The sequence below is a fragment of the Panthera tigris genome, chromosome A1, assembly GCF_018350195.1.
Source record: "Panthera tigris isolate Pti1 chromosome A1, P.tigris_Pti1_mat1.1, whole genome shotgun sequence".
In the NCBI taxonomy this organism is placed as follows: domain Eukaryota; kingdom Metazoa; phylum Chordata; class Mammalia; order Carnivora; family Felidae; genus Panthera; species Panthera tigris.
The window spans coordinates 161,944,257-162,014,493 of NC_056660.1; the positions used below are offsets into that span (position 1 = coordinate 161,944,257).

The 70,237-nt window shown below is 35.3% G+C and overlaps 1 protein-coding gene and 2 long non-coding RNA genes across 3 annotated transcripts; 1 reads left to right on the top strand and 2 right to left on the bottom strand.

Annotated features, from left to right (window-relative positions):
• Positions 1–7,097: 7,097 nt before the first annotated feature.
• On the bottom strand, positions 7,098–8,975 carry LOC107179317. The gene is made up of 2 exons (XR_001509916.2): positions 8,729–8,975; positions 7,098–7,185 (listed from the first exon to the last, which is right to left on the bottom strand). It is a non-coding gene; the product is annotated as an uncharacterized LOC107179317 (long non-coding RNA).
• A 12,441-nt stretch (positions 8,976–21,416) lies between these two features.
• Positions 21,417–39,557, bottom strand: LOC107179316. The gene is made up of 3 exons (XR_001509915.1): positions 39,482–39,557; positions 33,178–33,258; positions 21,417–21,442 (listed from the first exon to the last, which is right to left on the bottom strand). It is a non-coding gene; the product is annotated as an uncharacterized LOC107179316 (long non-coding RNA).
• A 25,558-nt stretch (positions 39,558–65,115) lies between these two features.
• Positions 65,116–66,092, top strand: LOC102966725 (centromere protein K-like). The gene is given in 1 exon segment (XM_042959627.1): positions 65,116–66,092. A coding segment is annotated over 1 exon segment (822 nt). The 5' UTR covers positions 65,116–65,238; the 3' UTR covers positions 66,061–66,092.
• Positions 66,093–70,237: the final 4,145 nt, after the last annotated feature.

Consider the following 70,237-nt stretch of genomic DNA (forward strand, 5'->3'; position numbering starts at 1 on the left):
GTACTAGTTAATAGATATTTAAGTGAATTACTGAAGGAGGAAAAATGTACTGCTTGAGATTCTTTCCCTGTCTTTTCACCTCTCCCCTGCTCATGTGCGCACATGCGTACTCGTTCTCCCTCTCTTTCAAAATAAATAAAGAAACTTTAAAACAATGCTAGTTTTTTTTGAAACTTAATGACCTAGAGAAACAAATGAACTATAAGTCCTTTGTTTCATTGTCTCAGTGGATAGTCTTTTCCAGGCTTTCTCTCCTCTTTAGAAAGAGACAGAATATTATTTTCAGACACTCCTCCTGTCCATTGTACATTATTTATTCAAATTATTAATGCCCTTTTGTAGGTAATAGCAGGTGTTCTCAACTCATGTTGCCCCTCAGAATCTTCTAAGGACCTTGTCAAAAACGAGAATTTTCAAAACTCACCAAGAGATTCTAATTTAGTAGGTTTTGAGTATAGCCCAAGAAGATACAGTTTCAATAAACACCACAGGTGATGATGCAGGGTGTCCTCAGAAGCTACATTGATAAAAATGAGTTACACCATTTTTTTGCATGAATATATGCCATTGTTATTCTTTTGTCATTTTACTTTAGCAGACACCATAATTTCAAAGAACTTGGTGGAAAGTCAATCTAAACCTTTATGTGTTTATTTTATTACTTATGGCCATCTATTTCTTCATTGACTCAAGAAATGGAATCGGGGGTTTGTGAAACAAGACAAAGTAACAGAGACACAAGCCCTTTGAAATATTACAAAATACTATGAAATTTCCACTGAAATTTGAGGGACCACTGAGATTAAGATCTTTGTTAAAGATGTAAATGGTGTACAGAACCTGGTTTTTCAGAGCATTAGAAATTCTATATAGCCATCAGGTCATTTTAGAAAGAACTAACCTAGAGAAAACTGGTTCCAGTCAGGGGCTAACTGACGGTTATGTTTATTACAATCTAAACCTTTATGTGTTTAAGGCCATGCTTCCTCTTCAATTACTTGGGAGGGACCATGAATCTCCAAGTGTACACAGTGAATTTCCTATGGAAGCACCTGAAATAAACACATTTCAGGTCTGTACATGTCTGGGTGGTAGTCAATATCAGATTCCTCTCCTAAGTCTCTTCTTCAGACTTTGCCTTTTCAAATATGCATTATGACTTCCTATTCATTTACACAGCTTTTCTGACTACTGTGGCCTAACATAACCTTTCATGCAACCCTAGAATTCTAGAGATGAGAACTATCATATCACCTTGCATGGACTCACAGGGATCACTTAGTTTAACCCAAACATCTGACAAAATTAACACTAGGGAGAAAAAATAAATTGTCCCCTGTAACCCATTTATTAGTGGCCCATCTAGATTATCTTCTAACTCATGATAATGTCCCTTCTTGGTCAAACTGTACTTAACAAAGAATAGCTCATATGTAGTATTAATCAGGATATTTCATGGTTCTGTAATATTTTTTTCCTTTATGATTTGTATCCTGAGTGTGTAAGCTACTTCAGACCATGCATAGAACTTCCATTGTATTACCCTCAAAGTAACTAGCACATACTGGTTACTCCAAAATGGTATTTTTTTTTTCTTTTCCCCATTCCGCCTCCCCGCCTCCCCATAGACGTAATGTAAATTCATGTGCATAAAAAAGGAAAAGCAGTTCTTTGGATAGAAGGGGTAGACGGAAAAAAAAAGGGGGAGCATGAGGAAAAGCAACTAGACCAAGCTACTCAGGTTGCCTTGGTGACACTAGGTTCATGTTCTTTAAGAGAGCCTGACATTTCTCTGTTATTTGTGATACAGAGCACCATCTAGTGGTTTTATTTCAACTTCAAACAGTCCACACTCCTGCTCAATCTCCAATAAAAAAATGAGCTTTTGGTAAGATGCAATATTCGTTATGAAATACATATTTTAGGGTTTCAATAACAGAGTCAGAATCTGTTTTATGTGCATGTACAAAATGCATATTTGAGTGATTTGTGATTAAAATGTGCTTTCTGTAGTTTAAAAATATGATCATCTGTCATAAAGGACTGGACTACAGATGCAATAGTCATCACCTTACCAGCATTTGGGGAACCAAATATGAGGAACAAAATGTTCAGAATGAGACATTTTTAGTAAAGCTTTCTGATAGGAACATGAACATGAAATTCAGCACTGCTTCACTTTACTAAGATGCCTGATCACTTGACATTTGCATAGATATGGCTACGTTATGCTACTTTTGAAACTTAAGGACATCAGACTAACAGTTTTTATATATTCCTAAGTGACAGTTTCCTAAACTATATTAAGCATGTTTTTTTCTTCATAGCATATCTTCTTTACCACAAAGGATATTAGTATTCTGCGGAGATGTTCCTTGATCTCACAGTGTTTACTTCCTTGTGGATATCAGCCTTGTTTAACCCAATTGTTTTCAGCTTCTTAAGAACAAGGACTCAATTTTATATTTATTTGGTAAATTATGACCACACCCACCCACTAACCCCATATCCTTAAAAGTCCTGACATGAGGAACTGTGCTCAGAGCTCAGTAAAAACGATTAGCAGGCATATATTATGGACTGTTCAACAACTATCTCCTGGAGCCATCAACTCAAAATGCAATCAAAAGTAAAGAAATAGTTAGTTCCATTGATCAAGAGTGATGGAATTCAAAGAGCCATGACCTTAAGAAACAGAGTCCTAGAAAACTGATTTTTAAACATTGAGAAGAAAACAGGATGATAAAGCAAATCACTTTAAACTTATGGCCATCTATTTCTTCATTGACTTAAGAAATGGAATTGGGGGTTTGTGAAACAACAAAGTAACAGAAGCACAAGCCCTTTGAAATATTACAAAATACTATGAAATTTCCACTGAAATTTGAGGGACCACTGAGATTAAGATCTTTGTTAAAGATGTAAATGGTGTACAGAACCTGGTTTTTCAGAGCATTAGAAATTCTATATAGCCATCAGGTCATTTTAGAAAGGACTAACCTAGAGAAAACTGGTTCCAGTCAGGGGCTAACTAGGCCTCGCTCTCTTGATCTATTGAATAATGACACAATAACAATGTTAACATTTCCTGAGCTCCTAACACTTGCCAGATTTTGCTAAACTCTATATGGCTATCATATAATACTAATAATATCCCTAAAAGTATGAGTACATTATGATGGCCTTTTATATGTAAGGATTTCTTTCTTTTCATAGTAAATAATAATTGAGAGTCTACTATTTGCTCTTTTTAGAGGACTAGAGATTTTGCAATGATTAAGATTTGTAACTTTCTTGCATGGAGTTTATTTTTTAGTAGGGGAGGACAAACAATATAAATAAGCAAATCTGCAAGCCAAGAAAATGAAATAACAAAAAAGACAAGATGTAGAGTTTAGCTAAACTACTCCATGGTTGTGGGGGGCCGGGCCCTGGTGCCAGGCTGAGACCGGGTCGAGCAACGTTCCCTGTTGACTCAAGCCAACCCGGTGGTTCCCCCTCCCATTCCCCCACTTTCAAGGGCATACGAAAGCCTTGTCAAGGTTGAGAAAGTTAATTCCTGAAGCCTGTGGTCTGCAGGTGTTGGCAGTAATGCTACCTCCCTTTTTCTACCCCGAGTCAGATAGAAACAAACATGGGAATTGTGTTTTGCTAGCAATCTTATCAACAAGGTCTTGTGACCCGTCTAGAAAATGCACAAGAAACACAGAACTAAATGTTTTGGTGGGCAGCGATTATGTGAAACCTGTTTATTCTTAGAATGGCCTGACCCATAAGAGTCTGGATATAAAAGACTGTGTACAGCAACTATAAAGTCATCACTTGGGCCATCAGCCCAGGGGACCCTCCTGTTCCCAAACTTTCTCTTCTCTCTTTTTTCTTGCATTCCCCTACCCTCAGGACACTGACCTTGGTGTTTGTCTCGCCGGTCGCGACACATGGTACTATTATTGCTCAACATCCATTTCTTTTGGCTTGCAGAACCTTTAAACCAACACTAGCCCCCTCATGCAACACTTGTTCTAGATAACAGTGCATAGTCACAAGTAAATGTAAATTTCTAATGTGACTTCCCCAATGGCCCTCATGATAAAAAGTTTCCCCTGCCTCCCAGGGCTTTCCACTTGTGGGCTGCTTAGATAAGACCCCCACAGAGCTTACCAAAACCCTAATGTTTTTGGTTTGAGTTGACCAATCTGGCCTTAGCCCAGGACCCCCAAAACATTGCATCCAGGATGCTAATAAACACATGTGCCCCAGGACCTGCCTCTCTCTGCCTGCACCTTGCCTTGATGTCCCTGCATGGCCCCTTGAGGTAACTTCCTCCAGGACTTGTGAGTCATAAACCTCTCTATCTCAATATCTCTTGTGGTCTTTTGTTGAACTGTGGCCTCCCCCTCTGGCACCCTGGGGCTCTACTTAACAAGGTTAATTGAACAAAGTCATAGTGCAAGTACTATACAAAGAATCAAAATATGCAATTAACCTAATTGACCAAAGAGTTAGATTTCTTTGAGAAAGTGGCCTTTTAAGTGGTATGTGATTGACTAGACAAAGTAAGACCTGCAGAGATGAAGAGAAATTTCACTTTGCAGGGAGAAAAGAGCAAATGAAAAGGTCATGAGGAGGGACTGTGTGGGAAGAAAGGCCAGTTTGGCTTAGAGGAAGAAAGGAATGACAAGAGAACAAAGCAACAGACCAGTCATTGAGGTAAAGGCTCAGATTTCATGTGAATTGTAAAAGTTAAGGGATGCTATAGAGTGCTTGTGACACATGACTTTTAAAAATCACTGCATTATAGTGGCACCTGGGTTAATCAGTTAAGCATCTGACTCTTGATTTCAGCTCAGGTGAAGATCTCACAATTTGTGAGTTTGAGCCCTAGGTCGGGCTCCGTGTGCTTAGGATTCTCTCACTCTCTCTTCCCCTCCCTTGCTCATGCGCAAGCCCTCTCTCTCTCAAATAAATAAATAAATAAATAAATAAATAAATAAAATAATAATTAAAAACCTAAAAAAAAATCGCTGCATTATAAAGAACAGATAGTACAAGAGCAAGGGTGCAAATGCAAAATGGAAAAAGAGATGCAGAGAAATGTGCTCAAGTCTTGGATGACAGTGGCGGAAATGAAGATGGGCAATGAAGGTATGCTTTGGACTCTGTCAGAAGGATGGCACATGGAGGGGGAAGCACAAGGAAGAGTAATTAAGGATGCTACTGGAAACTGAGGCCTGAGCAATGGGTAGTTGGGTATGCCTACTGAGTTGTTAAAACTAGGAAGAGAGTGAACCTAGGGACTTAAAGTACATCTTATAGCTGAGACCTGAACTCTTAATCTTCTAACACCAGAGTTCACACCACTAATTAACAGGCTACTGAAGAGATTGTATTTCCATATGTAGGTAAATTTGGGGAATATTTGCACACATCAGTGTTGTGTAGACCTTTTCTTCTCCTGTCTGCATCCAGTTAATCAATTTATTCAAGGTACACAAAATATTATTGCAATGAATTGAATGTTTGTGTCCTGCCACAATTCATACATTAAAACCCTAATCCCAAAGTGAGAAATAAATGGCATTTATTTGGAGGCAGGACCTTTGAGAGATAATTAGGTCATGAAGATGGAACCTTGGTGAATGGGATCAAGGCTCTCTTAAAGAAGAGGCTAGAGAGCTAGCTAGTTCTCTGTCTACCATCCGAGCACACAGCAATTAAGACAGCCAGCTGTAGACCAGGAAGAGGGCACTCACCAAGAACCCAACTATGCTGGCCCCATCATCTCAAACTTCAAGCTTCCAGAACTGAGAAATAAAAATTTGTTGCTTAAACCACCCAGTGTCTGATAATTTGTTATAGCAGCCTGAGCTAAGACTATTGTCATCTCATTTAGAAGCCAACACAAAAATTACAAGAAAAATAACAGATGAAACAACTAACTGTTCTCAAGGAGTAAACCAAGAAGTGTAATTAAAAGCTTCTATAGCAGGAAAATTCCATAAAATGTAAACTTTTGTAAAAATATGTTAAAACTAAAGGATACTGTTATGCCCACAGCAACATGACTAAAACATAGTAAGTAATCAATAACATCTGTTAAATTTAAACAAAATTGTTACTTGTGTTACAAAGATTGAATCATCATCACCGTCATTGTCAAAACTGGTATTTAATAAAAATTTAACGTTATAAGCCATTGCTTTTTAAATTGTGTAGCAGAGTCCTTGGATACTATAGACATACAAAATAGCCTCATGAGGGAACAAGAGTGTTGGGTGGGCTCCCCCCACATGCCCTGTTGTGTGACACATAGTGAATTTCCACAAGGAATTCACAGCCACAAAGATTTCTGAGTCTGAAAATGAAGGTTTGAAAAATATTTCTTAAGCCTAAACTGAGTTTTCATTTTCTTTAAATATTTATTTCTCCAGGTTTGCTAACCAGATTCACCTTCTATTGTCATAATTTAAGGTGATAAGGAAGCATTTACACTGATACTCAGGAGGCACTATAATTATTTATTGGAATCTACATCTTTTAACATCCTTGCAAATTTCAGTGGCTTTAGCAGTTCACCCTTGAAAATTAACCCAACAGAATAAAAGAAAATGTATATGGATGTATGAGAGGAAGACGAACCAGAAATGGTTTAGGGGTGTGTTTCCTCTCTTCTGGGGCACAGTTAGGGACTGAGTGACCTTCTACCAAGGAAACATACACCACAGGCTGCTGCAGTCACGTCCTCTGTGAACATTTCATCATCTCACAGGCTGAGGCTCATGGTAACTCTGCTCCAGCCAGAAGCCATGTGTGTATTGCCACCTTTTTCATCCCTACTTAGACCAAACGTATTCTTCCTCCCTTGTCAATATTAATGTATCTGCAGTGAACAAACAACATGATAGCATATACAGAGATGTATTTCCCTAAGTCACTGTTTCTTATATCTGTACAAAGTATTTGGGGAAGGAAGATACATGAACACATAAAGTGACACACATGCCTTTAAGAGCAAAACCAACTGTGGGATATCTATTCAGAATTTATTTTCTGGGTGAAATAATATAAATTGTATCTAAAAATAAAAAAAAACCCACCTTTTTGCTATTTCCCAGGTAATCAGGGAATGCTGTCCCAGTTTCTTAAATGATAAGGTCACTGATTTCATGGCTTTCATCACCTATGCTATGGAATGGAAAAATTCCACTTGATAAGATGAGATTCTTACATAGAAACGTAATGGGAAAACTACTACACCAAAAGCCACATTAAAAGTTATGACCCAGTTATATCCAGGTAAATGGTCTTAATATCATATTAAAATTTTATATTCCTTATGCTAAAATTGCTGATTTAGCTTTGAATGTAAATCTTGAAGAATAATATAGAAATAAGTGTAATTAAGAAAAAAAAGAAAGAAAAAGAAAAGAAACTATAGCATTTATTTCCCATAAAAATATCTATCTACTTTCTTCTGGCATTGCATAATGATGTATTTATTCCAAAAAGAAAAAAAATACCCAATAACACAAAAATATACGAATAATTATCATAAAAACATTGTACGTTTTATACGACCACAATGATATATTTATCACTACATTCTCATGGTTCTAAGATTTTCAGGAAGCTTTTGGAACTATCACATTCCTACTCTGTCCACAAAAAAAATCCATGCAATCCAATTAATTTATTGTGTATTTACTGCATGTTGAGGCCAAGAACAAATGGATAATTTTTTAAAGAAGCCTACATAATTAAAGAGCTCATTAATTATACTGCTTTCCCAAGCTTCAATTAACATGTTAATCTAGAAATCACTACCATGTGTTTTGGAAATGCTTGGTATTCAACAACTCTCAGAGGCATGGTTTGCTGAAAATGCCTCTCTAGCAAAGGAAGATTTAGGAATTCTAACTTTGGTATTCTTAGGGAGAATTCTTATTCCTCTGTGGAAAACACAAAGCCTGATCATCTTAATGAAATCCTTATAAATTTGGAAATTTTTATGAAGGCATATTTTTATATATGCTAAATGAAAATTTTGAAAATCCCTCCTGTTCTGTGTTTATGAGGAGAAAATTCAGGGGAGCATGACATCTTTATCCAGAGACTTCATAATCTAAATTTACTCTTCTCAAAATGTTAATATTATATACTAGAGTGGGACAGAACTTAATATCCCTAAGATCGGTGATAGTCTGCTAGACAATGGTGAAGCATATAAGTTGGCTATAAATAAAAGTCACCATCCTCTGTTTCAAATACATTTCAAAGCATGTATTAAAAATTTATAGATGGGGGGAGGAGCCAAGGTAGCAGAACAGCATGGAAGTTGTTTGTGTGTCTCGTGTCCATGAAATACAGCCAGACCAACACTAAACCATCCTGCATACCTAGAGAACTGATGTGAGGATTAACACAACAATCTGCACAACCTGAACCACAGAACTCGGCAGGTACGCAGTGCAGAGAGGTGAACTGGGGGAGCAAGAAGCCGCAGAAGGCAGGGAGCTATTTTTGCTTGCAGAGAGAGGACTGAGATGGGAAGAGAGTACGAGAGAAGCACCCCCCCCCCAAAAAAAAAAGCAGCTGGAGAGAAAATGGAAAAGTGGAAACAGCTGCAGGGACTGAACTAAAAAGGGAGAAAGGAGGAAGGAAAGGGTTTCAATTCCATTAAGATTCTATAAACGGGGAGCACAGAGTCTGAAACGCCACAGCTCAATACCTGGCAGTGCTCTGGTGAGAAGGGTGAATCCCCAGGAGCAGAATGGGGTCCAGAAGGTCCTCGGGCCACACGAGAGAAGCAGTTCCACTGCTGAAATGCATTTGGTAGAAGCTGTGTATCCACCTGGTCCCAGCGAACCCCAAAGAACAACCACATTTGCGGGTGCTGAAACAAGGTCCTTAAAGGTGAAGCCTGGTGCCAGATGTATGTTGTGATTTTCCAAAATCCCTGAAACGCTGCTGCTACATGATCACGCAAACTTTTTCTGGGGCAGGCTGGCACTCAGCCGCAGTCTCTGGGCATCGGCAGCAGCATGGTCCCACAAACATTTCTGGGTGCAGCCTGCACCTGGCCGTTGCTCAGTGAGACCCACAGGATCTCAGCGGGTCAAAGCCGCAGTCCCTCAGAAGTGAGGGGTCGGGAAACACAGCCGCATCTGATATAAAACTCAGGAGGGAGGTGCTGCCTGGCAACCCCACGGCTTGGTCACAATGTAAAAGCAGGGAGTGGACGGAGGCTGGAGACAAAGGACGGGTGCATATTTGCTGGTTGGGGAGAGCACAGAATCCGGATACTACAGACTGGATAGCTGGGTGACGCCATTTTCGCAACTCTGGCACCTGTGCATACACACCTGCAAGCACCACAACAATCCACGCTAGTAAGCTAAGCAGCGCCATCTAGTGGAGAAAGGAGCCATGACACTAAGCCCCACCCAATGGGGCCAACCTAGCTCTTCAGGAGCACCGATCACTCCTGCAGCTTGTTTACAGACTATAAAGTGCTTCATAGCTTGACTTCTAGGCGAAAAGGATGTAATTTCAATCCTTTTTCAGTCTGTTTGCTGGTCGATCTAATCAATTTTCTTTCTTTTTTTCTTTCTTTTTCGTTTCTTTTCTTTTTCTTCAATACAGAAAGAGAAAAAAAATTATTTTTATTTTCAATTTTTATTAAAAATATTTTCCTTTATTTTTCTCTACTATATATTTTTTTCTTTTTAGAACATTTTTCAAAATCTATTTTACTTCCATCATTTAATTTTATTCTATTTCATTGTATTCATTTTCTCATATTTTCAAATGTTTTCCTTTTTATTTATTTCTTATTTTTCTTTTTTCTTTTTATTTTTTCTCTAATCTATCAAGCACCTTTCAATAACTAGACTAAAACACACCTAGGATCTAGCATCATTTGTTTGATTTGGGTGTGTGTGTGTTGTTTTTAATTTTTTAATTTTAGGGGTTTTTTTTACCTTATTAATTCCTTTTCTTCCTTCAAAATGATGAAACAAAAGAATTCACCCCAAAAGAAAGAGCAGAAAGAAACAACAAACAAGGACTTAATCAAAACAGATACAAGCAAGATGTCTGAACCAGATATGGAATCACGATAATAAGAATACTAGCTGGGGTCAAAAACAAATCAAAATCCAGTCCCTTTCTGTGGAGATAAAAAAAATGAAAGCTACTCAGGATTAAATAAAAAAAGCTATAACTGAGCTGCAATCTCGAATGGATGCCATGGAGGCAAAGATGGATGAGTCAGAGCACAAATCAGCGACATAGAGGACAAACTGATAGAGAATAATGAAACAGAAAAAAAGAGGGAGACTAAGGCAAAAGAGCACTATTTAAGAATTAGAGAAACCAGTGATTCATTAAAAAGAAACAACCTCAGAATCATAGGGGTCCCAAAAGATGAAGACATTAAAAAAGGGTAGATGTGAGCAAACCATAGCAGAAAACTTTCCTAACCTGGGGAAAGACACAGACATCAAAATCCAGGAAGCACAGAGGACTCCCATAAAATTCAACAAAAACTGACCATCAACAAGGCATATCATAATCAAATTCACCAAATACTCAGGCAAGGAGAGAATCATGAAAGCAGCAAGGGGAAAAAAGTCTTGAACCTATAAGGGAAGAGATATCAGGTTTGCAGCAGACCTATCCACAGAAACTTGGCAGGCCAGAAAAGAGTGGCAGGATATATTCAATGTGCTGAATTAGAAAAATATGCAGCCAAGAATTCTTTATCCAGCAAGGCTGTCATTCAAAATAGAAGGAGAGATTAAAAGTTTCCCAAACAAAAATTAAAGGAGTTTGTGACCACTAAACCAGCCCTGCAAGAAATTTAAAGGGGGACTCTCTGAGGGGAGAAAAGACGAAAAAGAAAAAAAAAAAAAAAAAGAGAGAGACCAAAAGCAACAAAGACTAGAAAGGACCAGAGAACACCACGAGAAACTCTAACTCTGCAAGCGACATAATGGCAATAAATTCATATTTTTCAGTACTCACTCTAAACTTCAATGGACTAAATGGTGCAATCAAAAGACATTGGGTAACAGAATGGATAAGAAAACAAGACCCATCTATATGCTGTTTAAAAGAGACCTACTTCAGACCTAAAGATACCTTCAGATTGAAAGTAAGGGGATGGAGAACCATCTATCATGCTAATGGTCGACAAAAGAGGGCTGGAGTAGCCATACTTACATTAGACAATCAGACTTTAAAATAAAGACTGTAACAAGAGATGAAGAAGGGCATTATATCATAATTAAGGGGTCTATCCACCAAGAAGACCTAATGATGTAAAAATTTATGCCCTCAATGTGGTAGAAACAAAATATATAAATCGATTAATCACAAACATAAAGGAATTCATTGATAATAATACCATAATAGTAGGGGACTTCCACACCACACATACAACAATGGACAAATCATGCAAGCAGAAAATTAACAAGGAAACAATGGCTTTGAATGACACCCTGGACCAGACGGACTTAACAGATATATTCAGAACATTTCATCCTAAAGCAGTGGAATATACATTCATCTCCACTGCAAATTGAACATTCTCCAGAACAGATTACATACTGGGACACAAATCAGCCCTCACCAAGTACAAAAATATTGAGATCACACCCTGCATATTTTCAGACCACAATGCTCTGAAACTCGAAAGCAGCCACAAGAAAAAATATGGAAAGATAACAAATTCTTGGATACTAAAGAACATCCTACTAAAGAATGAATGGGCTAACCAGGAAGTTAAAAGGGAAATTGAAAAGTACATGGAAGCCAATGAAAATAATAACACCACAGCCCAAAACCTCTGGGATGCAGCAAGGTGGTCATAAGAGGGAAGTATATAGCAATCCAGGCCTTCCTAAAGAAGGAAGAAAGGTCTCAGATATACAACCTATCCTTACACCCTAAAAAGCTGGAAAAAGAATAGCAGAAGACAGGAAATAATAAAGATTAGAGCAGAAATCAATGCTATCAAAACAAAAGACAAAAAAAACAAAAAAACAGTAGAACAGATCAATGAACCAGAAGCTGGTTCTTTGAAAAAATTAAAAAAATTGATAAATCCCTAGCCAGTTTGATCAAAAAGAAAAAGGAAAGAACCCAAAATAAATAAAATCAAGAATTAAAGAGGAGAGATCACAACCAACACAGCAGAAACACAAACAATAATAAGAGAATATTATGAGCAATTGTATGCCAATAAAATGGGCAATCTGGAAGAAATGGACAAATTCCTAGAAACATATACACTACCAAAACTGAAACAGGAAGAAATAGAAAATTTGATCAGACCTACAACCAGTAAAGAAATCGAATTAGTAATCAAAAATCTCCCAAAAAACAAGAGTCCAGGGCCAGATGGCTTTCCAGGGGAATTTTACCAAATATTTAAGGAAGAGTTAACACCTATTGTCTTGAAGCTGTTCCAAAAATAGAAATGGAAGGAAAACTTTCAAACTCTTTCTATGAAGCCACCATTACCTTGATTCCAAAACCAGACAAACACCCCACTAAAAAGCAGAACTACAAACCAATTTCCCTGATGAGCATGGATGCAAAAATCCTCAACAAGGCATTAGCCAACCGGATCCAATAATACATTAAAAAATTATTCACCACAACCCAGGGAGATTTATACCTGGGATGCAGGGCTAGTTCAATATCTGCAAATCAATGTAATTAACCATATCAATATAAGAAAGGATAATAACCACATGATCCTCTCAATAGATGCAGAGAAAGCATTTGACAAATTACAACATCCTTTCTTGATAAAAATCCTCAAGATAGTAGGGATAGAAGGATCATACCTCGAGATCATAAAAGCCATATATGAAAGAGCCAATGCTCATATCATCCTCAATGGGGAAAAACTGAGAGCTTTCCCCCTAAGGCCAGGAACAACACAGGGATGTCCACTCTCCTACTGTTATTCAACATAGTGTTGGAAGTCTTAACCTCAGCAATCAGACAATACAAAGAGATGAAAGGCATCCAAATTGGCCATGGGGAGGTCAAACTGTCACTGTTTGCAGATGACATGATACTCTATATGGAAAACCCAAAAGATTCCACCAAGAAAATTCTAGAACTGATCCATGAATTCAGCAAAGCTGCAGGATATAAAATCAATGCACAGAAATCGGTTGCATTCCTATTCACCAACAATAAAGCAACAGAAAGAGAAATCAAGGAATCAATCCCATTTACAATTGCACCAAAACCCATAAAATACCTAGGAATAAATCTAACCAAAGAGGAAAAAAAAATCTATACACTGAAAACTACAGAAAACTTATGAAAGAAATTGAATAAAACACAAAAAAATGGAAAAAAATATTCCATGTTCCTGGATAGGAAGAAAAATACTGTTAAAATGTCAATACTACCCAAAGCAATCTACATATTCAATGCAATCCCTATCAAAAGAACACCAGCATTCTTCACAGAGCTAGAACAAACAATCCTCAAGTTTGTATGGAACCAGAAAAAAAAAACCTGAATAGCCAAAGCAATCTTGTAAAACAAAACCAAAGATGGAGGCATCACAATCATGGATTTTAAGCTGTATTAAAAGCTATAATCATCAAGACAGTACGGTTCTGGCATAAGAACAGACACTCAGATCAATTGGAACAGAATAGAGAACCCGGAAATGAACCCACAAACATATGGCCAACTAATCTTTGACAAAGCAGGAAAGAATATCCTATAAAGAATAAAGACAGTCTCTTCAGCAAGTGGTGCTGGGAAAGCTGGACAGTGACATGCAGAAAAATGAACCTGGACCACTTTCTTACACTTTACACAAAAATAAACTCAAAATGGATAAAAGACCTAAATGTAAGACAGCAAGCCATAAAAATCCTAGAGGAGAAAGCAGGAAAAAACCTCTTTGATCTTGGCCACAGAAACTTCTTACTCAACATGTCTCTGGAGGCAAGGGAAGCAAAAACAAAAATACACTACTGGGACCTCATCAAAATAAAAAACTTCTGCACAGTGAAGGAAACAATTGGCAAAACTAAAAAAGCAACCAACGGAATGGCAGAAGATATTTGCATATGACGTATCAGATAAAGGGTTAGTAGCCAAAATGTATAAAGAGCTTATCAAACTCAACACCCAAAAAACAAATCATCCAATGAAGAAATGGGCAAAAGACATGAATAGACACTTCTCCAAAGAAGACATCCAGATGGCCAAACGACACATGAAAAATGCTCAACATCACTCATCATCAGGGAAATATAAATCAAAACCACATGAGATATCACCTCACACCTGTCAGAATGGCCCACATTAACAACTCAGGCAACAACAGATGTTGGCAAGGATGTGGCAAAAGAGGATCTCTTTTGCACTGCTGGTGGGAATGCAAACTGGTGCAGCCACTCTGGAAAACAGTATAGAGATTCCTCAAAAAATTAAAAATAGAACTACCCTAAAACCCAGCAATTACACTACTAGGTATTTATCCAAGGGATACAGGTATGCTGTTTAGAAGGGGTACAGGCACTCCAATGATCATAGCAGCACTATCAACAATAGCCAAGGTATGTAAAGAGCCCAAATGTCCATCAATAGAATGGATAAAGAAGATGTGTGTGTGTGTGTGTGTGTGTGTGTGTGTGTGTGTGTGTGTGTGTATATATATATATATAGAGAGAGAGAGAGAGAGAGAGAGAATTACTAGGCAATCAAAAAGAATGAAATATTGCCATTTGCAACTACATGGATGGAACTAGTGTGTATTATGCTAAGCGAAATTAGTCAAGAAAAACAAAATCATATGACTTCACTCATATGAGGACTTTAGGATACAAAATAGGTTAATATAAGGGAAGGGAAACATAAATAATATAAAAACAGGGAGGGGAAAATATAAGAGACTCTTAAATATGGAGAACAAACAGGGTTACTGGAGGGGGTGGGAGAGGGGAGATGGGCTAAATGGGTAAGGGGCATTAAGGAATCTACTGATGAAATCATTGTTGCACTATATGCTAACTAACTTGGATGTGAATTAAAAAAATAAATTAAATAAATATTTAAAAAAATTATAGATGTGTTTTATCCTTTAAATAACCTTATTAAAAATTTTTAATATTTACTTCATTTCAGCTTCTTTTATCCGTATAACAACCTGTACAAAGAGCATTCCAACTTGGAATCGAAAAACAATAATAACCTTACTTACCTTTGTATAAAAGTATACAAAAATGAGAAGGCCAGACAATGAGATGGAAAGCAAGAGTACTTGATTCTCTAAAACAGAAAAAAGTAGCTTGATGGTAGTAACAAACATACTACTACTTATGATCTGTCTGCCCTACAAACTATAACTAAAAGCTCTCATAAATTACATCACAAATCAGTTACTGTCTTGATATTTGAGTTTTCAGTCATTTGTTTTGTGTAAACTGTGACTATCATCTTTGTTACATTACACTGGCATGTGGAATTAAAATATTTTGTGTGCATCAAGGAAGTGATAGATAGGATTTGTATTTTATTTTTCAGGAATGTTTTACCAAACCATCCTCTCGTAATCCAGTTTTAAAAAGTGCCATAACCAGCTTTTTGGGTTACTCCTTCATATCTTTCAGGTTCCCATTCAAATGTCAAGTTATCAGAGAAATTTTCCCTGACAACACTATACAACATGCCATTCTGCTTTATTTTTATTCACAGCATTTATTGTTACCTGACAGAGATTTACTGATGATTTGTTGACTATCTCACCTCCTCCACTAGAATCAAGGTCTTAGAAGGCCTTGGGCCTTATTATTTCTGTTTTGTTCCTACAACATATACTGCTTCTAAAATATTACCTGCAATGTAGTAGGTGCTCAATAAATATTTGCTGAATGAATAAAACCCCAATATTTATAGAGGCGATCTCTTAATTTCATGCACAATGAATTCCTGGAAGAGATGCAGAGTTAGAATTATATATATACATATATATGTGTGGATAGGTAGGTAGATTCCAATCCCAGAGAGAAAAAAAATGTGTTTTTTCACTGTTTCGAAAAATGTACTTCTAACATGTCATATACACACTTCATTTTATTTATTTTATTTTGTCCTGCAAATTTAATAACATTTATGTAAGGATAGTATTAAAAGTAATTATTTAAAGTAGTTATAGTAATCTCTTCTTTCTGATATGCATTACTCCTCTGAGAATCATCACTTTTAATCCCTTTGTTTTACATTCTTTTTACTACATATGGGATGAAGGCAGTAACATTCCCGTAAGCACAACAGCAATGCTGTGAAGACAAATAAAGTGACTCTGGTGAAGCAGAACTGTTAGCCAAAAGGCAATTTTTTTTAAGTTTATTTATTTATTTTTGAGAGGGTGGGGGGTGCAGAGAAAGGGAGAGAGAGAATCCCAAACAGGCTTCATGCTGTCAGCATATAGCCTGATGCGGGGCTCGATCTCATGAATCCTGAGATCATGACCAAAACTGAAATCAAGACTCAGACACCTAACCAACTGACTGAGACACCCAGCCACCTCATCTGGAAGACATTTCTATCATACAATTGCTTTTAATCTATTTCATCAACTGACATACAGAAGTCGAAGTCTGGTGTACAAGGGAAGTTTTGTAGAAACAGTGTATGCAACTGTAAACTGTATAAAATTCCATCTTAAGTGGAGGAATGTAGCTCCCATCAGGAGAAAAAAGGTAGACTGTGGCCCAGTCATTCCCAAGCTCTCAGTCAGCAGTTTTCAAACTTCAACGTTTATTGAATCGCCTGGAGGTTCCTATTAAAAATTCAGACCACTCAGGGCCAACCAAGATAATCTGAATCAACAGCTTGAAAATAGCTCAAGAAATAGTATCTTTAACAAGCACCTCAGGTGATTCTGGTGTAACCAGTGTGAGAACTACACTCTGAGAAATGTTTGTCTAAATGAAGAAAAGTATCGTGGTATTATATGCTCATATGATTATTAACCAATCTCATGTTTTAGAGATATAGACTTTTTCTCCATGCATTATTTCCCTACCTTTAACTTCTGCTCCAAAATCTGAAATGAGGAGCTTCACTTCCTCAGTTTTGCCCTTCATCTTCCTGAAATGAGGCATATGATTAATTTTTTGCTGCCATAACTATTTTTGGTGAGTGCAGATAATAAGAATTTGTCTAGCACTGACTTCTAAGCCTCAGGCTATTCAGTATCAACATATAACTACCACTTCAAGTACTCTGTCAGAAAAAATTGCTCCATCCCAAGGAAAATACAATAATGGAGGTTTCAGAGGATGTATTTTCTTCAAGGTTGAGAAAGCTACAATATTTAAAGTATGGGTAGATATTCTCTTGGCAAAACCTAGAAAAACTACTTCAAGGTCAATGTTAAAGGTTATACATAGCTAGAAGTTTTGATATAATTAGCTGTAACACGGAGCACCTGGGTGGCTCAGTCGATTGAGCTCCCGGCTCTTGATTTCAGCTCAGGTCATGATCTCAGGGTCTGTGGGACTGAGCCCCATGTAGGGCTCTGAGCTGATAGCCCAGAGCCTGTTTGGGATCCTCTCCCCTCTGTCTCTGCCTCTCCCCCATTTGTGCTCGCTCTCTCTCTCTCAAAATTAACATTAATAAAAATTTAAAAAAATAGCTAGCTCTAACTTCACGTAAGCTACATTTATTATAATTAAAAATAATTTTTCAAGACAGGAAAAAGGACCAAATTAACTTCTCAAGAAACTTCTGTGTGCATACTACGTCTTTACCATTTATTTTGTATTCAACTTTTTAAAAATATTACTTCATTTAGAGTAGGACCTATACAGAAAAAAATTCAAAAATAATTATATACAGAATATTCCTTGAAACTGAATATTAAAATTTGAATTTGATAACATAAAACTAAAATCCTCGGGGCGCCTGGGTGGCTCAGTTGATTAAGCGTCCGACTTCAGCTCAGGTCATGATCTCGCGGTCCGTGAGTTCGAGCCCCGCGTCCGGCTCTGGGCTGATGGCTCAGAGCCTGGAGCCTGCTTCCGATTCTGTGTCTCCCTTTCTCTCTGCCCCTCCCCGTTCATGCTCTGTCTCTCTCTGTCTCAAAAATAAATAAACGTTAAAAAAAAAAAAAAATAAATAAATAAAACTAAAATCCTCCAAGAAACCATGTTCCTAACAAAGACTAAAAGTAAACTACTATATTTCTTTTGGTTGTGTTAATAACTAAATGAGTTGTTTGAGAGATCCCCAATTATTTTTTTATGATATGTTTTATGTATACAAATATTTTCTGTGTGTGTCTTCAGTTCATAGGGACACTGGACAAATTTTAACAGAAGTAAAAAACAATCCCATTAAGATAATGTACAAATGAAATATAAAAGTAAATAAAGCAGAGAGTTTATGTGATGTTATATTTATTAGAGTGGAAATTTCAAATATAAAATAAGATGCCCTACTTAAAGTGGCTCAAGGAAAATTTTACTTTTCATTGTGAATTCGGTTATGACAACCATTTTATACCATTCACACCACCATCAGAGATTATACGCTTTCTTCTCTTACAGGAAAAGATGTCTGCTATATAGCTGTAGGGTTCTATCTTACTCAGTTATAACCACAGCAGAAGAGAGAGATACTGTCTTCACAATAAGTTCCAATAAAAGTAGAGCTTTGGGAGAAGCTGGTCCAAAATAGGTCAGAAACTTTCTTTGAAACACTCCGCCTAGATGTGCCGGTTGGCTTAGTTCTAATGGCAGTCACACACTGATGCTGGGTATAAAGTCAACTCTGCCAGGGACACTGGGCTCAGACAGAAAAGGTGGTTCATTTAAAACAAAATCAGAATTTCTTTGAGTGACAAAGGGAAATAGTAACTACTAGTTGCTATTTCAAAAACTGCTGTACATTCAATTCCTATACTATTAGTGATAAAATGACTTCATAGGGTAACTATAGAAGCAAGTGCAGGGTAAGCTTTATTGTCTACATGTAGGGATAACAGAGTAGTTCTCAAGTTCCATTTTGATAAGGGTGAGAAATGTCAATTTTGAATGCCTTTAGCATTGTTCTGGTTTAAGTTTGGAACGAGGGTCCAATTTTTACCCAACCATGCACAGCTGCCTATTATAATGGAAGCCAAATGTTAAAGGATAGGTGGAAGAAGGTGGGGGGCATGGGGAAAGGGGGGAAAGGAAAGAGAGAGAGAAAGAGACACATCCTCTATGCTCACCACTCTCATGGTTTTTTGGTCATGCATTATGTACTTAGTAAGGAGATTATAAGACTGAATGAAATTGTCAAGGAACTCATAGCAGGTCTGCCATCCTACTTTAAAAGTTATTCTCAATTCCCCCATAAGATGTGATTTCTTAAAACACTTTACCACTCTAGAAGGAGACTTAGATTTATCTATTTATCATCCAAAACCACTAAAGTAGACCCTTCCTCATACAGAGATTATTTTACTTTTTATTTTCTTAGTTATTAGTACTTACTTGTTATTTTCTTCTTATATTTCAACACTAAATTTTATTTATTTATTAATATTTATTTATTTTTGACATATACAGACATAGTGCGAGCAGCTGAGGGGCATAGAAAGAGGGAGACACAGAATCTGAAGCAGGCTCCATGCTCTGAGCTGTCAGCACAAAGCCCAACGTGGGGCTCGAACCCATGAACTGTGAGATCATGACCTGAGCCAAAGTCAGAAGCTTAACCAACTGACCCACCCAGGTGCCACCCGTTCTAATGTTAATCAACAGTGTATAATTAGAAATCAAAAAATTCAGTTTGGAGAACGTTCTCAGGTTCCAAAACATCATACATTGACTCAATAAGCTTAGTCTATTCCTTTACAAAATCAGTTTTGGATTTACACAGCTAAATCAATAGCAAAATGGGGAAAAGTGTAGAAATTAAGCCGCCATTTTCTAATATGGATATAGAAATATGATCTGAATATTTACATTTGCTAAGAAAAAAGAAAACTAGTTGCATCTAATAGTTATCTGTATGAATGAATTGCAAAAATCTGCCCAGAAGAGATTGAAAGATCTGCCCAGAAGAGATTAAAAAATCACCACAGCATTGCAATGGTGACCAAACTGATTCATTTATCCACTTTTTAATAGATCACAGACTGTTAACATATAATAATCATTTTGGTCACCATGGTCATGGATTGATGATTGTACCTTATTTAAAAAAAGAAAAAGACTGGAGTTGACAAGTCATCTAGTTTTACCTCTTTTTTATAGATGAGTCTGATAAAGTACATGGCAACTAAATGATGTGTGTCCAAGGTCATGGGCTTGAGATTAGAACAAAACTATTCCTAGAATAGAGATAAGAGGCCTTTCTTTTTTTAAATAATTTGTGGTAAAATAAAGCCCTATGTCTAAATAATTGTGTCTTTTGTTATGTTCTTACCATCTTCAAACTTGGCTCAAAATATAGTAATATGCAAAACTTACAACCCTAATAGGTCACAAACAGAGAGACACATGTTTAAAGTAATAATTAACTGGAAGATATTATCCTTCCAGGCTTTTGTTTACTGTGCAAACCCTACCATTTGTTCTGTGCTATTATAATTAAGTGGGAAAGTAATTAGTATGCCAATAGCTTTAATTTTAATATTTGAATATGTCTCAATTTCAGAGTAATTTAAAAATAATAAAAAGTTGTGCCTAATATAATAATGTTAGGTTGCATAAGAGTGCAAATCTATTATCCTTTTTTTTTTCAGTCTGTTTCAAGAGCTACGAACTAATCGGGTCTTATTGGTTGTGTAGTTAATTATGACATGGTCAGTACTGCAGGAGATTCTGAGTAAGTACAGAAAAAGATAGGGATGGTTTCACAAACCTTTAGGTAGATCAGTTAGGCAAATGATAGAAGCCATTTGAAAAGAAGAAAAAAAGACAAAACCACACGCAATAAAAGTCTGCACTAATGTTATTCTAATACACCTACGTAGGCAACTTGAGAGAGATTTTTTTTCAAAAAAGACAGTTCTTATAAAGTTTATATTTCCAAATCTCTTACATCCATTCTTCCCTGATTCTTTTCTGCTGTTTTTTAAGTCAGTGGTTTTCAAAGTATGGTCTATGGTCTCCAATAATCTCTGATACATTTCCACGGATTATGGAGTTCAAAATAATTTTATTGTTTTCTCTATCATATTGGTATTTGTAACTAATGGTGTAAAAGCAGTGGTAGGGAAAATGCTGGCTGCTTATGAGCAATGAAGATGGTAGCACCAAAGTACATTATAAGTCATTTTATTCTTCACTTTCCTGAATTCACAGAAAAAAGACAAAGCCAGTTTTACTTAAGAATGTCCTTGATGAAAAATTAAAATTTAATTAAATCTTACCAATAAGTACTTCTTTTTTCAATAGTCTGCCTGAGAGAAATGGGAAGCACACATGAAACATTTCTGTTGTATACTGCAGTACAATGATGATCTAGAAGAAAACCACTGTGTGAGTTTTGAGATCACTTTTCACAGAACATAATGTTTACTTGACAGAATGACAGAAAACTATAGTTATTCAGACCTGGGTATTTGTCAGTCATTTTCTCAAAAATATACAATGTGAGCATGTGTCTTCAAGTAAACCAACTGAGAATCTATACTGCCATTGATAATATTTGAGCTTTCTTTCAAGTAAAAATTATAATTTTGGAAAACTAATATTTACTACTATTAGCTTGACTGCTTCTAGATACTTAAAGGCTATTCTGATGAGATCAGAGGTAATAAATATAATTTCTTAAAATATCACATAATAAAATGTATCAATATTTGAAAGTTGAAAATAATGTCATTTGAACCAGTATTTTCCAAAAAAACTTTCTGAGTTATAATTCATGGGGAGAAGATCCATTCAAAGCACAAAGACGACCAATGGATTTTAATGTAACAACGTGTAAATTTATTGATATAGTGTTCAATTTCAATTGGAGCTAAAGTTTAATAAACTACCCCTAAGTTTTAGTGGGGTATTTAAGAAGAATATCCAAAGTTATGTTAGAGAGTTATTAAAGCATTCCTTCCTTTTCCAACTCTTGTCTGTGTAAGACCAGATTTTTTTCAGATCTATCAACTAAAACAAGATTGTTCTAAATACAGAAACAGATATAAGGATCCAGCTATCCTAAGTCAGACACTAAAGAGATTTACAAAATTATAAAATAACGTCACTTTTTGCATTGATTTTTAATTTGGAAAATTTATTTCATAATGTTTTATGTTTTCATAAAACTATGACATTTCTGTAAATAGCTTTATATTCAATAATTTAATTAAAATTAATAATTTAAAAATCTGTATTAATTTCTATGGAAAATTTTAAGGGAATAAAAGCAAAAGTTCTTTGCACCAACAATCATTTTTAATAGTGTAATGGGGCTCAAGACCAAACAGCTTTAAAGAAGAGTTGCTCTAAGAATCTACTTTCCTCCTACACTAATTGGTTCATGCTAACAACCTCCTCAAGGGGTCTCCCTAATTCTAACCCAGCCAAACAGGGTTCAGATTGGCATTTCTTTAAAAAAAATTAATGTTTATTTATTTTTGAGAGACAGAGAGACAGAGCGTGAGCAGGGGAGTGGCAGAGAAGGAGACACAGAATCTGAAGGGGGCCCCAGGCTCTGAGCTGTCAGCACACAGCCCGATGTGGGGCTCGAACCCACAAACTGTGAGATCATGACCTGAGCTGAAGTTGGACACTTAACCAACTGAGCCACCCAGGAGCCCCTCACATTGGCATTTCTAATGCACACATCTGATACAATACTCACCAGTAAGCAACCTTTCAATAATGGCCCTCTATTCTTATAGTGAAAAACTCCAACTCTATAACAAGGTATAAAAGGCCATCTTGATCTAGTGCCAAATTACCTCTAAAATTCACTTCCTCTCATGCTACACAGAAGGGTATGCCAAATACTTGTATACCCCTCTCTCTTGCCCTTGTGGCCGTTTACTTGAAATAGCCCACACTTTTCACCATAGGCATTCGTCTTCTCCACTTTGGGATTTTGGGCAGTATCATGTCCAGGAAGTCTTTCTTCCTGTTCTTGAAGCTTAGGGAGAAAATAGACCCTTCTTTCTTCTGAGCCTTTTTTGCTTCCTATATATGCATTTCTATCATGTTCCTAACCCTGTGCCTAATGCACATGAACATACAGATAACTGGGTTCCCCTTAATTTAGGAGGAAGAAAAACTTTGCCATCAATGTTGCCATAATTGGATTGTGCTTTTCAGTTGCTATTATTATTGGGTAGCTCAATACATATATACTTAGATATTGCCTTTAAGCCACAAATTTGCCCTGTTTTTGCCATACTCTGTAAACCACAGTTCTGCTTTGTCGCTGGCTCCCTATTATACTTTGTCTGATGTTCAGGCTATCTTTAAAGGTAAATACTTCTCAGGCTTTTCTATGCCTTTGGTCAAATTCCAGTGTGCTGAAATAATGGTTCCTGTCCACTTGGTATAGGCTGATAGCTGCTTTTACAGAGAGTATTTACTGAGAGAATATTCATCACTTGGTCATAGCCAGAACTCCTACCCTCTGATACTTATTTTAAAATGATACATCACTTGCTACCTTTTTCAACATTCAAGAAATACTCAAGTGTGCTTAGTCATTGCTATATTAATTACATCACTATATATAATCATTAAATGGCGCTTTATTGTTTTTAGAGCAGTCCTAGCATGGCACGTTTGGGTATTCTCTGAGAACCTTGAATTGTGAGGTAGCCAACTGGCATGTCTTCTCTACAGAGCATTGTAAAAAGTGTCCTATCCCGCCAAGTGCAAGTAAGGTGTATTAGATTATTATTTGAGTGTGTCTGTACATTAGGTCAGAGACAAACTGAAGGGAATTCAGAATAACAATAAAACTAATAAGGAGACTACAGGAGTTTGAAAGGAAATTTGGCTGAAATATATTAATTAAGGAATGAGTGGAGGTAGTCATGATGTCTTGCAACAAGTAGAGGTTTTAGAAATTAAAATACCTATTTCTCTTGTGATGTTATGTGAAAAATACAATTTGACAGCCCAAGCTATATTATGGTATATCTGGCATCAATCCACCCTTGAAATACTGAAACCCATATATTACATACTCACAGATCTTTGACACATGATGCTTTAAGGAGAATACAAATTGTACTACTATTAATAAATCTATTGAGAATGAGGGGAAAGTTTTAGATCCAGACTTTCCAATGGAATGACCAAAGACTGCTCCAGGAAAATGTCATATAAGGTCATGCTAGGACTCAAAGAATACCATAGAAAGTCCCTCAAAGTTGGGAAGAAGGAGGTGGGCTGCCTGAAGATTGCTTGACTTAAGTAAAGACTTGGCGTCACTGAATTCCTTCGCTTTTCATATTGTCTCCCATTTGAGCCAGACAGAGCATTTGCATGACATCCAACCTGAAAGAGCTAACAGGTACAGAAAGAAAGCCCCCAGGAAAAGCCTGTTCCCACAGGCCAAAAAAGAAACAAAACCAAAGAACCTTTTTGTCAATGCCCACCCTACTCCAGCTAAATACCAAGAGTCCCTGTCTCTGACAACAGAAAATCTTCAAGATCTAGGACCAGGCAAAAAAGCACAGTCCATTAATGGGAAAAAAATGATACAGTGGACTTACAAAAGTTAAAACTTTAGCTTGATGAAGAACTCTCTGAAGAAGATGAAAGGACAAGCTACAAACTGGTAGAAAAAGTTTATAAACCACATATCCTACAAAGAACTAGCATCTGGGATATATAAAGAACTCTCAAAACTCATATTTAAAAAACAATCAATTCAATTAGAAAATGAGCAAAAGATGTGAACAGATGTTTCACCAAAGAGGATATACAGATGAGTAATAAGCACATGAAAAGGTGTTCCACATCACTAGGCATTAGGGAAATGCAAATTAAAACTTCTTGTTATCATGTGTTCAAATCTTTTGCCCAATTTTGATTTGGTGTTCTGTTTATTATTGCATTGTGAGAGCTTCTGGAGAGATTATGTTTAGTGTTCTATTCTGAAAACACGTCCTTGACTAGGTATGTGTTTTGCAACTATTTTCTTTCACTTGCCTTTACTTGTTTTACAGTGTCTTTTAAAGAACAGAAGTTTTTAATTTTGCTATAGCTCAGTTTATGAAGATTTTCTTTATGAATTGTGCTTTTGGAGTTGTATTTGAGGAATCTTGATAATTCAATGTCACAAGATTTGTTTCCATATTTTGTTGCAGGTTTTTATAGGTTTAAGCTTTATAGTAAGTGTTTCTTATATGATGTGAATGAGTCAGACATTTCTTGTTTGTTTCAGCATGCGTGGAAGAATAATTTAGAGAGGTTTTATTTTCAAACATTGAATTCTCTTCCCCGAACAAAACCATTTCTCTTTGGATCTTGATAAATCTATAAAATAATGTAAACCTGTGAATGCAATACATATTGCTTTTTCTCTAATAAGAAAAAATACTCTTTTTTTGTACTGAATCACCAAGTCCTTCATTATCTTTAATGAATATTTCCATTACTTACTTACTAGCATCATTAGATTTCCTAAGGATAAATCAGGTTGGCATTTCTCTGCTCAACATTTGGAAGTCTTATGTCCACACTGTATTGATACTTACCATCCTCCAGCACAATGAGTATTTAAGATAGATGTAACTGGTATCATGCCTGTTTCATGATTTTTGCACATTATTTTTGTTACCTTATGTTAATACTTTTTTTCCCTTTCCTTACTGTAATGCAGCTAAATCAAAACTGCATTTCTGGTCTCTCCTCAAATATCTTTTCTCTACCCTCTCATAGAGTCCGGAGGCGAGTTCTGGGTTTCCTACAGGCAGAACCTTTTTGTGAGATGGATTTTAGACAAATAAACTCAAGGAATTAAAGCATGTTCAAATGTCCAAGGATGTTGTGAAGACTGACTTTCATTCCAGGTCACATTTCTGAGTCATTTGTTTTCTTGACAAAGTTGATGGCCTAATGTAGAACGGGACCCATTGGACTCCCTGCAGTGAAAACTTTGCTGTTTCTCTTTTTGAGAGCTAAGATATTATCTAACTGGGGCCGATGTGTGAAACTTGAAGTATTAAATTAAAATGCCAACTGATGTATTTTTACCACTACCAAACAACAACAACAAAACAAAGTATGAAATGAATGGTATAACATCAAGCAGAAATCATTAACAACATAGAGGTTTTGACGACCAGCTGTTAATGAAAGATTTGGTGATCAAAATTTGTGGCACAGTAAATTTAGTGGCTGTGGAAGCCTTCTTTCTGTACTTTTCCAGTCACCTGACTTTTCTAGTAACAAGGACTTTAATTAAAATTTTGGTTTTGATGTTTTTCTTGTTTCTCCTCTCCACAACTCAATTATGCAAACATTTCCTGAGAGTCAACTCGGATTATAGACTAGAGAAGTATAAGGTCTGGAGAAACTAATTGGAGGATGAGGAAATTTTCTGGGAGAAGGGAATTGAGCTTGGTTTTGGAGGATGGGTTCTGGAGAAACTTCCATGTCACTGAAGAGGGCATTCCAGAAAAGAAACCAGGGGCAACATGCTGAAAAGCTAGAGATATTTTCCATTAACTTAAATTATAAATTATCATAGATTGCTTAGCTGGGAAAGACTTGGGAGTTCACTGATTCCCCTGGTCTACCAATTGTGTGATTTTCATCCTCGGAGTTGGCAGATGTGACTCTACATCATGGAAAGAAAAGGGAGGCTTTTATTTTCATAAAAATATATTGTGCTAAAATTAAAATGTCAAATCAGTAGTCTTTCCCAATCACTTTATTTTACACAGAAGAAAGCAACCCAGTTGCAATTTTATGTACACAGAAATCCTCAACAGAAGGACTACATGCCATAAATTCCACTACTAGGTCATGTTTATAAATGTGCTAGAATTCTAGGTGGGAAATCCATTTTCCAGTAATTCCCAAGAAGTGAAATCAAAGTCCTTTTCAGGTGAAGTGTACATATGAATAACATGGAAAGATTAATTTCCCAAGGTTATTTTATATAATAAGTATAATTTATAAAACACATGGTTCAAGATTATCAACAGAAATGATGATCTACTGTCCAAATTAACACTACTATACTGAAAAAATACATTTCTAACTGTTATGATAGGAATAGTTTATCATCCATCTTTAGAAATATATTAATTATGCATTTTTTGAAAGATAATCAAGGGAAGGATACTTTCTAATGAAGGTTAACAATGGAAGAAAACTCAAGACTAGACTTCAGACAATGGAAGACTAGAAACTGAAATTCTCTTAAGTTCTAAAACGAATTAAGTCAACTCAGATATATGATTAAGAAAATTTTATTATGGAAACATACTTTTTTTTCCTTTTTACTTGTGGGATCTCTGGATTAAGCCTTTCAAAAGAATTATGTGGTCAAGACAATCAAATAAAATATCTGGTGTTATTTCCTTCCACATTTGGCTGAGTAACCAGACTGAACTGATCTTCATCAGATCAAAATACGTGACCAGAGTTTTCCCCCTGTTCTTTTGAATACCTTCTTTTGAAGTTCTGAAAATGGTAGCCAGAAGCAAAGAAAAGTTCAAATTCGTATTTTATTTCAAATTGTATAGAAAAAATAAAGTATTAGCTTTTGTACAGTAAACGTTGTATTATATAGCCAGCTATGTGGAAAGGAGTGTTCAGGTTTAATAAATAGTCTTGTTAAAAAGACGATCAATATTAAATATATGCTTAGCTTTATTTTTTCATTAGAATTTTTATTTTGAGATAATTGTAGATTTACATGCAGTTGTAAGGAATCAAAAGAGAGATTCAATGTATGCTTCACCCAGTTTCCCCCAATGGAAACACATTGCAAATCTATAGTACAGTATCTGTTCTATAATTTCTATTTGGTTCTTTTCAATACATTTTATTTCTTCAGAGAAGTTCTAATTTTTCATTTGGAAAACTATGGTACAATATCATTGCCAGGATATTGACAATGACAGCCAAGATACAGAACATTTATGTCACCACACGGATCCTTCATGATTACCTTTTATTTTTTTATTAGTTTTTTAATTGTCAAATTGGTTTCCATACGACACCCGGTGTTCATCCCAAGAGGTGCCCTCCTCAATGCCCATCATCCACTTTCCCCTCCCTCCCACCCCCCATCAACCCTCAGTTTATTCTCAGTTTTTAAGAGTCTCTTATGATTTGGCTCCCTTCCTCTCTAACTTTTTTTTTTTTTCCCTTCCCCTCCCCCATGGTCTTCTGTTAAGTTTCTCAGGATCCACATAAGAGTGAAAACATATGGTCTCTGTCTTTCTCTGTATGACTTATTTCACTTAGCATTACACTCTCCAGTTCCATCCACGTTGCTACAAAAGGCCATATTTCATTCTTTCTCATTGCCAAGTAGTACTCCATTGTGTATATAAACCACAATGAGATACCAACTCATGCCAGTCAGAGTGGCCAAAATGAACAAATCAGGAGACTATAGATGCTGGAGAGGATGTGGAGAAATGGGAACTCTCTTGCACTGTTGGTGGGAATGCAAACTGGGCAGCCACTCTGGAAAACAGTGTGGAGGTTCCTCAAAAAATTAAAAATAGACCTACCCTATGACCCAGCAATAACACTACTAGGAATTTACCCAAGGGATACAGGAGCGCTGATGCATAGGGGCACTTGTACCCCAATGTTTATAGCAGCACTTTCAACAATAGCCAAATTATGGAAAGAGCCTAAATGTCCATCAACTGATGAATGGATATGCTGAACTTTAAAAACCATTCAGGGACCTCTTTATTTTATACATTTTTCAAGTTAAAGAACTCAATCTATTTTTATCTATGTTAATCATATTTTAGTTTCCACAAAACAATGCACTAGGAAATCTCAACAATGGCCTATTTTCTTGTCATTTTCCATTATAATTTAAAAATTTTAAAACAAATAAACCACTGTTGCAGTGTGAATATAGCAGAGTACTATTTAAAATCCAAGATATATCTTCCAACGTATTAGAAACTATAAATATTCAGGGCACCTGGGTGGCTCAGTCTCTTAAGTGCCTGACTTTGGCTCAGGTCATGATCTCATGGTTCATGGGTTTGAGTCCCGTGTCTGGGTCTGTGCTGACAGCTCAGAGCCTGGATCCTACTTTGGATTCTGTGTGGGTGTGTCTCTCTCTCTCTTTCTTTCTGCCCCTCCCCTGCTCACACTCTGTCTCTCTATCTCTCTCTTAAAAATAAATAAACATTAAAAAAATTAAAAAAAATAAATATTCAAACATTTGCTATCAATCTTTTTAATCTCAGAGTTTTACTTCCTTACCGTTAGGATTACTGGTTTTGATATTCAATTTTCATTCTGTGAGAATGTGATACTTGCACCTAAACTTAAATTTCTGAGGTTCAAATGACAAGAAAACTCAAACACTAAGTTTAGTTTAATTAGCAAAAAGTTAAGCTCTGGTAATATTTATTCTACCAATGCTTACATGTAAGTGTTCTAGTCAGTTGAATTGATTATTTATTCAGAAAGGAATATTCCCAGAGATTTAATTACAACATACAACTGAGTATTTTCAGATTTATACTATGTTAGAAAGGTGAACCTATCTTAATTCAAATATCATCCATTTACCATGTGCATATATCAACTCTTCCTATATACAAGTCTTTATGCCTATATTAGCAGCAAATAGTTGGGTTCACATATCAAATATAAAGAGGATATCTATATTGACACCTAAATTCATAATTAAAGTTATTTATGAAAGGGTTGATTTTATCATCAGCTGTAGGAAAAGGGCATACATGAACTAACCCAGGTCATATCACAATTTTTTCTCCCTCCACTGATTACTCGTTTCTTATAGTTTTATTGTGGCCTTACCAGTATTGCTCATATTTACTAGCTGTTTTCTTGTCTCCTCAATCAAACTAGATTTAAACCTGTGTGAATTCAAGAAAGTATCTGTATGCTTTAGCATCCCGTGAAATACACTTTGTTCACATTAATAATATCCAATTTAGCAATGTAGCAATTTGGGAGGTAAGATATTGCCTAATGAAACATTCATCAACATATTATCTTACTCCTCACTCATTCTGCTCTGCTGTGTGTTTTATTTCATTCATTTCTTTTGTTTTATATGTTTTACTATCTAATAATCTTTCTTCAAAGTGGAGATAAAATTATAACTTAGTAGGAAGGTTTCCGGGACAAAAAGCAGCAAAGATGACTGAAATCATACAGGATGGAAAGTCTTTTTAATTGTTCTAGATCTTAGAAGATTACTTTTCTTTATCATTTTTTTTCTTAGTTTTAAATGTTCTTGTAAAAAGGACAGCCTTTGTTTTCTGATTAAACACAAATGTAGTTCAAAGGAAGGAGTAAACTGATTATTTCAGAAATATCTGTTCAAAATATGTATCTAAAATAATAAAGCATATGGCAGTAAATCAAAGGGAACACACTTACAAATTAAAACATGAAATCCTAATTATGATACCTTGCATTGCAAAGATGCCAGTTTTTGTGAAACTAATTAGTCTTGTATAATGGAAAACTATAATTGAGTCTATATGGTTATGAGAGATGAAATTGAAAACAATTGCACATTTTGTGACATTTATATTTCTAAATTATCAAACATAATTGTTTTTTTTTATTTTTGCAGGTAATTGGCTTGCAATTTTTATCAAGTTATTGGAATATATTCTTGCTCTGAAGTATTTTCATAATCCATATTCCAACAACTTCTTCATTTCAGACTTCATAATGTGTTACACTTTTAACCCATTACTTAGCTGCAAGAAAATATTTTTACTAAAAAAGAATACTTTATGGATAAACTAATAAAATATTTTATCACACTTTCTCATGGATACAATCCTTTTTATTATACCATTGATATAAATATTCAGATGGGGAGCCTGGATGGCTCAGTAGGTAAGCGACTGACGTCAGCTCAGGTCATGATCTCACCATTTGTGAGTTCAAGCTCCACGTTGGGCCCTGTGCTGCCAGCTGTGAGCCCGGAGCCTGCTTCTGATTCTGTGTCTGCCTCTCTTACTGCCCCTCCCCTGCTCGCACTCTGTCTCTGTCTCTCTCTCTCTCAAGAATAAATAAACATTAAAAAATAAAATATATAAATATTCAGAAATGTTTAAAAACGGGGGATTGTTAACTGTCAATCTGAAATCATAATACTGTGTAAAGTCATTATTGAAACTCTTGTGTTATTTTTTTTATAAAGCTGTAATTTTTATTTTTGACATTTTCAAGTATGAAAATGTTAAAAAACAAAAAACAAAAAACAAACAAACAAACAAAAAAACACTAGGGCCACCTGGGTGGCTCAGTCAGTTAAACATTTGACTCTTGGTTTCGGGTCAGGTCATGATCTCATGGTTCAGGAGTTGGAGCCCCCATCAGACTCTGTGCTGGCAGTGCAGCGCCTACTTGGGATTCTTTCTCTCTCTCTTTCTCTTCCCCTCCCTTGCACACACACACACACTCTCTCTCTCTCTCTCAAAAATGAATAAACTTAAAACATATTTTCAAAATGTTAAAAAAAACTAAAAGAACTGACAAAAGATCATCTATTCAAGAGAACCAGAAAAGAGAAAGTAAAATGTTACTACAGGTTATGAATTCAAAGAGGATCACATTAAGTAATTTATGTTTGAAGGAAAATAGGGAAATTTTTTAGAAAGAATTATTTGATTAAATTGGCAAATACGTGAGGCCTTGTTAAGTATTGTATTGGTCAACTAATGAGTGACCAGAGTCTATAAAAGTTCCAAAAAATTCCAAATAACAGAGGAATCGGCAAACAAATGTTTATTTTGCATGTGCCCTTCCCATTCCAGTGCATGTCCTGAATGACTCTGCCCTGCACACAGAGACCTCGTGGAAGCTATGCTGCCTTTTGTTAGCATTTTTTTATCTGGACCATGAGTCCACCTTGTACATTGCAACAAAAAAGAAAGAATCCTCTAAGTAAAAGCTTTACCCCAGAAGCAAACCCAATCACTTCTCACAGCCCGTTGGACAGAATTAAGAATCTATCACCAGCTTAACATCAAGGAGCAGAAAAATATAGTCTTCCCTATAGATCCAGAAAGAGAGGAAAATTAGATGTTAGTGAGTACTAGTGTTCATCACTGCATAATATTAAAGGTAATTCTATTATATTTTAGGTGACGAATTACCATTCTCTGTCTTAAAAATATTTAACCAAATTCAAATACTCAAATTTTAGTTGTTGCATTTTAATGATGCATCCATTTTTCAGTCTAAGTAGTAGGTCTTCTTTTATGAAACAAATTATGATAAAATTATATTATTGTCTTATATTTCTATTTGAATATGCTATTTCAAATATAGTTTGTTCATCTAAATTTCTTGCTGTCCATTTTGTAATTTTTGTGGGATAATTCTTATTACAAATCTAAATTTAGTAAAAAGAAATCTGAGTATAAAGTAAGAGAAAGAAAAATTTCACTATAAATATCCTCATTTACACATTAAAATTATGAAAAAAAATAAATTGAGTCAGGTAAATTGTGACTATAGAAAAACCCTATTCAGATATTAAAATAATAATCATGAAATATTAATTGGAAGTATAGAATTAATTTAGAGTGAAAAAGTTGAAATTAAGCAAAATATGTAATTGCATGGATATGGGAAAAAATGAAAAGAAATTCAGAAAAACTGAAGGTATATGATGAGTTAGGATGGTAGAATTTTAAATGAAGTTTAGTTTTTAATTGTCTTTTTGGTGTGATGCTTACAAAATGAAATATAAAATAATAATGTTTTTATGGTTCTGAGTATATTTGTTCGGCATACACTGATGCAAATTCTATCAATTACACCAGCATTTTCTATTAAGTATAGGGATAGAACCAATTAACCAGTAACATTTACTGAGTGATTACTGTCCTAAGAACTTTAAATGTAACACTTTAAATGTACTAACTTGCTTAATATTTAATACAACCTAGTAAGGTGAGCTCCATTATTACTCTGTTCATATGAATAGGAAAGCTACAGAAAACTTCCATCACAAGCCCAAGCTTACCAAATTCGTAGGTGCTGGGATGTAGGCATGACCACTTGGTCCCTTCTCTTCACCACCACATAGGCTGTATCCCATAGCTTACTGCAAACAGAGGGATATAAATCCGCATTAGAACCAAAAATTATGCTAAAGAAAATTAAGGAGGTGGAAGAAAAGGGTAGGAGAGGCAAAGGAGGAGGAGTGACAGGAGATCCAAGAGGTAAAGAAAAAAATAGATTGAGAAGACAGAAATACTATTAAAACTATTTCAAAGTATGATTTTAATGGAGTTTTAACACAATATAAATAATATAAACTAATACAAAATGGACAATTTAGGTCTTTTAATAGGTACTAAAGATTTTCTTTTTTCTAGATTTAATTTAAGCTCTGATCTTGTTTCTTTCAGAAAAAAAAAAAAATTACTTCATTTAGCTCGGCACTGTTAACACCAGATTTTGTACTGCAGCTAAGGATCCATACACAATTCTTTTGAACCAATCATAGGCTTCTAATTCTCATTGCCACGTTATAACACAGACTCTTGTTTCTTGCTCACATCAGTGTAAGAGCCTTACCACGTGTTCTCCTGCCTTTATTTCCCCTTTACCACATCCCTATACATACTCTTTCCCTTCCTCCCTCCTCCACTAATCTCTTAAATGAAGAGGTACAATGGTAGAATTTTAAATGAATGTTAGTTTTTAATTGTCTTTTTGGTGTGATGCTTACAAAATGAAATAAAACAAAATAATGATGTTTTTATGGTTTTGAGTATACTTGTTTGGCAAATTCTACCATTCATCCTAAACTCTTTCTGAAACATATTTCCACATGGGTCATTTTGTACATAAAGATCTGTGATGTCTTTTTATTTCTTGCTGAATTGGTCAAATGTGGTTTGACATGTTTCATCTTTTAATCATTACCCCTAAATCGAGAATCTCCTTCCATCTCTATTTCAGCTCTCTCGACTTCCAGCTGAAATGGGGATAGGACATTGTATGTAGTATATTAACTTAATCAGACTATGACAAGCCATAATTTATAAGCAAAGGACAGCTTTTGTTATTTTTGCTTATTTTTATAGTAAAGAGAGTATCAATTAAGAAACACATTACTTTGTCAGATAGCTATTTCTTCATACCAAATAATCCCAAACCTTAGTGGTTTAAAATAACATTTAAATTATCTTGTAATTCTGCATTTAACTGGGTGGTTTTACAATCTAGATGGTCTTGGGTGGGTAGGTTCTATTGCACCTTCTCATGTTTCTGTTGTCAGCTGCTCTGCAGTGAGAAGCTGGATGATTGATGAAGTCCTCCCTCACATGTATGGTGTTTGGCAAACTGTTTTCCCACTTATGCTGGTTTCGCTCCACATGCCTTCTCATCCTCTCACAAACCCCTATATTATTCACCTGGTGGCTAAGATTTCCACTTTCAATAAAAACAACAAAACAACCTCAATGTCCAATATATTTCAAGCATCTGCATCTGCTACTTTTACTGAAGCCCCATTGGCTCAAAAAGTCACATGGCCAATCCAGATTCAAGGGCTGGTGAAGTCAGATCCAGCCCTTGATAGAAGATTAATAATTTATATCTGTCCATTTCATCTAAATTGTCAATATTTTTGCGTAAACATATTGAGAATATCCCTTTATAATACTGGTGATATTACTATGGGGATTTATTGTCTCTATTTTCAAAGTTGGTATTCTTTTACTACACGGACCAGAGAATTATAATTAATCCCATGGAGTATATTAACTGAAATCACATAAAACAAAAAAAGTACAGAAGCAGTTTTCAAGTAGTCTGGGTAGTAGAACATGTACACACGTGTAATAAACACAGTAAGTTTGTGTATAAACGAACACCTTATTCACAGATGTAACCATAAACTACTTTTCCAAGGATACTATGTAGTTAATATCTGGGCATATTTTTTAAGAGGAACGAGATAAAAACTAAAATTTGATTAATATAATTCCGCTGCTCTCTCTACGACACTGTACACCAAGTGCTGGGACATGTAAAGACAGGTATGACTGCTTCAGGGAAGCACAGCTCTCCACCTGTAGCCCACGTGCAAGAAATCCGATTAATTAACCCCCACCTGTTGGCAATCATTATTCTGTGCATGCGCTGTTAGGAAGGGAAATGACAGTTCAGAGTGATATTGAGCTTAATGATGTTCTAAACCAGAAAACATGGGGTTCTGACAATGAAGTCTGTCCAATTTTTTTTCACATTCTTCTCTACTGTATAACAAGATGGGTCATTCATTAGAGCCACATGAATATATTTACTGTGAAATAAAAGTGCATAATTTAAAGTATCATATACTTTCTGAAATCTTATGAAGTGCTTCACTGAAGCACACAGAAGTGTGGATTTTCTCATGCTGACAAGTTAAAATTTTCAAGATAATCCATTCTATATTATTCATTCTAAATACATCTGCCCATGCACATTTTATGTTTTTCCTATATTTGTTGTGTACTATAATACTTTTCTACAGTGATAGTTTGCCAGGTTTTTTGCTTACTAAATTCACAGAAATAAGTGTGACATAACAGATAACTGACTTCATACTATGAATGCTCAGGCTATGAATTCCCTGTTGAGGATGATGTATGGCTCTACAATTCTATAAAACACTAAAATACTATAATAACAAAGTATCTTTTATTAAAGACTTAATCTTTTGATTTATTGAACTCTTATTAGTGTTAAAAATATAGATATGGTCTAGAATATGTATATGATAATGATAAAGTGCAAATTCCTTAAAATCAGCTTCAACCAATAGCCTCATCCCTATATATACACAGGCACTTTTCATTTCAACCACATACTACTACCCAAAATTATTTCAGTAAACCATGTATTCTTACTTCTTTGTTTTGGGGGGCAAATAATCTATTCATTTATTTATTGTAGGCCTACCATGTTCCAGAAACTGTTATCAAAACTGAAATATACAAATCAACAAATAGAAAGCAAAAACAGTTGCCTCCATCTGTCACTTTAGGAGTTCAACAGAAAAATATAAGCTGACGTTATTTTGGGTACCATCAGCATAGAGGTCATGTTGATTGAGAGACAGAGAGAAATTGGGGGAGGGGCAGAGAGAGAGGGAGAGACTGTTAAGCAGGCTCAACACTCAGAGTGGAGCCTGACATGGGGCTCTATCTCACAATTGTGAGATCATGAACTGAGCTGAAAACAACAGTCTGATGCTTAACTGAATGAGCCACCCAGGAGCCCCAGCATACAGATAATATTTAAATGCATGAGATGTAATGAAATCACCAAGGGAGTGAGTGTAGAAAGAGGGAAAAAAAGGCACAAGGGCTGATGTAAAGTCTCCAGCAATGAGACTAGTAGACTCCATGGATGGGAGGTCACAGTTAGGTAAAAGTTTGTTGGGTATATAATTCTAGAGGAATGAACTAGAAGGAAGGGGGAGTAATCAATAATGAGATGTATAAAAATGAAATTATGGAAAGGTTACAGGTTTAGGAATTGACATGGTCTAGGGTTTAACCGAAGGAATAACTGGGGATTAAAGAAACTGGGAGGCCAGAGTGGGCAGGATCCTCTCCACATGTATTCTAATCACCAAAAAAGAAGACACGAGTAGATTTGGAGAAAACAATAAAATAATGTTTAAAATCACTGAGAGATGAAACAAGTGCTCAGATACTTCTAGATTTTAACACTATGAAGAATTGAAGTGATGAAACAAAAGACAGAAAAAAAAAGAAAAGAAGAAAAGAATCAAGATGGTTGCAAGGAAAATAGAAGAAGAGAGGTATGGAACTATCAATGAGGAAACAAAGAAAAAGTACTCCACCTTTAAGACTAGTGGATATAGGGGTAAAAGAAAAACAAGTAAACAAAAGTATCATTAGTGGAGATCCAGGTTCCTTTTAGAGTAAAATGCTAAAGGAAATGCTCAAAAAGGAGGTTGATGAGGTTTTGCTACTGATGGACCAAGAGGACCCTCAAAAGGGGGATGGTGAGAAGGGGATTGAAAAGGGATTTTTCAGGGTTAGATGACAAGCAGGAGACCACCCAGGAGGTATGAGAAAGTCTGAGGCTTTCTGTGGCAACTGCAGAAATATCATGAGTTGAATCCTAGTGGAATTAAGTTAAATAGTTTTAGCAAAAGGGTGGTCCTTGTGGAATGTGAAGCAGTGAAGATTCCATTGTGCAGGGGTAAAGATGTTGTCAGAGGCTGTGTAGACAATGGCTATGACTGTGAGTTCCACCTACCTTTTGTTGATGAAGAGTTGAAGACTTGGGGAATACTCCCCATCTCTGAAGGTCCAATTAAAATGTTGATCTATCTTCTCTGGCAGTCACAAAGAAGCCAACTAATGTCCCCTCCATGTTTCCTTAGCACTGTGTTAGTCCAACTATCACTATATCCGCCTGCCTGACTTTCCTACTAGACTGTGAGACTCTTCCATGAAGGATAATTTAATACCCACAATGGGTACCATATGGTTTGGTAAATACTTCCTCTCGAGAAGATACTGTAGTTGCTAGGTGAAAGCATAATACTTTAAATCACGACTTCTCAAACTCTAATGCAAACACAGATCCCATAGGGATCTTTTATTTTTTTTTCAATATATGAAGTTTATTGTCAAATTGGTTTCCATACAACACCCAGTGCTCATCCCAACAGGTGCCCTCCTCAATACCCATCACCCACCCTCCCCTCCCTCCCACCCCCCATCAACCCTCAGTTTGTTCTCAGTTTTTAAGAGTCTCTTATGCTTTGGCTCTCTCCCACTCTAACCTCTTTTTTTTTTTTTTCCTTCCCCTCCCCCATGTTCTTCTGTTAAGTTTCTCATGATCCACATAAGAGTGAAACCATATGGTATCTGTCTTTCTCTGTATGGCTTATTTCACTTAGCATAACACTCTCCAGTTCCATCCATGTTGCTACAAAGGGCCATATTTCATTCTTTCTCATTGCCACATAGTACTCCATTGTGTATATAAACCACAATTTCTTTATCCATTCATCAGTTGATGGACATTTATGCTCTTTCCATAATTTGGCTATTGTTGGGAGTGCTGCTATAAACATTGGGGTACAAGTGCCCCTATGCATCAGTACTCCTGTATCCCCCATAGGGATCTTTTAAAATGCAGATTCTGCTATCTTGGTTGGTCCAAGGTTCTGCATCTTGCTTAGAAATGAGGTTATGCATTTCTTTCTTTTTTTTTTTTTAACATTTATTTATTTTTGAGATGGAGCATGAGCAGGGGAGGGGCAGAGAGAGGGAGACACAGAATCTGAAGCAGGCTCTAGACTCTGAACTGTCAGCACAGAGACCTACACAAGGCTCAAACCCAGAAACTGAGAGATCATGACCTGATCCAGTCTGACGCTTAGCCGATTGAGCCACCCAGGCGCCCCTCAGGTTCTGCATTTCTTAAAAATGCAGGGCCTGATCTTACAACCATGAGATCATGACCTGAGCCCAAATCAAGAGTCAGACACCACTCACTGACCCACCAAGGTGCCCTGAGGTTCTGCATTTTTAATAAGAGCTCATGTGGTGGGGTGCTGCTGCTACTGGTCCTCAGCCTAACTTTGAGATGCTGGCTTTTAGAATATATCAAATGGTAGGCATTTAGACATTCAAATATGTAATATATATATTATATAATTATACATTATATGTCATATTTTATAAGAAACATGTTATATATTTTATATGCATAAGACATAATACATATTAAAACAAAATAAAATAAAACTTTTATTTTAACTTTAATGTCTTCTCTATCAAAGTATGCCCTTGACCAAAATATTATATTTGGCTTCATTTATAATTTATACACACAGTCTTTCTTATTCAAGCCCCTAATTACTGTTATCTCTATGGAATTATAAGGCATATATTTTCAGAGAAAATATATGAACACTTTTATTTTTCCTAATGTACCAAATTCAAGGTCCTATCCTGATCATTAAATTTACAACCTTCAGGATTAAATTTTATTTTTCATCTCAGCCTTCTTATATGATCTCTCTGGATTTTGTTATTATAATATTGTCTTAAGCTTGCTATTTTTTCTATTAATACTTTTCTCTTTCTCCCTCATATCATACTTTCCCTTAGAATGTTAATTCATTATATCTTATATTAAACTTAATTATTTTCAACACCAAGCTAGTTGTTTCAGTATTCAGTTTTTGTATTGTGAAAATATGAAAAACATGATGCCAACAAATTTGAAAATATATATTTAACGGACCAATTCATGGAACATCAATAAGATAAATGACTGACCTTGCATGAGAAATGGCTGAAATCCCACAAGAGGCAAAGTTGGCAAGAAGACACTGGAATGCTTTCCCACTAGTCTCTGGAACAAACCAAGGATATCCATGTGTCAACTTCTATCAGACATTGTACTAAAGGTCTTAGTTGGTGGGAAAAAATTTTTTTGAAAGAAATACACTGAAGGCATGCAGATCAGAATGAAAAAGTAATATGTTTTCACCTACAGGGGATATGATCCTATATGTAGAAAAATGGTAAGGGGAAAAAAATGACAAAAACTAATAAATGAGTTCTACAAAGTCACAGGATACAAGTTCGATATTCAAAATCTACTTATCTCTATATACTAGCAACAATCTCAAATAAAATTACAAAACAGTTCTATTCACAATAACATCAGAATAAAATAAACTACTTTGGAGTGAATTTAACAAAAGAAATGTAAGACGTATATACTGAAAATTACAAAACATTGAGAAGACAATTAGGATCAAATAAAAAGACATTTTATGTTCACTGATTGGAAGGCTTACTATTGTCGCAATGGCAATTACCACCAAATTGATCTATAAATTCAGTGCAATCTCTATCAAATCTCAACATGCTTATTTGTAGAAAATGAAAAGTTTATCCCAAAATTTATGTGGAAAAACAAAGGAACTAGAAGAGCTAAAACATATTTGAAAAAAAAAAAAAAAGAAAGAAAGAAATACACATTGGAGAATTATTTGATTTTAACTTACTTTAAAATAATGCAGACAGTGTATAATCATAGTATTAATAGATCAACGGACCAGAATTGGGAGTTCATAAACAGACCCTTACCTTAAAGTCATTTATTTTCAATAAAGATGTCAATACAATTTAATAAGGGAAAAATATGGTTGGGGTGCCTGGGTGGCTCAGTCGGTTGAACGTCTAACTTCAGCTCAAGTCATGTCTCCCTCTCTCTCTCGCCCCCCCACTCTCACTCTGTCTCTCTCTCAAAAATAAATAAACATTAATTTTTTTTTAAATAAAGGCATATTCTTTTATAAATGGCCCTGGAACAGTTGGTTGTACACTTGCAAGGAAAAAAACAAAGGTGGAAGAGAAAGAGAAAAGACCCTTATGCACACCATAAACATAACATAAACCCAAAAATTATACCTCTAGGAATCTAGCCAAGAAAAGTGTTTCAAAGTCCACAAAAACATGTATGCAAATTATTCCCAGAAATATTAACCACTTATAAGAGCCTGAAGTGGAAATAATCTACCTGTAGGTGATCATTTGAAGAAAAAAAATAAAAGAGAGTATATCCACAAAATGGGATAATATTCAATAATTTAAAAAAAAGTACTGATAAATGCTACAACATGGGTGAACCTCAAAAATAGTATTCTAAGTGAAAGAGCTGAGAATATACAAAAGAATATGTATACTTTTTTGTCTGAAATGATTGGAAAAGACAAATTTATAGAAACAGATACCAAGGAGTATTTTCTCAGGCTGAGAATGGGAGTGATTAACTGTAAACAGGAGGAGGCCATCTCAGGATGACTGAAATGTAAAGAGTGACCAACCACTTGGCCTCAGATGGAAGTGTATCCTGGGATGTGGTACCTGGGGTGTTAATTTACTAAAATCACTGAATTGTACACTTTCAACAATTGACTTTAGGGATATGTAAACTGATAAACAGAACAATAAAGCTACTAAAATAACAGAATGATAAAAATACTAGATAAATTTCAGAAATAGTATCTTGAGGGGCACCTGGGTGGCTCAGTCGGGGTCTGCTTAAGGTTCTCTCTCTCTCTCTCTCTCTCTCTCTGCCCCTCCTCTGCTCATGCACACAGGCTCTCTCTCTCAAACGTTTAAAAAGTAATATCTTCATTATTAAGTAAATATACCAATTTGGAGTTTTGCAATATTCACCTTAAGCATCAAAAAGGAGAAAAAAGTTTCTCAATTTATTGAAGTAACAACAAAAAATGAAATTTAATTTTATAGTGTATTCATTTCTCAAGTTTAGAAAATTGTATATTAAAATTTTAAGAAAAGGCATATTTACTGTTTAGGTTATATAAAAGTAAAAATAAACATGTCAATTCAATGATAAAGATGTTGCTGTTTTAGGGCATGTTGACTGATAAATTCCACGAGCATTTATCCTATTAAACCATTTTTCTAAGTGGAAATATACTTTGTGTTTAAAAAGCTGTTGAAATAGTTAACTCTTTTTTTTTTTTACAAAAATGTCACATGTAGAATGTAGTAGTAGTCTTAGTGAGCCATTTTCTTAAAATTTTAGCAGTTAATTAAATGCATTTTCTTCCTTAGTATACAAACAAGTCATGGTAGTTCTTTAAATGTTTGCTTATTTAGGGGCACCTGGGTGGCTCAGTCAGTTAAGCATCTGACCTCAGCTCAGGTCATGATCTCACAGTTCATGAGTTCAAGCCCAACGTCAGGCTCTGTGCTGACAGCTCAGGGCTTGGAGCCTGATTTAGATTCTGTGTGTGTGTGTGTGTGTGTCTCTCTCTCTCTCTGCCCCTCCCCCACTTGTGCTCTGTCCTCTCTGTCTTTCAAAAGTAAATAAACATTTTAAAAAGTTTTAATAAATAAAATACAAATGTTTGCTTATTTGTTTTGTGAGAGAGAGCATGTATGCATGCACAAGTGCACAATCCAGGGAGGGCAAAGAGGGAGGGAAAGAATCCCAAAAGCAGGCCCCACACTGTCAGCACAGAGCCCAATGTGGGGCTGGATCCCAGGAACAGTGAGATCATAACCTGAGTCAAAATCAGCTTAACCAACTGAGCCACCCAGGTGCCCCAGACCATGGTACTTTTAAATAATTTTATTTTACTGCTTAAGAAGGAGAGGCTAGACTATATAAACACTCTTCATTTCATACTACTCTATAAATCTCTCATAGATTATAAATATTATAGCCAGAGGCATCTCATGGTTTTAGGCTACCAGAAGAAAAGCATAATCACAAATGGGCATCTCCACCAGAACCTGTAACCACACATAAGAGCAGAGTTTAATTAGTGCCATGTTTCAAATAATCATTTCACCTATCACACTCAATTTCCATGACAATATTAAAATCCCAACCCAGTAAGAAGTGTGAGGGAAATTAGAGGAGAAAAGAGGTTAAACCAAGTATTTGTTCATTCCCACTATCTTCAGAAAGTGGTTGAGTAGAGAAATACCTAGATAGGTTAGAGAGAACTCCTAGTCGATTCTGAAAATATTTCTAGAGGATTGCCAAATCTGCAAATCTATTTGTGAATCTCAGCATCTAGTCTCACACAAAAGTATACCTTAGTTTATAGTTTAGAAATAGTTGAGATGGTCATTAACATGAATAGAGATGAAAAAGTTTTCCTTTGTCAAGATTTCTTTTGGCTAGAAAAACGGTGGAGAGAAGAAAGTCTGTAACTCAAATGTTTACCAAAAAGCTATAACAGAAATTGATTAATCAAAAAGACATTCTTTAAAATAAAGGTAAGTTTATTACCTTCCAGTCCCCCCACCAACCTGCTTTCAGCAAGGTTAAATCTTGAAAGAAAGCAAGAAAGCAAGGAAGAAAGAAGGAAGGAAGGAAGGAAGGAAGGAAGGAAGGGAAGAAGGAAGGAAAAAGAAACCAAGCAAGAGTGACAGAGAGGGTTGGGGGAGGAAAGGGAGTGGAGGGGACAAACTGTAGAAAATAAAGATGCTACATATTTTGATATTTGAATATCATGTACAAAATTATAACCACAGAAGTTTTCAAATCCTAGAACACAAGATGCTGCTGCAATGTCTTAAAAAACTTTTTCTGTATAGGAAAAAAGAGAAATTGTGTAAGTAGCAGCAGAAGGAATCAAAAGAGATCCCTAATTTGCTAATGACATTATGATTTTTTTTCTCTTTCAATTCATTTATCCTCTAAGGTCAATAAATTATTTTCCCAAACAAGTATTTATTGGTAATAGTTAAAAACTCCTCTTTCCAATTATCTATTTTTCTCTCATTTCATTGTTAATTTTTCTTGCTTCCTTGCTATACCTCTCTCCCTTTCCTCCCTGAAATTGTATCAGCTATATTATCAATTTGCATGGGAAATTTTTACTCAACATGATATTCTCACAAAAGACTGACTTACAGGTTATCATAAATCAGAAAAAATCTCTGAGAAGATGAATGAATATGTGTTTCTCCCATATCACACATAAGGTGCATGAGAAAGAACAGGATGGGGTCAGAATCAAGTCTTCCCCAGAGTTCTAGAAAGCTCACTGCAGTATGCAGAACCCTCTAGAACTGGTAGTCAAGAACCAACATTATTTTACATTTCTTGCCTAACTTACAGTCAACCGTGCCTGGTTTTCTCTCTTAACCTTAACATTAATTTGTAATTATTATGTCCCGGTTCTTTTTGATATTCTTAGCAGCACACCCAACAACTTTTGTTCTTCTCATTATATACATGTCACAAAAAGCTGAGATGAGAAGATGTTATATTAAATTTTTTTATTAAGCAGGACATTAGTTTATATTCTCTGAAGTGGAATCATGCACCTTTAATTTAATTAAACTGCACATTTTGAGATAAATCAATGAGGTGAAATTTACTACTATGAAACATACTATTTTTAATGTCTAAATTTTATGTGACTTAAAAACACACTCTCCTAATAAGGAACGAGTGGAAGTTATATTCATTATTTTATTAGATGTATCAGGATACATATATTTCCCTCTAATTTCACTAGAGTCGCATTAGAAGTCTTTCCACTATTAAAAAGAATTCACAATAAAATATATGTGCCTTGTCAAAACAAAAAGGATGAAACATTCTAAGGTATCAAATGATATGTATCATGATGTAATCTAGATGCTTTAGTGATATACTGCTTGTGTCTGATAGAGATCTGAAGCCACATAAATAACTAATAGATGAAATTATGCTGTAAATAACACACCTATAAATATCCAAGGGAAGAAAAGAAAACCTGAAGAACAGAATAGAATTCAATTCTTTTCTGTTCTTAAGAGTAGCCTGTCATCAGTGATATTACAAAGGAGACAAGATTCTAATTCTATGGAACTAACACAAGTGACTGACAGAAACATCCATAATGCAAAACATACTTTAGACGGATTTATGAAGTAGATCAGATGTCTTTTTGTGTGTTTAGCTTTTATCTTCTGCACACTATATGCTAGAGCACAGATTCCACTATTGTATTTCCAAGTTAACCAACAAACCACAGATAACTCAGGGTTCACATTTTTTTTTAAATATAAGATAGAGAAAACAAAAATAAGCAAACCAAAGAGTCATTTGCATTTAAATGGTAATAACTATAGAATTGTAAATGCAGCTGGTAAATACAAAGAGAGTCAAATTAAACGAGGACAATTTTTACGCAAGAAAATATTCTTGAACTTGTTCTATGTAGGTGAGCCTCAGGAATTGCTGGATGTTGGGTGCATTTCTTCGTGGTATGGAACCCTGCAAAAACCTCTCCTAAGCAAGAAATTAAGATTCTGGATAATGGAGTGCATCGGTCTGGGTCACATTTCCTGAGAAATGTCTGCACACATTTTATCACTGCAGTTGCTATATTGCACAAATTGTTTCTCCAAACTTTGCTACAATTCTATTCAGCAACTTCACTTTGCTCTTCCATTCTACTCCAATCTTTTTCCTCATCAAAACATATTCAAAATGAAATAACTCCCCAGTTCACCTTTTCTGAAGTAAATGTAGTTGTGCCTATGTTGTGCTCATACTTCCTCATGAAATTCATTGTGAGGGGGATGAGGAAATACATAAAGTCTCAAGAGAGTGGTCTTCACAAAGGGCATAACCTGCACACTCGGAAGAAATGAGGAATCCTAGGCTCCAACCCAGACCTTCTCAATCAAAATCTTGACATTAACAAATTCCTAAATGATTCTAATGCATAGTAAACACTGAATCGCCCAGCCAAAAAATATACAGATGTGAAGTCAGCCCCATCTTCTAGAAAGCTATTGAAGCAAAATCCACGCATAGTAATATAAAAAATGTCCTTTATGTGAATATAGATAGAAACATATTAACCCGAAAGATGATTAGCAATGTGGGGATGGCATATTATCACATTTATATGAAACCAAAAACAGAAAAATATTTACTGAGATAATTGTAAAAAGTATATTTTAACCAGTAAATATAATATCATTAAGTAAACAAGTGTAGATATTTCTTATCTAATCACGTGAATGGTTAGCCACAAGGTATTATGTATGTGTCTGTAAATGTACCCAAGTATGTATGTATAGAAAGCTAACTACATATATACTTTTGTAACAATTTAAGAACACATTGCAGATATTGTATCACTTTATCCAAAATACTCCTGTGTCTTAAGAATGGTGGTATTCTTTTACATAACCATTGTACAATTACCAAAATCAGAAAATTTAATATTGTTGCAATGCAATTATCTAATCCACAGTCCATATAAAAATTTCACACACTGTTGCAAAATGTGTACTGTAACTATTTTCTCCAATCAAAAATCCCATCCAGGACTATGCATTAAATGTAGTTGTCATGTTTCATTAGTCTGTTGTATGTGGAGCAGTTTCTTAACTTATTTTTTCCTTTTTTAATTTAAATTATAATTATTTAACATACAGTGCAATATTGGTTTCAGGAGTAGAATTCAGTGACTCATCACTTACATACAACACCCAGTGATCATCAAAACAAGTGCCCTCCTTAGTATCCATCGCCCATCTAGCCCATCTCCCACCCACCTCCTTATGTCAACCCATAGTTTGTTCTCTATCGTTAAGAGTCTTTTGTGGTTTGTTTCCCTCTCTTCTCTTTCCCCCCATTCCCGTATGTTCATCTCTTTTGTTTCTTAAATTCCACACGTGAATGAAATCATATGGTATTTGTCCCTCTCTGATTGACTTATTTTGCCTAGCATAATACATTCTAGCCTCATCCACATCATTGCAAGTGGCAATATTTCATTATTTTTTATGGCTAATATTCCATTGTATATGCATACTGTGTGTTCTTTATCCATTCATCAGTTGGTGGTCATTTTAGCTCCCTCCATAGTTTGGCCATTGTTGATAATACTATGAACACTGGGGTACATGTACCAGTTCAAATCTGTATTTTTGTGTCCTTTGGGTAAATACCTAATAGCACAATTGTTAGTTGGTAGCACAGTTCTATTTTTAATTCCTTGAGGAACCTCCATACTGTTCTGCAGAGTGGCTGCACCAGTTTGCATTCTCACCAACAGTGCAAGAGGTTTCCCCTTTCCCCTTACTCTTGCCAATATGTTTCTTGTTTTGTTAATTTTGCCATTCTAACAGGAGTGGCATTGTGGTTGTGATTTGTAATTCCCTGATGATGAGTGATGTTGAACATCACTTCATGTGTCTGTTAGCCATCTAGATGTGTTGTTTGCAAAAGTGTCCATTCCTGTCTCTGCCCATTACTTAACTGGGTTATTTGGTTTGGGGTGTTGAATTTGAGAAGTTTTTTTTTACAGATTTTGGATACTAACCCTTTATCAGACATGTCATTTGCAAATCTTCTCCTATTCCATAGGCTGCCTTTTAGTTTTTTTTTATTGTTTCCTTCGCTGTGCAGTAGCTTTTTATGTTGATGAAGTCCCAATAGTTTGTGTTTGCTTTTGTTTCCCTTGCCTAAAGTGATGTGTCTAGTAAGAAGTTGCTCCAATCGATGTCAAAGAGGTTGCTGCCCATGTTCTCCTCTAGGATTTTGATGGTTCCCTGTGTCACATTTAGATTTTTCATCCATTTTGAACTTATTTTTGTGTATGCTGTAAGAAAGTGATCCAGTTTCATTCTTTTGCATATCGCTGTCCAGTTTTCCTAACACCATTTGTTGAAAAGACTTTTTCCAATTGGGTATTCTTTCTTGCTTTGTTGAAGATAAGTTTACCATACAGTTGTGGACCCATTTCTGGGTTTTCTATTCTGTTCCATTGATCTATGTGTCTGTTTTTGTGCCAATACAATATAGCTTGAAATACAAAATTGTAATGCCTCCAGTTTTTTGTTTGTTTGTTTGTTTGTTTTTAGGATTGCTTTGGCTATTTAGGGTGTTTTGTGGTTCCATACAAATTTTAAGATTGTTTGTTCTAGCTCAGTGAAAAAATTCTGATGGTATTTTGTTAGAGATTGCATTAAATGTGTAGATTGCTTTGGGTAGTATAGACATTCTAACAATGTTTGTTCTTCCAATCCATGAGCATGAAATATTTTTCCATTTCTTTGTGTCATCTTTAACTTTTTCTATAAGTTTTATATTGTTTTTAGAGTATAGATCTTTTCCTCTTTACTTAGGTTTACTGCTGGAATCTTATTGCTTTTGGTGCAATTGCAAATGGAATTTATTCCTCAATTTCTTTTTCTGCTGCTTTGTTATTGGTGTATAGAAATGCAACAGATTTCTGCACATTGACTTTATGTCCTTTGAGTTTGCTGAATTCATGTATTAGTTCTAGCAATTTTTGGGTGAAGTCTTTCAGGTTTTCTACATAGAGTATCATGTTATCTGCAAATAGTAGAAGTTTGATTTCTTCCTTGCCAATTTGGATGCCTTTTATTTCTTTTTATTGTCTGATTGCTAAAGCTAAGATTTCCAGTACTGTGTTAAATAGTAACTGAGAGTGGACATTCTTGTCTCCTTCCTGATCATAGGGGAAAGGCTCTTAGTTTTTTCACATTGAGGATGATATTAGCTGTGGATCTTCTGTATATGTCCTTTATGATGTTGAGGTATGTTCTATCTGTCCCTACTTTGTTGAGGGTTTTTATCAAGAATGGATGCTGTATTTTGTCAAATGCTTTTTCTGCATCTAGTGAGAGGATCATATGGTTCTTATTCTTATTTTTATTAATGTGGTGTATCACATTGATTGATTTGCAAATATTGAACCAGCCCTGTAGCACAGAAATAAATCCCACTTGATCATGGTGGGTAATTCTTTTAAAGTACTGTTGAGTTTGATTTGCTAATATCTGGTTGAGAATTTTTGCATCCATGTTCATCAGGGATATTGACCTATAATTCTCCTTTTTTAGTGGGGTCTTTGTCTGGTCTTGGAATCAAGGTAATGCTGGTTTCATAGAATGAATTTAGAAGTTGTTCTTCTATTTTTTGGAACAGTTTGAGAAGAATAGTTATTAACTCTTCTTTAAATGTCTGGTAGAATTCCCCTGGAAAGCCATCTGGCCCAAGACTCTTGTTTGTTGGGAGATTTTTGATTCCTGATTCAGTTTCTTTGCTGGATATGAATCTGTTCAAATTTTCTATTTCTTCCCGTTTCAGCTTTGGTAGTTTGCGAGTTTCTAGGAAACTGTCCAATTCTTCCAGATTGCCCAATTTGTTGGCATATAATTTTTCATAGTATTCTCTTATAATTGTTTGTATTTCTGTGCTGTTGGTTGTGATCTTTCCTCTTTTATTCGTGATTCTATTTGGGTCTTTTTTTTTTTTAGTGTTTATTTTTGAGGGGGAGAGAGAGTGGGGAAAGGCAGAGAGAGAGAGCAAGACAGAGATCCAAAGCAGGCTCAAATTCATGAACTGTGAGATCATGACCTGAGCCGAGTTGGAGGCTTAACTGGATGAGCCACTCAGGCACCCCTCTTTTTTCTTTTTGATGAGTCTGGCTAGGGGATTGTCAATTTTGTTAATTCCTTCATAGAACCAGCTGTTAGTTTCATTGATCTGTTCTACCATTCTTTTGTTTCTATATCATTTATTTCTGTTCTAATCTTTATTATGCCCTTTTGCTGGCTTTAGGTTATATTTGCTGTTCTTTTTCTAGTTCCTTTAGGTGCAAGTTTAGACTGTGTATTTAGGACCTTTCTTGCTCCTTGAGATAGGCCTGAATTGTAATATACTTTCCTCTTAACACTACCTTTGCTATATCCCAAAGGTTTTCAACTGCTGTGTTTTCATTTGCATCCATGTATTTTTTAAATTTCTTAATTTCCTGGTTAACCCTTTCATTCTTTACTAGGACGTTCTTTAAACTCCGTGTATTTAAGTGCTTTCGAATTTTTTTCTTGTGGTTGACTTTGAGTTTCATAGCAGTGTGATCTGAAATATGCATGGTATAGTCTTGGTGTTTTTGTAGTTGTTGAAAGCTGATTTGTGACCCAGTATGTGATCTATTCTGGAGAATGTTCCATGTGCACTTGGTAAGAATGTGCATTCTGCAACTTTAGGATAAAATGTTCTGAATATATATGTTAATCCATCCAGTCCAGTGTGTCACTCAGAGCCATTTTTTTCGTATTGATTTTCTGTCCACTGCTCTAAGTGGGGTGTTAAAGTCCTCTACTATTATTGTGTTATTATCAGTAAGTTTCTTTATGCTTGTGATTGACTTATATATTTGGGTGCCTCCAAGTTAGGGGAGATAATTATTTATAATTGTAAGATATTATTGATGGATAGACCCCTTAATTATTATATAATGCTCTTCTTTATCTGTTACATTGTTTTAAAATCTAGTTTGTCTGATGTAAGTATGGCTACTCCAGCTTTCTTCTGACATCCATTAACATGCTATATGGTCCTCCACCCTCTCACTTTCAATCTGCAGGTATCTCTAGGTCTGAAATGAATCTCTTCTAGGCAGCATATTGATAGGTCTTTTGTTTTTCCATTCTGATACCTATGTCTTTTGATTGGAGCATTTAGTCCATTTATATTCAGTGGTTATAGAATGCTACAAATTTAGTGCCATTGTGTTACCTGTAGAGTTAATGTTTCTGGTGATGCTTTCTGGTCCTTTCTAGTCTCTGTTGCTTTTGGTCTTTTTTTTTTTTCCACTCAAAAGTCCCCCTTAAAATTTCTTGGACAGCTGGTTTAGCTGGTCACAAATTCCTTTAGTTTTTGTATGGGAAACTCTTTCTCTCTCCTCCTTTACTGAATGACAGCCTTGCTGGATAATTAATTCTTGGCTGCATATTTTCTTCCATTCAGCATGTTAAATATATCTTGCCACTCCTTTCTGGCTTGCCAAGAGTCTGTGGGAAGATCTGCTGTAAACCTGATCTGTCTTTCCTTTAGGTTAAGGATTTTTTTTCCCTTGTTGCTTTCAGGATTTCTTCCTTGTCTGTGTATTTTCTGGATTTTACCAAGATATATCTTGGCAATGGCCAGCTTTTGTTGAATTAATGGGAGTTCTTAGTGCTTCTTGGATTTTCATATCTGTGTCCTTCCCCCGATTAGTGAATTTTTCACATATAATTTACTCACATAAACCTTCTTCCCCTTTTTCTTTCTCTTCATCTTCTGGGACTCTTATGATATAAATGTTATCAGATTTTAATAAATCACTGAATTCCATAAGTCTGCCTTCATGATCCCTGACCTTTGTTTCCCTCTCCTTTTCAGCTTAATTATTTTCCATAATTTTATCTTCTGTACTGCTAATTCATTCCTCTGTCTCACCCATCCTCATCTTTATGGCCTCTGTTTGGATTTGCATCTCAGTTATAGCATTTTTAATGTCAACTGACTGGATTTTAGTTTTCTTACCTCGGCAGAAAGGAATTCTCTGTGTCTTCTATACTTTTATTCAATCCCAGCTAGAATCCTTATAATTGTTGTTTTAAATTCTAGTTCAGACATCTTACTTATATCTGCATTGACTAAATCCCTGGCCACCATTTCTTCCTCTTTTCTTTTGAGGTGAACTCTTCCATCCTGTCATTTTGGAGGAAGAAAAAAAATAATAATAATAGAATGAAATAAAAATTTAAAAAAATTGCAAATCAAATAAAAGAAGCTAGATCCTAGGTGTTTTTGTCTGCTTAAGAGAAACTTTATAGAAAAAAAAAGAAAGAAAGAGAAAAGAGAAAAGAAGAGAGGAAAAAAATTAAAAATAAAATAATTTTTTAAATGTTGCTCTTTATCCAAGAAACAAAAGAAAACAAACAACAACAACAACAAAACTAGAAGCAACAACAAAAAACAAAAGAACAAACAAAAAACCCAAATGAAGCTAGATCCAGTGTCCCCTAGAGCTGAGACTTTGCAGCAGTCTATGGTCAGAAGACCAAGCTTGTGGAAGGGATTTTTGCTGGTCTTGTAGGGGAGGAGCTGGAGGCTGCAGGTGGGTAGGGTTTTGTGTAACTACGCCGTCCTCCACTTGGTGGTGCTGTTTAGCTCACTGAGGTCCATCAGTGCTGGTGGGGTAACGGTGAAAATGGCTTCACCTCACCGCCTAGTCTTCAAAGCAGGAAATTCGCAACCTCACAGATGAGCCATCAGTCACCCCTCCTGTGTCCTCCAATTCTGTCAGCTCCCTACCTTCCCTGTCTATGTCCAAGCTGTACACCTACCAGGCAGTGCCGCTCTCCAGAATTTTATCTCAGGTGTGGTTGTATTTCAAAACTTGACACTTCAGAGATCCCTGTGGTTGGGACCTGCAGTGATCTTCTTGGGCAGGGTCTCACTGTGCTGTGGCCAGGGCTGGCTTGTCCCAGGAAATAGTCACACCCCATGCAGCGGTAGCCGCTCAGAGTTTATGGTAAATCACAAAGCACAACCGGTACCCATGTTTACTGCCCGCAGCTGGAATCTTTGTTCCTATACAGGCAGCATAATAGTGTCTTCTGTGTCTTTTGCCTGAGGAGAGGGCATATGCCAAACACACTCCAAGCAGGGGAACAGCTTCTCCCCAAGGGACCCAAGGGATTCTGAGACTGTGCTGCCTACTCCCTGGGCTCCATCCTTTTTCCTCACAAGAGCACCACCAAAGGATGACCTTTAAAACGTCAGACTCTGTGCTCCCATTATAAAAAACTGGCAGTATTCTCCTTCTCCCCTGTCAATGGTTTTGGGGTGTCCCGTGTGCATGTTTTCATTCTTTCTCTCTAGCTGCTTTCGGGGGCAGGGGGGGGTGCTTTCTTGTGTAAGTCTGACACTCTGCTCTCCCCTTCTGTTTTTCTCCTCTCTGTGGAAACAGCTCCCTCCCCTCTGCAGCACCAGCTCTTCTCTCCCCCCATTCATCTCTTCACATCACTTACCTGCCCATTCTCTCCCTCAAATTATGCAGATTGTTCTGTTAATTCTCAGATGGGTTGATTTCCTAGGTATTCAAAATGGTTTGATGTTGATCTAGGTGTGTTCCAGGCACAAGACAAATCCAAGGTCCCCTTGCTACTCCACCATTTTAACTCCTGTATCTCTTAACATTTTTTAATGACCTTAATATTTTTTAAAAGTACAAACTAATATTTTTATTAAGCGTCCCTCAACTTTGATGTGAGTAATATTGCCCCTTGTTGAGACTGAGATTATGCACTTTGGCAGGAAAATGGAGAAGTAATGTTGCACCCTCATCGGTACATATTACCAGGAGACATGTAGGTTTGTTGGTTTGTCCTAAGATTGGTGGTTCCCCCATCTACCCACCGTAAAGTTATTGGGTTTTTTTTTTATTCAATTAATATGTAATTGGTGGGAGATACTTTACAATTATATATACAACTTCTTTATCATTAAATATTCACCTACCGTCATAGCATCAAAATTATTCTTACTTGAAGTAATGATTGTACTCTCAGTTGCCACTTGGTGAATTTTATATATTTGACAAGATGTGGCTTTGTTTCAGGAAAGTGTATTATTGCACTTTATTTCTACATTGCTTATTTTTCCCAAGTGGAAAGAATACTAGTGGACTGGTTTTGTCACCCGCAACACCACCATTATTATATGTCAGCACATGAGATCAACTTTTGTAATGTGATGGCTGATTTTCACTTTTTCAACCTCTACCATCTAATTATTCTGTAACTTTGGGGAAGTAACTTGCTCTCTAAGCTTCAGTTTCTTCACTTCAAATTGGAAATTATGTTAACTCTGCAGAGTTTATGTGATACAATAGTTTATGTAAAATATTTAGCATTAAAGCTGGCAGAATAAAAAGAATCTGGGGAACAGTTTTTGCTTAAAATAAAAAGGACTAATTTTCTGTATATTAGAAGAGTTCTTACAAATCAGTAAGAAAAAAACTTAAAGCAAAAAGGACAAATTATGAAAATGGACAATTTACAGAAAAAGAAATGTGCATGGCTGGCCAACATGTTAAAAGGATACAAATTTACCCACACTTGCAGTGATATTCATTACAGTAACAAAGTATATTTTCACCCATCAGATTGGAAAAAGTTTTAAAGTTCCATAACACACCCTGCCAGTGAGAATAGGAGGAAATCGGCACTCTCAAAATCTGTAGGAGTGGATTTGCCAAGAGCTATTAAATTACAGACTCAAATAACCTTTGATTCAGCAACAACACTTGTAAGAATGGTGAGACATCCACACATGTCAGCGAAAATCAGGGTACTTTAAAAATTCAGATGTTCACTACATAATGTGTATTATAGGAAAAGACCAAAAATTCTATAAATACCCATCTATGGGGAAATGTTTAGATAAATCTTGGTATATGCATACCATGGAGTACAATATAGCCATCCAAAAGGAGGGAAAAGGGACACTAGTCCTATCACACACTGCAGGGCTAATCAGTACACAGATGTTGAAAGGCAATTCAGCAGTATCTGTCATAATTGCAAATGTTGACCTAAATGTCCCCAGAGGAGTGAGCCCATAAAACAATCCAAAGCTAGGCACTCAGAAAGAAAGAGCTCTAAGGCACACCTCAGAGTGAAAAGCAAGTAACCAAATGCATATGTATGTATTTATATTTAACTGTAACAAATTATGTGTGTGTGTGTATTTAATATATAAATGTGAAAAGAAAGGTCTGAAAGGATGTATGCCAAAGTGATGTCTCTATAGACCACTCAGGAGACAGAGGATTGGGCTTGGGGGGAGGGTAAAAAAATGGACCTAATGTTCTCCATAGGATTTCATTTTGTGGGAAAAAAATACTTTTTCCCATTGCTGATTTTGCACTTCAAAATTAATTTTCCAGAGGCACCTGGGAGGCTCAGATGGTTTCACACTGTCATGATTTCACAGTCCATGAGTTCGAGCCCCATGTCAGGCTCTGCGCTGACAGCACGGAGCCTGCTTGGGATTATCTCTCTCTCCCTCTCTCTCTGCCCCTCTCCTGCTTGCATGCTCTCTCTCTCTCTAAAAATAAATAAACAAATTTTAAAAATTAATTTTCTAAAAATTATACTGAGAAAAAATGAAAATACATCTTTAAGTGGTATGGTAGTGTGCATGCCCAAATGCTCTGCATATAACCTCAGTTGTAGAGAGACAAGACAGAATGAAGGGAGAGGCTCTGAACACATAAATGTGGGTATAGACTAAACATTGTCTGCAAAGACACAGGAAGTCTTCAAAGATGGGGATGGGAATGAGATGCTGGCATAAGACAGAGGTTTATGTGAAGTGATAGGTGTTTTAAATTACCTTATTGGACTCATTTCACAATATATACGTATACCAAATCATTATGTTGTACACCTTAAATTTATACAATGTTTTATTTCAATTATACCTCAGTAAAGCTGCAAGAAAAATAAATAAATTTGGCATTAAGCATAGTACCTCCCAGGTAGAAAGCATAATGAATGATAGTAATGTGTATCCCAGAAGATTCACCAATGGCTCTTAACATAGGAAGGTAAGGGAAAGAAGCAGATTCTATAAGATAATTAGAGCCCTGTACTTAAATAAATCTGTGTGTGTATGAGGAAAGATTATGAATCTTGGCCATTGTAATAGCAAAACCAAATACATTTTATGAAACTCATGTACACATGGAAAGCTCCCAACATTACTCAGTGACATCAGCACATAGTGGCTTTGTGACATTAGTCAACTTACCTATCCTTCCCAGGCATCAGTTGGGTCATGAAAAGGATACATGTAAAATGATTAGCATGCATTTGCTATGTTGCTCCTGCATAACAAATACTATTGCCACTAATAACTGTAATGCATTTAAAGATTCTTTTCATAAATGCCATCTCCTTAACAACAAATTTTAAGGAAAAATACTTTTTGTGTTTTGTTCTCCAGTGTGATTTTTATCTCATCTTGTGGTTGGCACTTTTTTCCATTAAAGTCTATGTAATTTCATAGTGAAAAATGAACAGTGTTTTAGGCCTATGCTTTTGCTGCTAACTTCTACTTTTTGGTAACATGTTTATTTCATTTTTTGCAAACTGTTTCCAAAGATGTCATTTTCCTTAGCCTACAAAGCTACCAACATTTCATATATATCTAGAATCACTTCTGATGTTTTTACTTAACTCAAACTGCATGTTATTATCAATAATGATATTAATCCTACAAATGACAGCTTCTTGCATTGATAGAAAGCCTGCTATCAATCAGTACAAGACTTTTCCATATTTGAAGCAATTCTGGGACATAAGCAAGTATTTTAATAGCTGTTTCCTTCTTTCTTGTAGCACAGAGACAAGGTTATTGCTGACATGGAATTGAAAACTGATGAAGCAAATGCAAAGCTTAAAATTAATGGAAATATTTCAAACCATTTCCTGGGGAAATGGTCTAAATCCAACTAAGAAAATTACACACTACCATTGTAAAATAAAGTAGTCACTGTGCAAAACAATTAAAGGAAGGAAAGAAGGAAGGAAGGAAGGAAGGAAGGAAGGAAGGAAGGAAGGAAGGAAGCCATTTAAAAGCAAAGATTTTTTGTGTTCATGCAGGAAATTAAATACTGTGCTTTCCATTGTCCTCATGCACTAAAATATCTGATTTTCTACTTGAAATGTATGGAATGTCAAACCTTTAGATAAACTGAACATATAATAATTTATTAGTATTTTATTACTTTGTGTTTTCTAAGAATTGTTATCACTACTCAGTTTGGTCTGGACACAAACAATAATATGAAAGATATTTAAGTATGTTATGATCACGTGGTACTGAACTAGAAATGCCATGTTCTCTTCAGCAAATTTATTCTGGAATATATGTTCATGAGTTCATTTTGATCATGTATCTATGGATCAGAGAACACACTATTTCTGTCTAAACTTGGCTTACCGTAAATCTCTCTAATAAAGAAATCATGTACACACACAACACTCACATGTTGTTTTCTAACATGGTAACTGTTCTTCCTAATATCAGTGATTACAAATTATTACATTTTCTCTTGTGTTAACTTAAGTACTGACTATAATCCTCATTAAAATATAAATTCTAAAATGTAAACATCATGTCTACTATATTCACCAGTGCTTTCTACCACGTAGCACGGTGTCCTGGCATTTGCTAAAATACAATAGAAATTTTTGCAAAAAATATTGTAGACTAATCTTGTATACTATCCAGAAGCAGCTTCAGTGTCTTAGCTCATAGGTCTAATCCCTGACATTATGTAGGTCATATATTGCTCTATTTTTTAATAACCATGAATTTGGGGGGGGGAGGGAAGAAAAAAAGTGCTTTTTTTGAAACATACATAGTGTTGCACTTTCATTGTCATGCCTGCCGTCACTTTTGTTACTGGACAAAACGGGTGCAGGTTAAAATAAAACACAATGTAATTATAATAAGGTCTAGCATATCCATAACTGAATCACCCATGACTTCTCAGCTACACCTCCATGATTTTAGATCTTGACAGTATTCAAGTGAGTTAAAACCATTTCAGTGACTCATTAAAGCATCCCTTTCTTCATTGAATCATTCATTCATTCATTCTTTCTTGGCCGAATCAATGGTGAGAGAGGATCTTCCTAGTAGGCAGTGTGCACTATTCTCTGGTTCTTTAATATCTAGTTGGTTATGACACTTGCTAGTGCTCCTGAATGCCTGTACCAACAGCTATCTGCACACAAACTCGTGAATTACTTTTAACCCATCTCCATTTCATTTGTTTCAAATGTCCTTGTACTCCACCAGTGTCCTTCATTTTATGTATTTATTTTTCATGCTTCTGCTCCTTTTCTTCACCATATGATTAGGGGGAAAATGGACAATTCATCATTGCTTGAAATAGAACTTCCCTAGCCACCTGCTTCTGGTAGTTGCCACTCAACCATGTATTCCACAGAGCAAGAGCTGCCCAACTCTATCATTAACCTGCTCCTTCAAGAAAGCTGAGCTGGCTGAGGTCACAGTGCTACCCTGCAGGTGTGTGCTCATAGTAGACTTAAGTCTGAGCAGTAAGTCAAACACTTACATTCAGACTGCATTTTAGCATAGATCTTAAAAAAAAGAGAGTTGACTAATAAGTAATTTTCTACACTTCAAAATTATATTAGAAATTCAATAATCAGTACTCAATATTTCATGTTAACGTGTTTATGCATCTAAATCTTGATGGAATAAACACAGGAACATGAACTATTGTTGGAAAAATGCAGTTCGATAAACAAAGAAGATCATGATCTCTTATAGTTTTTAAAGGAAAATTATCAGTAATAGGAGAGAGCTGGTACCTCAAAAAAAGGATAAATGGATTGAATTTTATAACAGGAAGGGGTGGGAATGTTGTAATTTAGGTTAAAATAACAAACATCAATATAAACTCATTTAAAAATTCATTATCTGTCTCTAAAGAGGGCTGAAAGCTCCTGGCATTGGCCTTCCTACCACCAGTGAACATACCATTCTCCCACAGCACCCAAATCCAGGCCTCTACTACTGTCTTCCAGTTTTAATCACCAAAGGTAACAAATGTAGATAGCACGCAGCAACATTAAAATGTGCTATTAAGAATTATACATATATCACTTTTTAAAATAAAATAAAAACTTTAGAATACATGGGATCACTTATAATCTAGGGCAAAAAACAGAGACAACCATTAGGTATGAGGAAATGAAAAAAAAAAAGAAAATACCAACCCATTAAAATTTATTTTTTCAAAACAAAGAACTCATATTTTAGAAATAAATGACTGTACAAATTCCTCACTGAATTTCCCAAAGATTTTGTAAATTATAATTTTATAGAACTGAGATATCATGTTTGACAATTTCAACAACCCAAAAATATGAGTCAAATGATGGAGGGCATCTGCCTAAATGCTAAATCTTAAATACTATGCTTTCACCTAAGTAATAAAATCCAACTTGTGAACACTTTTTTTCTTTTTCTTTATGAACCTATATAAGATAATGGTTAACTAAACTCATCATGGTAACCATTTCACAATATATATAAATCATTATGCTGTACACCTTCAACTTATATGGTGCAGTATCTCAACTATATCTCAAACTACAGAAAAAATCCTGGTTTTGAAGTAGATGTCCAGAATAAACAGTATTTTCAAACAACCTGGAGCTTCATAGATCTGAGCCCTGCCTACACAATATTTAATCTCCACTTGGTTTGGTGCACTCATCGCAAGATCCATTGCCCAAAGTTGCTGCTACAACATGGATCAACTTTTGGTGAGATTTATAGTTTCCAGCTAGAAATCCAGCTCCTCCCTTGGCTAAAGCACCAACAAGCAGGACATGCTTTCCACACTCCAGGACTTTTTTCAGTTTTTTCCCAACTTAGACTTAAGCCCCCTACCTACACACACATACACACACACACACACACGTAAACTCAGTGAAATGGGATGAAGCCCAGGATGACTGGTGGGAGTGGGAACTGTGGCAAATTCCCTGAGTCCACACTAGGGAGTAGGCTGAACAGGTGACTAAGTATGACAATCCCCTATCTTGATGGCTCATTTCTGTCTCCACAGTTTTATTTATCTGCCTTACATAAGTTACTCAATCATGTATTTTAGAAACTTACTGCAGAACACAATAGGTTTATTATATGGCTTGTACATCAAGTCAAGTAGTTAACAATTCTCTCATGTTACCTTCTAACTTTCAATTATTTCTCTAACATTTCACTAAAAATTTTAACAATTATGCTTTGTGATAAAATTAAACACCTTATACTAAAGGAAACAAGGGGGAAGTATTCTATCATTCACTTATGAAACAATAGGGAAATAGCAATTAGGGTATGATTTATCACAAATTGGAATTTCAGATAAAGAATTTTTTAATATAAGAATGTCCCAAATGTTGTATGGAACACACTAAAATCACTGTTCGTCTGAAATTCAAATTTGACTAGATGTCCTGTATTTTACCTGGCAACTCTCAGTTAGTGTGAAGATTAAAATGAATCTGACATGACTATATTATATAGGAATATTACATGTATACTGAGGAATACAGGAAAACTAATCCACACATCCAAAAATGCATTTTCCTAAGCAGAAATAGGAACTCTCTGCATTTGTACACTGACATTTGAAAGTTTGATGTTTTGGCTGCTTAAGCATTAAAAGTGACTTGAGAAAATATCACTGGAGGATTATTATCACTACAAGATCTGTTTATAGTGAAGATTCATTAAGAGAGAATGGTAGCCTATTTTGTTGCTGAAATTTATGATGATTATACTTTTAGGTTACTAATAAAAGTTAAAAAGTGGGGAAGAGGAAGATACTTAAAGGTAGATTAAAAAACATGTAGCAAAGAAAAAGCCCATCAATTTTTGTGGTTTAAGGTGATTATCATTGTGCCTTTCTCAGTGCCAAAAGGTTTTAAGAACACCCCAAACCAAAAATCTGAGGGGCATTCTACCTACTGAATATAACTTTTACCATAACTCTTACTCAAAAAAAGCAATTAGCTTTTTTGAGACATTTCTTGAGGCCATGTATGCTCCTGAATATCAGGTCTCCTTCATTTTCAAAACTCATACTGTCCAGCACTCTGCCCCCACAGCACTTTGCTCATTGCATCATGTCAGTAAATAATCAAATTATTAAATTCAAATTAATTATACTAAACCCCAACTCAAAGCATACCAGGTGATGTGTTTCACAAGGGGAAAGAGTACTTGGTGTAATTTTGATGACAGATAAGCAGAAGAACCAAACCATAGGTCACAGATGTTACTGTACATTCTTGGAATTCAGTAAACTACAGAATGGAAAACCATCCATGTGCCTATCACATGTGTTTGCTATGAATTTTTTTAAGAAATAGAAAATGCCAAAGAAAGGCATCAATAATCTTTGATAATAGCAGTCTATATTTTCATGATGTGGCTTAAAAAGAGTCAAGATTTAGAATAAACATGAGGCCATTTAATACACCCCTTACAAATGAATTCCTCCAACAGTAAAAAATTAGCTTTCTATGTTATCAACACTTAGATAAAGAGAGACCATCTTCCCAATGGGGAGAAAAAAAGCTGCTTTTTAAAACCAGGTATTTCATTTAAAATATAGCATTTCACACTTTTATAAGGAAGTTTCTCTTTTAGATATCTTTTTTTCTACTGACTAAAATAGCAAAATATATTGCTAGAATATAGGCAAATAAGAAAAATATCTATTTTTCACATGTCTTATTTTTGGCAGTAATAATGGATTATTCTCACAATAGCTCTGATTATTAAATTGTTCAAATTTATGAGTTGAGAAAGTCTCTTGAAAGAACACTTATCAGGACAAAATGTTCATGTGAACTGTTATGTTTGGATTTTTGATATGCCTATAATGTGAATTAATTATTTTTATAAAAGGTAAAGTGCTGTCCAAGACTCTATTATGCTTAATTCAGTGAGGACTTTACATTTCAGCTTGACAAGACAGATAAACATTTTAATGTAAAGTTCAGGACCTTCACATGATATCCTTTGGGAGCAAAAGGAAATGCCAAATCTTCAGAACACATTTTTTTCTAGTATGTGCAGAGGTATCAAAAGCAAGGACCACAGTGTAAATCCTGCCTGCACTCAACCCCCTAAGTATGTGAATACAAGCAAGGTTGGGGCCTTGGTAAACCAGCAGGCATGACGGAAATCACAAGAACAGCAAGGCATGCTAAATGACAATTCATACTTAATTAATCACAAAAATTAAAGTGGTTTATTTGGCTTTTCACACATTTGAATGCCATGTGTAAATCTGACACTTCAATGAGCACAAATGAACACAGAAATTCTATAGCAAAATATCACTGATAAGAGTCTTCTATCCCTCAAGTGCAGTGGGACAGAAAAAGGTAGTCGTTTTCTATTACTGTCATAACAAATTTAGTGGCCGAAGCAAGGCAAAATTATTTTATAGTTCTGTCGGTCAAAAATCCAACATGGGTCTCGTGGAGCAACATCAAGGTCTTTGGCAGAGCTGTGCTCCCTTCTAGAGGACCTAGGGGAGGATCCATTTCCTGTTCATTTGGGTCATAGACTCCAGCCCTTTGAAGTTATAGGACTGAGATCCCTATTTCCTTGCTAGGTATTAGCCGAGGGCCTTCCCAGCTTTAAACTGCCCAAATCTCTTGGTTTATGCTTCTCTTTTACATTTTCAAAGCTAGTAACAGCAGATCAAGTCTCTCTCCTGCTTGAAATTTCTTCTCCTTTCCCATCTCTATAACATCTATGTCAGCAAAGGTGCTCTCTTCTTTAAGGATTTGAGTGATTAAACTGGAACCACCTATATAATTCAGGATAATTTCCCCATCTGTGGGTTAGTACCCTTAGTCACATCTGCAAAGTCCCTTTTGTCATGTAAGGTAACATTCCCAAGTTCTGGGGTTTAGAACATAGACGCCTTGATGGGGGAGGGCATTATTCTACCTCCCCCAGCCATCATACAAATAAACATTTTGAGATGTCTAATAATTTATATATAGTTCTATAAAATAAACAACAATCATGTTCACAGTCAGCAAGTATTATATGTGTATCCTATGTAGGTAGATTTTAGATTCCTATGAAAAGGGTTGAAGAGGTGATGGGGATTAAGGAGGGCACGTGTGACGATCACCAGGTGTTGTATGAAAATGCTGAATCACTGAATTCTACACCTGATGCTAATATTAAACTGTATGTTAACTAACTGGAATTTAAATAAAAATGTGGGAGAAAAAGTCAATAAATTTGCACATACAATGATACCTATGGTGTTGATTAAAGGGCAAAAATGTATTTTTGAGATTTCTGAGTAAGGCAAATTGTAAAAGGTGGTTTTAATAAAATATTCTAAAAGAAATTGTATAAACAGTCTCTAGTAGAGACCTTTAGGAATATTCACAGTGGCATTCAGGAAAGTCTGGTGAACATGAGTATATTATTCAGTAAAACATCATTTCTGATTAGCTAAGCCTTCTTTTAGCATTTTCACCACATGCTCATTGGGTTTTTCCCCTGCAACACTTGGACTGACACCTAATTGTTGTTATACAGGAAGACAAGGTCATCCTTGTCAACTAAGTTGTAAATGTAGAGGGCATGAATTATGCCATATATGTATTTTGCATACCTCCTTCAGTCTCCCATTTGCAGCCTTACACAATGATTACTATGTGCTATGCAATAAATGTGTTTTTTTTGCTTCATCCAGTACTGAGATGCATGCATCCATTCAATTTTTGTCATATATTATCCTGCCTATTGTGCACTGGGAACATTTTTATTTTGGAAGTTATTTAGAAATGATCCCCCTAGGAGTGAAACTACTACATGTCCTTAGCACACATGGATCACTCACACCGTTACCTAAGTTTGAAAGTTGAGAACATTAGGGTCAATTACATGTTTACACATGTCTGGTGAATATAATTACCATGTCCGAAGCACTTATTTTTAATACACCTTGGCATCTAGTAGAGATTAGGTGTGAAATTCAAATAACATGTTAGCTTTCTTATTTATATATTTTACGTGAAACTGTTATGAGCAGGGTATGAGTGTGAACAGATTTGACTATTTAATCATCTTCTTACTGGGGAAATTTGGCTCAAAAGTTTGACATCCCTTGGAAAGACAGCTTTAACATATACTATTTTGTTTATATTTGTGGTCTTCTTTACTTCCTGCTTGGAATGGATCTGCTAAATGTCTTGTCTGAAAAAGTAAAATATAAAATTTCTTCTTGTTTAAAGAGGTAACAAGACTAGAAAGCCATGAAGGTTATTCACACTTGCCAAGCTGATAAATTGGACTGAAGGGAAAACAGATCCTAAGTATAAGAATCAATTCATGTTTTCTACTAAGACATTTGCCATAATTATAATGTCATTCTTGATAGATTGACTCTTTTAATTCTCATCTATAACCTATCTAGTGTTTTCCCCAAAGAAAACAAAACTGTTCATTGAACTGTACATTTTGTTTTTGAAAATTAGTCATATCACAGATTTGGACATCTATTTTATACATGTAAACATGTTATTTAAGGAATATATTGTAGCAATTAGACTTTTATATTCACCAACAATTTGTATAATATTTTAAATATTTTATAATAAATGCATACTCATATTTGCCTACTACTGTTTTATAAATCAAAAAGGGAGCTATTTTCTTTCAATAATTAATGCCAAGTAGTACATAATTAACATTTGTGATGGTATCTAATTATTAAGAATCTTGGTATAATCAAAATATTACATTTGTTAATATCAAATGTACTTGTATCAAATATCAGAAAAGTACTTCTATTCATAGAATCTTTTCCATCACGCACAGTTTTTTAAAAAGTCAGTTTCACTTAATAATGTTTTATTGAAGCCATGAACATTATTTTCAGGGAAAGGGAAAATAACTGGCAGTATTATAGTCAGGATAAAAATTTTCTCTTTCAAGGGAAATTAGAACTTTGGAAAACTTGAATCTGCCAGCCTGAGCTGGAGTTTCCCAATGCTCAGGACTTTCCTGATGAGATTTGGTGGTAGTCAAAATAGTTTTGACCTTGTGAACTTCTTGAAAGTGTGTTAGGTCCCATATGGGGCCATGGACCATATATTGAGGACTGTTGGTGTTGTAAAGACTGATTTTAAATGTGCACATTTGTGTGTGTGTGTGTGTTTATTTAGTTTTGTGACCTACAAATAAAAGTATATATTTTTTCTAATGTTCAAGAAGCATTTACTAAAATTATTTCTATAGTGGCATATAAAGAAAATCTCAGTAAACACCTAAAGACAAATATAATACAAGACAATACCTGTTCACTGGGAAACAATTAAGGTCTTTTTTCAAAACAAATAAAATCAACCTCAATTAATTCAAAACAGTGAAAATGTTTTAAGAGTACTAAATAACATATAAATTAACTCTAACTGAATTGAATATATACTATTTAGAAATTAAAGGGACACCTGGGTGGTTTAGTCGGTTAAGCGTCCAACTTTGGCTCAGGTCATGACCTCACAATTTGTGAGTTCGAGCCCCATGTCAGGCTCTGTGCTGACAGCTCAGAGCCTGGAGTCTGCTTCAGATTCTGTGTCTCCCTCTCTCTCTGACTCTCGCCCACTCACACCCTGTCTCTGTCTCTCTCAGGAATAAATAAACATTAAAAACAATTTTTTACAGAAATTAAAGACTATATAGATGTATATATATGTGTATTTACTTAACATGATATTTAATAAAATATATATTTAATATATGATTTCTTATGTTATCTTTAATATATGTTATCTTTATATGTGCTATTTCACAAAGGTATACACAGAATTAAACTTAAAGTTTTACTGTTTTAATCAACAAATAGGAATTAGTGCATTGAACATTTCACTTAAACCCTAAACAAGATAAAAAACAAAACAAGTACCATTTTTAACAGTAATTAAACTAGTAGTGTTTAGGAGGTGGCCTGCAGTCCGTGGCTGTGTGGTGGTTAAGAGGTAAGGAAACCGAGGCAGAGACAGTTTAAGTGCCTTGCCCAACGTCACACAGCTTTTTTTCTTATAAGGCTAAAAATATCACAAGGCACATGTCAGTGAATCAGCAAGATCTAGACCCAGATAGTAGTACAGATATGGAAGATGTTACAAATGCTGAAGAAGAACTTATTAAGGAATGTGACGAAATGTGGAAAGACATGGAAGAATGTCAGAAAAAATTATCACTTGTTGGAACTGAGACACTCACTGATTCAAATGCTCAGCTGTCATTATTAATTATGCAAGTGAAATGTTTGACTGTTGAACTCAGTCAATGGCAGAAAGAAAATCCTGAAATAGTTCCTCTGAATGAAGAAGTTCTAGTAACATTAGGAGAAGAAGAGTTCCAAAAATTGAGACATGATCTTGAATTGGTACTCTCTACTCTTCAGTCAAAGAATGAAAAGTTAAAGGAAGACTTGGAAAGGGAGCAACAGTGGTTGGAGGAACAACAACAGATATTGGAATCTCTTAATGTACTGCACAGTGAATTGAAAAATTAGGTTGTGACAATTTCTGAATCAAGAATCTTAGATGAGCTGAACACTAAAACGCATGATATAAAAGAATATAAGGAAAAGCTCTTGATTACCTTGGATGAATTTCTGGAAGATCATTTTCCTCTGCCTGATAGAAATGTTAAAAAGAAAAAGAAAAAGACAAACATTCAAGAATCAACTGCACAGCTGATAACACTGCATGAAATGTTAGAGATTCTTTTAAATAGATTATTTGATGTTCCACATGATCCATATGTCAAAATTAGTGATTCTTTTTGGCCACCATATATTGAGCTGCTCCTGCGTAATGGAATTGCCTTGAGACATCCAGAAGATCCAACCCAAATAAGATTAGAAGCCTTCCATCAGTAAAAGGATGGTCTCTTTTTTCACACAGTACTTAATGAATCTGGTCATTCAAGGATAACGGAAACACTGAGGATTACTTGGACAAAGAACATTATTTGCAAATCAAAGCACATAGTCCCTCTTCCTTTCATCCATAAAATGACACATGCCACCTACAATTTATAAATGGTCCTTTCACATTCAATTAGTACCTTGGTGTTTTCAACTCGATGGAAAAGAATGCAAGTAAAAAACATTCTAGACTTAATCATAATAAACTTTTGATGTATCTTACTTCTGCAGTATTCTTTGTTAATTTATGATACTGTTACTGTAATGTTTTCCTTTTGAATTTGTGACAGTTTATTTTATGTATTTTGAGTTCCATTTGGTGCTTATATCTCTAAATTTAGCAATTATAATGGAAAGGCCATTTAATTTGTAGATGGCTTTAAAATTGACAATATCTGATATAGAAGGAATCGTAATTTAAAAGCATGTAGTAAATCTGTTCCATGTGTACTGCCTTATTTCTAGATTTAAAAATTGGAACAGAAACTAATGGATAAGTGTAGCATGAAAACTATATCTTAATGTGTATTATATAACAAGTGATATATATTAAACCATGCTGTTTCTGTTTATTATTGCTAACAAAATTGTGTTCATAAAATTTTGTTAATTCTCCATGACCTTTCTGTAAATAAAACTCTTTGGTCTAAAAAAAAAAAATTAAAAAAAAAATAAACTAGTAGTGTTTATATTAAGATGAAAAGAATGCCAAACACTGGTAAGCTTAACAAAACAACTTATTCTGTTATATATTATTCAAATATTATGTCCTTGTAATATTATATTTGATGAAGTTTCTAATTATTGTTTAATTATGCCACAAAAAATTTGATAATTTTGGAAGAGACACTGATGTCTATTGTGATAATAATAAAAGACAAATTATTGACATTACCAACAAAATGAGAGACCATAAAAAATTCAAGAATGTTTCTCAATTTCATTAGCAGTCAAGTTTCTTCTCTAAGGCCTAGCTAAAGTATTAACAAGAAAGAGAATAATAGACATAAAGAGTTGAAATGTGAATGTAATTTTAGCATTATTCACATATGATAATTTACCTGAAAATGACAGGAAACTACATTTTATGAAAGCAAAACCTATTCCGTGTAGCAGCAATTACTAACCAGAAAATAGAATGGGATACATCTAAATTTGATAATATCATTTTAAGGAAATAAACACCCCTCTGTGTGGGTGTATTTGTGTATGTGTTTGTCTATATTGGTATCAGCACAATAAAATGGTTGTGGAAGGAGGCACAGTGAATGATAAAACAGTAAAGGGACAATGAAAAAGTTTGGAGAAAACTGCAATGTTTTCTTCTTTATACAAATTTATGTGAATTTTTGTTACAATTAAATACATATTATGCTTTTAAACAGAAATAATTCATAGGCATTCACTAAATAAAAATACAAATATGTATATAAAAAAACAAAAGAGACAGAAAAACAGAGGGAAGATTCATGTACCAGAGTAGGAAACCCCAATATTACAAACATGATATTTTGCCAATAAAACTGTCTCAGTTCAGGACATGACAAAATTATATTAAATACAGATTGGAATAGGAAAAATAATGCCACCAAGAATTCTCTGGAGGAAGAAAGGTAAAGAGAAAAGATTTTCTCTGCCAACTACTAAGAAAGAATATCATTAAATCTATCTTTAATTAAAAAATATATTAAAGTATAGTTTTAAGGTATCAGAATTGAAAGCCTGAATTATACTAATTTTTACTACAATATGACAATGTGACATTTTAAACTGAACATAAAGCATTAGATTGTCAAATGAGACTCAAATCAGAAATCTTACCCAGTACAAATTTCACTAATTTCGAGGATACAAGCGATCAAAGGACACAGATACCCCTTAGATTATTTAACACAACAGAATGTGTTTATGTCACAAAACATCTGCTTATCACATCAGAGTATAGCTTATATTGTATTCTCTGAAGAGTCATGTCTCATAAATCTAGAGTATAGGTTTATTTACGAGAAGCAACCATATACCTGGAACACCCTTGAGGTGCTTTCTACAGAGCAGGGCTTTTCTCCTACGAAGTATTATTTTCCTATTTAACAGGGTGTGATTTATTTGTGGTGAAATTAGACGGGGTCATCTTTCTTTCCCTGGAAACATCTCTCCCAACTCCTTAATCAGAAAACAAATGGGTTACAGACTCTGCTTTAATTCTTTGCTCAAGATTTTTCTATGTGGTCTCTCTGCACATCAGCTAATTTTAGCTTTTTTTCACACCATGGAAATCTCTAGAAAATAACAGTTCTTATATAATAGTAGGAAGCTTCAAGAGTATTCTAGAGCACAAAGCAGAAGTAGCACCAAATTTTAGGACATAACCTCAAAAATCACATAGTATCAATTTTAGTATACTTTATTGCTTATAACAGTAAAAATATACAAATCAATAGTTTTTAAAAGTTCCACCCAGTTATAAGAGGAGGGGATAGAGAATAATCATTGTGGCCAACTTTAAAAAAATATAACCCCCCACATCCCACCCTATGTCTAAAATAAATTACCTTTCCACGTAGCTATATAATATGGGCACAGGCATAAAACAATCACTATAGCTACCACACTAAGAATAAATATTACCCTACCTAAGAATTTCAGTGATTATGTGATAAATTTTTAGCCTGCTAGTAATAATTACCATCATTTTTAAAAATCTGGAGATACCAATGGGGGAGAGCACTGTAAAGATTGCTATGGCCATTTGGACTTTTCCAAATGGACCAAAGGACTTTTCTACTCCTGATTTCTTGTTTATTAAAATAGTCTATCTTCTCTGCCCTGCAAATATGAATATGAATTGTTACATACTACAAGTAAATATAGCTTTTGCCAAAACTTTAATTTACCTCTTGCCAAGTACCATATCCTGGCTTTAAAAGGCAGGAACAGATCTGAAAGCAGACTTAAAAGATATTCAGAAAAGGACTTAACATGGGTCTTTAATCCAAGTAGTGGAAAAATAAGCAGATGTACTGAGTTAAGTAGGTAGAAAGTAGCACAAGTTTTTTGGTTTTTTTTTTTTTTTTTTAAGTTTATCCATTTGGAGGGAGAGAGCAAGTGCACATGGGTGATTGAGTGAGGGAGGGGCAAAGAGAGAGGGGAAAGAGGGAATACCAAGCAGATTCTGGGCTGTCAGTGCAGAGCCCAACAAAGGGCTCGAACTCACAAACCCATGAGATCATGACCTGAGCTGAAATCAAGGGTTAGTCGCTTAACCTCCTAGGCCACCCAGGCACCTCGAAGGTAGCACAATTTGTAAATCAGAGAAGTACAGTGTTATAAGAACCTAGAGTTGTTATCAAATTTCAGAAGGCACAGATATTGGATCTGTAACACAGAAGAATTCTGCCCCAAACCTCTACCCATACTCACTAGTATTTTCATTGGACAGTACAGACAGATATGGCAATTGACTCAAGCTTCTTTAACACCTATGATCAGCTGACATAGTGACAGAAATCAAAATCCTATCAAGAACAAATGGAGTTGGTCCAATTTAGGGGGGGAAATCAACAAAACAAAATTCTGATTAACTCAGAACGTGACTTTATTTCATTTCTGAGCTAGAAACCTACATCTAGTTAGCAGATTCAACTAATGAGTATTTTTAGATGCTTAGGTATGAGGACCAATTACATACTTAGAAGTTAAGTCAGTCTGCTATATTTTCACTTCATTCTGTCTTTTTAAAATGGAACAAATATGTCAAAGACAGGCAGCAGAGAAACAGGAGTTACCACTATAAATGAACTTAAGAGTTCTATAAACAAAATACAGAAGGAGAACAAAGTTTATAAGGTATGAAGAGTTGAGTGTGAGACTCACAGAGCTTGAGATAATAGACCATGGGTGATGGTAACTATAATTTACTTTTGAACAGTTCATTTTAGATAGTATTATGTTTTAGCTACCAACCTAGGATAGTCATTTATCATGACTGATAATTCATTCTCCAGGGATGGCCAGATATTTTTCAACAAAAAGGGCTGTCCTAGAGGCTGCTACAAATGCTTTAGCACCCCTTCCCTCCTTTATTGTTTTGGTATTTGAAAAATAAATATTAGAAATGTTTTTTTTAGGT